The sequence below is a fragment of the Ornithorhynchus anatinus genome, chromosome X5 (assembly GCF_004115215.2).
Source record: "Ornithorhynchus anatinus isolate Pmale09 chromosome X5, mOrnAna1.pri.v4, whole genome shotgun sequence".
Lineage (NCBI taxonomy): Eukaryota > Metazoa > Chordata > Mammalia > Monotremata > Ornithorhynchidae > Ornithorhynchus > Ornithorhynchus anatinus.
In genome coordinates, this window is record NC_041753.1 from 33,050,571 (window position 1) to 33,118,888 (window position 68,318).

The following is a 68,318-nucleotide window of genomic DNA, read 5'->3' on the forward strand; positions in this document are numbered from 1 at the left end:
TCGAGGGCTAACTAGGTGCGGACCGCTCTGCGGCTGGGATCTGGGAGACTACCCTACCACGGAATCGGTGGGCGGGTCCCCTGCCCTTAAGGAGTCTAGAGGGGGAGCGGCAGAGGCCTGCAGGAAAGGGAGCGGGAGCCGGTTGAGAGGCGGGGGTCCTTCGCAGGAGCCGATGCTCCACACGAAAGCCTGCGTCCCGACGCCGGACAGACCAGGCGGGGAAGGGAGCGCGGCCCGAACTAGAACCCAGGGGCATCTTTGGTGGCACATCATGGCCCGGCCCGGCCGGCCGACAGCGAGGGCAAGGGGAGAGGGGGATTGGGCCACACACGGGCAGCGAAGCCCCGCTCCCCTGGGGCCGCACACGGGGCAGCGAAGCCTGCTCCCCCGGAGCCGCACACGGGGCAGCGAAGCCTGCTCCCAGCTGCTCCCCCGGGGCCGCACACGGGCAGTGAAGCCTGCTCCCCCGGGGCCGCACACACGTAGGTGAAGGATTCCCCGGAGGTGTTTGGGTGTGGGGATGCGGCCTCCTCTCTGTCCATCTTTCTCAAGCTCCCCTCCCGACCCCGCCTCGCCCCACAGACCCTCCCACCTCTCTTGCTGTTTGCTATCTCCGTGTCACCTTTTTCTTTCCGCCAATTCCTGGCACTTGAGCCGCGGCACGGCTGGCACAGCGAGCCCACGGGGTGCTTACCTTGGGCGCCGCCCTGGGCAGGGTCTCGTCCTTTCCGGTCCACTCCGCTCCACGATGGTACGGGCTGGCGGGTACCTAGGGTTCCTGGGGCGGTGGGAGGGCGGCGGTGTCGGGCCGGGGTTGGGGGCGCCCCCCCCCCGCTTTCCGCCGCACGGATCCGCCCGCCCTCCTCCCCAAAACGTCTCCATCGCGGGCAGTGTCTCCCTTGCTCCTTTCCGCCGCCCTCACCTCGTCCTGTCTCTCAGCTCCTTCCCGCCACCCTGCCTGTCCTCTCCGTCGTTTTTCTTCCCGCCGCGGTCACTTGGTCCTTTTCCTCAGCTTCTTCCCGCTCCCTCTCCTCGTCCACTCCGTCATCTTCTTCCCGTGCCCCTCACCCCATTCTTTCCCTCAGCTCCTTCCCACCGCCCTCACCCCATTCTTTCCCTCAGCTCCTTTCCACCGCCCTCACCTCGTCCTTTCTCTCAGCTCCTTCCCGCCGCCCTCGCCTCGTCCTCTCTGTCGTTTTCCTCCCGCCGCGGTCACTTGGTCCTTTTCCTCAGCTTCTTCCCGCCTCCCTCTCCTCGTCCACTCGTCATTTTCTTCCCGTCTCCCTCACCCCGTTCTTTCCCTCAGCTCCTTCCGCGCCCTCACCTCGTCCTTTCTCTCAGCTCCTTCCGCCGCCCTCGCCTCGTCCTCTCCGTCGTTTTCTTCCCGCCGCGGTCACTTGGTCCTTTTCCTCAGCTTCTTCCCGCCTCCCCTCCTCGTCCACTCGGTCATCTTCTTCCCATCTCCCCTCACCCGTTCTTTCCCTCAGCTCCTTCCCGCCGCCCTCGCCTCGTCCTTTCCCTCAGCTCCTTCCCGCCGCCCTCGCCTCGTCTCTCCGTCGTTTTCTTCCCGCCGCGGTCACTTGGTCCTTTTCCTCAGCTTCTTCCCGCTCCTTCCTCGTCCACTCGGTCATCTTCTTCCCGTCTCCCTCACCGCGTTCTTTCCCTCAGCTCCTTCCCGCCGCCTCGCCTCGTCCTTTCTCTCAGCTCCTTCCGCCGCCCTCGCCTCGTCCTCTCCGTCGTTTTCTTCCCGCCGCGGTCACTTGGTCCTTTTCCTCAGCTTCTTGCCGCCTCCCTCTCCTCTTCCACTCGGTCATCTTCTTCCCGTCTCCCCTCACCGCGTTCTTTCCCTCAGCTCCTTCCCGGCGCCCTCGCCTCGTCCTTTCTCTCAGCTCCTTCCGCCGCCCTCGCCTCGTCCTCTCCGTCGTTTTCTTCCCGCCGCGGTCACTTGGTCCTTTTCCTCAGCTTCTTGCCGCCTCCCTCTCCTCGTCCACTCCGTCATTTTCTTCCCGCCGCCCTCACCCCGTTCTTTCCCTCAGCTCCTTCCCGCCGCCTCACCTCGTCCTTTCTCTCAGCTCCTTCCCGCCGCCCTCACCTCGTCCTTTCTCTCAGCTCCTTCCCGCCGCCCTCGCCTCGTCCTCTCCGTTGTTTTCTTCCCGCCGCGGTCACTTGGTCCTTTTCCTCAGCTTCTTGCCGCCTGCCATTCCTCGTCCACTCTGTCATTTTCTTCCCGTCTCCCCTCACCCGTTCTTTCCCTCAGCTCCTTCCCGCCGCCCTCACCTCGTCCTTTCTCTCAGCTCCTTCCCGCCGCCCTCGCCTCGTCCTCTCCGTCGTTTTCTTCCCGCCGCGGTCACTTGGTCCTTTTCCTCAGCTTCTTCCCGCCTCCCTCGCCTCGTCCACTCGGTCATCTTCGTCCCGTCTCCCCTCACCCCGTTCTTTCCCTCAGCTCCTTCCCGTCTCCCCTCACCCCGTTCTTTCCCTCAGCTCCTTCCCGCCGCCCTCGCCTCGTCCTCTCCGTCGTTTTCTTCCCGCCGCGGTCACTTGGTCCTTTTCCTCAGCTTCTTCCCGCCTCCCTCGCCTCGTCCACTCGGTCATCTTCATCCCGTCTCCCCTCACCCCGTTCTTTCCCTCAGCTCCTTCCCGTCTCCCCTCACCCCGTTCTTTCCCTCAGCTCCTTCCCGCCGCCCTCGCCTCGTCCTCTCCGTCGTTTTCTTCCCGCCGCGGTCACTTGGTCCTTTTCCTCAGCTTCTTCCCGCCTCCCTCTCCTCGTCCACTCGGTCATCTTCTTCCCGTCTCCCCTCACCCCGTTCTTTCCCTCAGCTCCTTCCCGCCGCCCTCGCCTCGTCCTTTCTCTCAGCTCCTTCCCGCCGCCCTCGCCTCGTCCTCTCCGTCGTTTTCTTCCCGCCGCGGTCACTTGGTCCTTTTCCTCAGCTTCTTCCCGCCTCCCTCTCCTCTTCCACTCGGTCATCTTCTTCCCGTCTCCCCTCACCCCGTTCTTTCCCTCAGCTCCTTCCCGCCGCCCTCGCCTCGTCCTTTCTCTCAGCTCCTTCCCGCCGCCCTCGCCTCGTCCTCTCCGTCGTTTTCTTCCCGCCGCGGTCACTTGGTCCTTTTCCTCAGCTTTTTCCCGCCTCCCTCTCCTCGTCCTTTCTCTCAGCTCCTTCCCGCCGCCCTCACCTCGTCCTTTCTCTCAGCTCCTTCCCGCCGCCCTCGCCTCGTCCTCTCCGTCGTTTTCTTCCCGCCGCGGGTCACTTGGTCCTTTTCCTCAGCTTCTTGCCGCCTCCCTCTCCTCGTCCACTCCGTCATTTTCTTCCCGTCTCCCCTCACCCCGTTCTTTCCCTCAGGCTCCTTCCCGCCGCCCTCACCTCGTCCTTTCTCTCAGCTCCTTCCCGCCGCCCTCGCCTCGTCCTTTCTCTCAGCTCCTTCCCGCCGCCCTCGCCTCGTCCTCTCCGTCGTTTTCTTCCCGCCGCGGTCACTTGGTCCTTTTCCTCAGCTTCTTCCCGTCTCCTCTCCTTGTCCACTCGGTCATCTTCTTCCCGTCTCCCCTCACCCCGTTCTTTCCCTCAGCTCCTTCCCGTCCGACCTCACCTCGTCCTTTCTCTCAGCTCCTTCCCGCCGCCCTCGCCTCGTCCTCTCCGTCGTTTTCTCCCGCCCGCGGTCACTTGGTCCTTTTCCTCAGCTTCTTGCCGCCTCCCTCTCCTCGTCCACTCCGTCATTTTCTTCCCGTCTCCCCTCACCCCGTTCTTTCCCTCAGCTCCTTCCCGCCGCCCTCACCTCGTCCTTTCTCTCAGCTCCTTCCCGCCGCCCTCGCCTCGTCCTTTCTCTCAGCTCCTTCCCGCCGCCTCGCCTCGTCCTCTCCGTCGTTTTCTTCCCGCCGCGGTCACTTGGTCCTTTTCCTCAGCTTCTTCCCGCCTCCCTCTCCTCGTCACTCGGTCATCTTCTTCCCGTCTCCCCTCACCCCGTTCTTTCCCTCAGCTCCTTCCCGCCCCCTCACCTCGTCCTTTTCTCTCAGCTCCTTCCCGCCGCCTCGCCTCGTCCTCTCCGTCGTTTTCTTCCCGCCGCGGTCACTTGGTCCTTTTCCTCAGCTCTTCCGCCTCCCTCTCCTCGTCCACTCGGTCATCTTCTTCCGGTTCTCCCTCACCCCGTTCTTTCCCTCAGCTCCTTCCCGCCGCCCTCACCTCGTCCTTTCTCTCAGCTCCTTCCCGCCGCCCTCGCCTCGTCCTCTCCGTCGTGTTCTTCCCGCCGCGGTCACTTGGTCCTTTTCCTCAGCTTCTTGCGCCTCCCTCTCCTCGTCCACTTCCGTCATTTTCTTCCCGTCTCCCCTCACCCCGTTCTTTCCCTCAGCTCCTTCCCGCTGCCCTCACCTCGTCCTTTCTCTCAGCTCCTTCCCGCCGCCCTCACCTCGTCCTTTCTCTCAGCTCCTTCCCGCCGCCCTCGCCTCGTCCTCTCCGTCGTTTTCTTCCCGTCTCCCCTCGCCTCGTCCTTTCCCTCAGCTCCTTCCCGCCGCCCTCACCCCGTCCTTTCCCTCAGCTCCTTCCCGCCGCCCTCACCTCGTCCTTTTTCCCTCAGCTCCTTCCCGCCGCCCTCACCTCGTCCTTCACCTCAGTTCCTTCCCGCCGCCCTCACCTCGTCCTTTCCGTCAGCTCCTCCCCGCCGTCTTTCCCTCGTCCTTTCCCTTAGCTTTTGCCCGCCTCCCTCACCTCGTTCGCTTCCTTCATCTTTTCTCCGCCCTCGCCTCGCCCTTTACCTCAGCTCCTTCCCGCCGCCCTCACCTCGTTCGCTCCATCAAATTCTTTCTCCGCCTCACCTCGCCCTTTCCCTCAGCTCCTTCCCGCCGTCTTCACCTCGTCCTTGACCTCAGCTCCTTCCCGCCGTCTTCACCTCGTCCTTTTTACCTCAGCTCCTTCCCGCCATCTTTCCCTCGTCCTTTCCCTCAGCTTTTGCCCACCTCCCTCACCTCGTTCGCTCTTTCATCTTCTTTCTCCGCCCTCACCTCGTCCTTCACCTCAGCTCCTTCCCGCCGGCCCTCGCCTCGTCCTTCACCTCAGGTTTTTCCCGGCCTTCCCTCGCCTCGTGCCGCTCCCTCAGCATTTTCCCGCCACCCTTACCTCGTCCGCCTCCACGCCTCCTGTCCGGCCCCTTTCCAATGGGCGTCCCCGTCGGGGCCCGTCGCGGGCGGACAGCAGCAGCCATGCTTCGGCCCTGACACCTTCGCGGGGCACCAGCTGCCTCTCGCTCAAAGGCTTCTGGGTCTTTGACCGCTCTCCGCTGAAGCCCAGGCCGGACCGCCCCCTCCCCCCGTCACCGCCCCTCCCCCAGCCGCGTACGGCCCCGCCCAACGGCTCTCTGGCCCCGCCCAGGCCCCCAAGGTCACGTGGGGCCCGCCCAACGGCTCTCGCTCGGCCCCGCCCAGCCCCCAGGTCACGTGGGGCCCGCCCAACGCCCAATGCCACCTGGGCCCCGCCCTACGCCCTTTTGTGCTCGCGCACCGCTCAGGGCGGCTCTCCGGCCCCGCCCGGCGCCCCCGCTCACCCCCGCCCCCCGCCAGCGCCCCCGGCCCCTCAGGCTCCACCCCGCGCAGTTCTCAGGGATTCCCCGCTGGGAGAGCTCGTCCTGCCCACTCCGTCGTGGGGCACTCGCCCTTGCGCTCCTCGCGGTCTCCCGCGCTCCGTGAGCGCTCGACGGATACCGTCGATGGATGATTCGGATCGACTTTTGAATTCGGATTCGGTCCAACCCGGGCAGAGTCGCGATCTCTCCTGACCGGACGGGCCCCGGTTCGCCTTTCGATCGGACAGACGGTCCGTAGGTCTGAGGAAGGGCCTCTGGGCGGACCGCAGAGACACCGTGGACAGACGTAACGGGCGACCGTGAGAACCGAGGAGACTCGAGTTTATTAAACTCGCCGAACGCCAAGTGGAGCGTTGGCGCTTTCCCGGCCCCGGGACTTTGCTTTATCTAGTCGCCGACGGAAGCAACCGACCCCGTCTAAACCCGAACGACCGAACAAACGACTTCCTTTAAGGGTCCTGAATCGCGGCTTTTGGAGGGTTTTGTTTTTCTAATACCCAGGCTACCCCCGGAACCCCCCTCCAAATCTGGAGGAGGATCGACCTCGATCGCTTCCGAGGCATCTCATTCCGTCTTGCTGCTTCCCGCCTCGGGATCTTCCCCGGAGGGGTCAGGGCCTCACTTTGGGGTCGCGAGCAGAAGTTCCTCCAGAGAAGAACACCAGCTTTTTGGAAGAAGGGGTTACTTTAAAGCCCGCTTCGCCCATCCGCCGCCTACTTGTAGCTGCCCGTTCTCGGTCTCGTCATTGCGTTTCTAGACTCGGTTCCGGGGTCGATGTGGAGAATTTCCCTGCTAACAGGGCAATCGGTCGGAATGACGAGCCCTTCTTAAACAGATATTCTAAAGAGAGAGATGGGTAGGTTCAGGGAAAAATTACCGTTCTGCCATGGTGGGGATTCTCTTTCCCTGAACAGTGGGAGAGAGGGAGAAGCGGAGGAGGAGGGAGGGGAGGGTGTGTGTGTGAGGAGAGAGAGAGAGAGAGAGACGACCGATAGAACTGATGCAGTGCTCGCTGGCGGGCAGAGCACGGGTCCTGGGCGTCTTGGGAGAGTGGCACATCGCAGAGTTGAGAGGAAGTGAGAAAGAGAATCGGGAGAGAAGTCGCTGTCCCCCGAGCAAGGTCTTTTGCGAACGGTCGCGATACCAAAGAGGCGGGCCGGAAACACACCAGACCGGGCCCTTAATCGGCTAATCGATCGGTGGAATCTCTTGAAGCCTGACGGGGTAATCGATGTGGTCGATACCATCCCTGCCCTGGAGGGTGCTCCTAATCTAGCTGGGGGTGACAGACGTTAACAGAAAGTGCGGGTAGCGATGGCGTAGTGGGATCCGTAACCCGAGCGCTGCCGGGGGCCGGGGGCGCGTATCAAAAGTGCCGAGGAGCCTGGACGGAAGCGAGTAAGTGATGCCGGAGGAGGGGGTGGGGTGGCCGGGGGCAGGAATGAAAAAAGGGGCGAAATCGGATAAACGGGGCGGGCCGAGAGGACGACGTTAGTCAGGGAGGGCGTCCCGGGGCAAGACGGGCCTTTAGGTTGGTAGCGAGATCGGATGAGAGGCCCCTGATGGACCCGATCACGTCAAGGGTGGCAAGGAACGATCTTTCCGGGCACCCGGGGTGGAAGGGCGTGCCGGTCACCCGCCGGCCTTCTCGGCCACGCCCGCGTGCCCCACTAAGATCACACCTCAGTGTCACTCCAGAAAGAGAGGGACACCACATACGCGTAGGAAGTCCTCTATTTAGGTCGCGACCCTTGCTCGTCTCGGCGACGCATCCGTTTCGCCTTGACCGCGGGAGCCTCCTCGGTGGCACCCGCCCAGGGGTGTGGGCGGTGGGAAGGTGGGTATGCACGTGGGAACTGTAGGGAAATGGGAAAAGTGATGTTAAGAGGGGGCAATTTGGGCAACGTTAGGGTCCAGGACCTCGGTTCGGGGACCGATCCCCCACCCACGACAACGGTTCCTGGGAGAAAACTGGTCCCGGGTACAGGCGCTCTGATGCCGACGTGCAGTTCCCAGACGCCGACGGTGGCGTTAGGTCCCAAGACTGCTCGTGTGTATTCTACGCGAGCCAGTGAGACTGAGGCAACTTTCACTGACGTGTCAGCCACAGTCGCCCCAGAGTGGGGAGGGAAAGGGAGGGAGGGTGGGCGGGGGAGGGAGGGGAGGGAGGGGAGGGAGGGAGGAAGGGAGGAAGGGAGGAAGGGAGGAAGGGAGGAAGGAAGGACAGGAGAGGTGAGAGGTGAACGGAGGGGAGGACTTGACCTGCTATGAGAGGAAAGAAAACATTTCACTCTCTTCCCCCCTTCAAAGCCCTACTGAGAGCTCACCTCCTCCAAGAGGCCTTCCCAGACGGAGCCCTCCCCCGTTTCCCTCCCCTCAGCACTGTGCTCATTTGTATATATTACCCAATTTGTTTTCCTAATGAGGTGTACGTCCCCTTGATTCTATTTAACTTGATGATGATGTCTTGCTTTTGTTTTGTTCTGTTTTGCTTTGCTGTCTTTCTCCCCCGTTTAGACTGCGAGCCCGTCGCTGGGCGGGGATTGTCTCTATCTGTTGCCCAATTGTACATTCCAAGCGCCAAGTACAGTGTTCTGCACCTAGTAAGCGCTCAATAAATACTACTGAATGAATGAATGAATGAATGAATGAATTTCACGATCCTTCCGTCGTAGCGTCACAAGGAACTTTTACTTCCGTTCATTCGTCACTCGTGCTAGGGGTGCTTTTCAGATAAACTCCTCCATGTTGTCCTCACCTCCTCCCGGCCTACATAGACAAAACGCAAAAGTTAAGCAGGCACCGCGCCGGACCATCGGAGAACCGTTAAAATCCCATCGGAGCACGGGCCTGCGAGCCGGAAGGTCTTGGGTTCTAATCCCGCTCCGCCGCCTGTCCGCTGGGTGAGCTTGGCGAGTCGCCGCACTTCCCTGCGCCTCGGTTACCGTGCCGGTAAAATGGGGTTCGCGACGGCGAGCCCCACGGGGGACAGGGACGGTATCCAACCCAATCGGCTTGCATCGATCCCAGGGCTCAGTAAGGTGCCTGGCCCGCACTGAGCACTTAACGGACCCCACAGTGACGACGATGATCACCGCCATTATTACGACTACTGTGGATGGCAGATGCATTCATCGTTCACGGGTCTTTCCTGAGCACCTAAGGTGCACGGGACAGCGAACTAGGCCCTTGGGAGTCCAGTAAACTCCCAGCAGGCAGGGATCATCTCCGCCGACTCTGTCGTCAGGTAACTCTTCCCTCGCTGAGCACAGGGCCCGGCGCGCGGCAGATACCACTGATCGACCGACTGCCCGATCGAGCAATCGATCGCAGGGAGGGGCCGAGCGGCTCGCCGTCCTCGCCCATCGGGCCGGGGGTCATGCCACCGTCCCGCTCCTCGTCGGGGGGGGGTCACGCGGCCGCCGCCATCGGGGGCGGCGGACACGCGACGGTCCCCCCGGCCCTGGACCGTGAGCCGATGGCTTACTCGACCCGGGGCTCCTCTTGGATTCCGGCTGCGGGGTTTCCTGCTAACTTGCCGTGCTGGTTGAAAGCGGCAGTCGGTAGAATCTAGTTCTCACCTGGAGAATATTTCTTCTGCAGCCTCCTCCTCCGATTTCTCTCCAGCAACAGCACGCCATCTACTGTATTCTTCCCTGGGCCCCAGCCTCTCTCTGACGGGCCGCCTGGGTACCTGACGGCTCTGTCCACTTCCCCCCTCTTCCTTTTCCATTCGATCGGCTCTCCGCATGTATTCGTCCAGTTCTTCGTCTAACTTCTCTTTTTCCTGGAGCCACCTGAGCCTTCTGGCTTGCAGATAATTGTAGGTTTCCGATTCTCTGCCGCGATCGACATCATCCTCCACGTCCATCAGGAAGAGCTCAGTGGTTAAGGCGTCCTGGTTCTGTTCCTCAAGCACTCTGGACCAGATAGTATTGACTTTCCTCCCTCTCTGACGGGGGAGGATCTGAGAGCTCGGGGCAGCCCCTCGGTTGGCCCCAGCGTAAAAACATCTCTTCCACTTTCGTTTTGGTCCCGAGCCCATCTCCTCCGATTCGGAAGAGCTGCTTTCGGAGGAGCCCTCGTCTTTCATCGTCGAGGGACGGGCCGCGGCGCTACTGGACCACGTCCCAGGTGCGATTCTTCCATATGACATCTGTGCGGGGACAAGAGAGGACAAAGTTCCCCGAAGAAAACTTTTAAAATCCCGTCAAAGAGATTAAAACAAAATGATTGGGGGGCAGGGGAGGCGGGGGCATATTTTAGTTCTTTCTGACGGTGGTTGTGAAAGCGCTAACTACGTGCCGGCCACCGGACTCGGCGCCGGGGCAGAGACGAGATCACCGGGTGGACACGGTCCCCGTCCCACACGGGGCTCCCTGGACTAATCCCCGTCTCACAGACGAGGGACCCGAGGTACGGGGAAATGACACGAGTCGCTCGGGGTCACCCAGCGGACAGGCGACAGAGCTGGGGCCGGAACTCAGGTCTGACTCCCAGGCCCACGCTCTTTCCCGGCTCCGCCACCTGTCCGCTGTGGGACTTCGGGCAAGCCACTTAACTCCTCGGTGCCTCAGTTGCCACATCTAGAAAATGGGGATTAAGACTGTGAGCCTCATGTGGGACGACCTGATTACCCCGTATCTATCCCCGAGCTTAGAACGGTGCTCGGCACATAGTAAGTGCTTGACGAGTGCCAACATCATCATCGCTGGGCCACGCTGCCTACCAAACTAGACCCCTTCCGGGGCAGGTCTGAACCTTTAAGATGGCCCTTCCAGACGTCCTCTGGACGGGCGCTGCCCCGGGGCCGGGCCGGCTCAGAGGCCACTGGCCTGCCCTCCCTCCCATCCAGCCCTTCCGGTGATATGCCAACACGAACTCCCAAGGTACAAAGAGGCGAGACCCACTGAGGGGGCCTTACTGAGAAGCGATACCTGTCCTCCCTCCTACTTAGCCCATGAGCCCCACGTGGGACCTGATTATCTTGGATCCACCCCAGTATCTGGTACGGTGCTGGGCACGTAGTGAGTGTTTACCGCATACCCCAGAAAAAAGAAAAAAACAGAGGGGAAACCTGTCCAGGTTTCGATTTACAAGGAATGGTCCGCCCTTGAAGTCGGGCAATCTATGGAATTCAGTTAACCCCGGGGATACGGGTGCCGTGATCTTGCAGCTGCCACCGGCTTCTCCACCGGCTTCTCCCGTCTCCCAAGAGGGAGGGATGGAGGGCCCAGACGCCTCAGCCTTCCGTCTCCCCCTCCTCCCTGCCCCGCAATATGCCAGCCCCCAGACTGCGCTGTTCCCCAACCCCGGGGGGGTCGGATGAGAACCGTCGGGGGGTGGAACTTGCGGGGCGGTAGGGGACTGGTTTCTTAGCATGCCCCGGCGGAGGACGGCATCTGAGCAGTCTGTGGTAGATGGAGAGTGCTCTTCGCTACTCGGGCCAAATCCCTGGCTTCCTTCGACCTGGGCACCGTGAGGGGCATCGGGAATGGAGTGGAGGGTACAGAGTGCCTGGCTGGCGTCCCCCCCGCCTCGCCCCCCCACCACGGTGGAATTCCGGACCTCCGGTCCCCCCGGCCTGCCCCGCGGCCCGCAGGGTCCCCGGAGGACCTGACCCCAGCGGCGGTCACTCCCGAGGATGGTCGCGTGGAGGGGAGGGGTGGCGGAGGGTAGCGAATCTGCGAGAGGACCTTCTTCTGTTGGGAGAACCGGCGTCAGACGCAGTCGTGATGGCTGCGGTGGCAGGGTTGAACCCATGGCAGCGGTCGTCGGGTCCTCCAATGGACTCCCGCCGCATTGGTAACCTGCTTTCCCGGCTCCAAGATAGGTAGGTGAATATCTGCGGGCGCGTGTTTGCGTCTGGGGCACCGGCCCCTCCCTCTCCACCTATCTCCAGCATCCTCTCCTTCTCTCCCGCTCTCTGATCGGTATCCCCTCGTCACCTTTTATTCTCTCTCTCTCTCTCCGTGCTCGGACACCGACCCTCCCTCCCTCCAATCGCGTGGAGCTCCGGAACGTAAGGACACTGGAGGTAAAATAGCCGGGAGGGACCCGGCCCTCTTTCCCTCGCTGCCTTCCCCTTCCGCTTGTTCCCCGAACCAACCTCCGCGTCTCCCTCCCTCTTCCCTGTCTGGGCCCTGCCGTGTCCTCGGTTCGGCCCTCTCGATCCTGTTTGACGAACCCGCTCTTCCCAAGGGTGGTCAGTGCTCCTCAAAGGCCACAGCGAGCTGGGTTCTCCAAAGATCTTCTTCGGCGTTCAGGGTCACCGAGACTGGTCAGCTCTGCAGTATGCGGTGCCGAATTGTACAGACTGAATCGGAGAGTACGCTTTAGACCGTAAACGTCAATGTAAACTGAAAGTACAGTTGGGTCGTACTTTCCAAGCGCTTAGTACAGGGCTCTGCACACAGTAAGCGCTCGGTGAATGCGACTGAATGAACGAACGAATGAATGTCTCAGGGCAAAACCTTATCTCAGTTTCACTGCAATCGTGTCAGCAGAACTTATCTTCCAACGGTTTTGCGGAGTTACAGAAGGCAACTCGCTCCTTGTGTTTTTTGATCCCTGAAGCGCCCGGACGGTTCCCATCTTTCCCTCTCCCCAGTGGCCATCGGTCGATCGATCGATGGTATATTTCAGTGCTTCTTCTAGGCCGAGCACTGAACTAAGGCGCTCGGCAGAGCAGAGTCACAGAACCGGTAGACGCGCTTATAGGCGCGAGTCAAGCAGAGGCCTACCCCTTCCACTCCTAGCTCGGGCAGTGGCCGGCGAGCGGAAGGCGACCTGCTACGAGGCAAAACTCGCCTGCGCTGGCAGCAGCGGGAGAGGAGAGAGTCGAGGCGGAGACTCAAACAGACCGCGCGGGAGAAGGCGATGGTAAACCGCTTCCGCGGCTTTGACCCTCCCCTCCCGACCCCCAGGCCTCTACGGACTCAGCACCGGAATGACCGCAAGTGGAGGCGGGGCGTCTGGGGAGAGATGCGTCCACGGAATTGCTACCAATCGGAGCCGACTTGACGGCACAAGCCGAGACGAGACCCGAGCGCCGTGGGGCCGAGGGCGGGGCGGCCGTCCACTGCCTAAGGAACTTTTCTCCGCCCCCCGCCCCCTGCCCCCCCCAGCCCCAGCCCCAAGCCTGGGCGACAGAGACACCCTCGGGTCAGAAAGCGGGGAAGTAAGGAAGGGCTCTCCGAAGACAAGGCGGTAGAGCCGAGGGGCCCACGGAGCGGGAAGATGGCGGGGCGAAGAACCACACGGGGCGGCGGGGCGGGGCGGGGCGATCTGTTCTCCGGCCGGCTCTCTCCGCCCGGGTGGTTCCCGCGCCGGGTTGAAGGGGGAACCCGGTCTTCTATGCGAGTCGCCACCGCAATCCGGATGGGGCCGGGGGCGTCTTCCAGCCCAACCCAGCTTTAAAACCCAAACCGAGGAACGGAAAGCTTTCCGGCCCCCTCAGGTCTTGGCCAATCCAACGCGCGAGGATGAAAAATGCCCGAGGCCCAAGGCTTCAGGCAGTGCTTCGCTCGGGGTGTTTTCCTCCCGCATCCACGAGCGATGGCGAAACCATGGAACGCCGGCATCCGGAGAGGCGACCGCCAGGGAATGGCCGCCTTTCTCAAGTGGCCCGGCCTCTTCTCCCCCACGGTTGCCTGCCGCCCCACGAGACGAAGCCCGGCGTGCACTTACCCCGGCAGCCGCCCGGCCGTGAACCGCGTCCTCCTTCCAGGGCTGCACGCAGCCGGGTGGGACCCAACCCGCCCGCTGCCGAGCGTAGCAGGGCCGGTCCCCGGGGGTCCTGCGGGGCAGAGTGGGGACACGGCGGCATGGGGCCCGGGCGGGGGTCGCTCCCTTCTCCCGACCCGCCCGTCCGTCCCACTGTCCGCCGCCTGCACCCACCCGACCCCCACCACCCACTGGGCTCCCCCGACTCCTCCCCGCCGCCCTCGCCTCCTCCTCTCCGTCGTCTTCTTCCCGCCGCTCTTGTCTCGTCCGCTCCCTCGGCGGCTTCCCCCCGCCCTTACCTAGTCCGCCCCGTCCCCTTCTACCCTCCGCCCTCACCTTGTTCTTTCGCTCGGTTCTTTCCTGCCGCCCTCTCCTCCCTCGACCCTTCCCGCCGCCCTCTCCTCCCTCGACCCCTTCCCGCCGCCCTCTCCTCCCTCGACCCTTCCCGCCGCCCTCTCCTCCCTCCCGCCGCCCTCTCCTCCCTCGACCCTTCCCGCTGCCCTCTCCTCCCTCGACTCCTTCCCGCCGCCCTCTCCTCCCTCCCGCCGCCCTCTCCTCTCCTCTCTCCCGCCGCCCTCACCTCCCTCGACTCCTTCCCGTCGCCCTCTCCTCCCTCGGCTCTTTCCCGCCGCCCTCGACTCCTTCCCGCCACCCTCGACTCCTTCCCGCTGCCCTCTCCTCCCTCGGCTCTTTCCCGCCGCCCTCGACTCCTTCCCGCCACCCTCACCCCGGCCGCTCCCTCGGCTTTTCCCCGCCGCTCTCACCTCTGCCACTTGCCCTGTCCGCCCTCTCTGCTCCGGCGCCCGTCTCCCGGCCCCTCGTGGTTCGGAGCGGCGGCGGCCATGGCTCCGCCCTGACAGCTCCGCGGCGACCCCGCTGCCTCCCGCGCAAAGGCTTCTGGGCCTCGGCGCTCCCGCCCCGTACTTCCGGCAGGGAAACTGACCTCCATTGTGCCACGGGGCCCTGCCCCGCCCCGCCCCGCGCCGCGCCCTCTGCCGCCTCGGGCTCCGGGGCGACCCCCGAGCGCCGGCGAGCGAGCCAGACGGCCGGCCCTCCCTCGCTCCGGGCGGATCCCCTCGCGCTACGCGCTGCGGAGAGTGCACTGTGACACGGTAGGTAGGCGTGCCCCCTGCCCACGAAGGTCCCTTCGGTGAGGATGGCCTGTCGGAGGCGCTGATCGCCCGGCACTGTGGTAAAGGCTGGGGTCCACCCGGGACGGTCGCGTCGGGCACGGTGCCTGTCCCACCGGGGGCTCACGGGCTGGGTGGGAGGGAGAACGGATAGCGAATGTCCCTTTTCCAGATGGGGAGACTCAGGCGCCGAGAAGTTAAGCGACTCGCCCGAGGTCACGGAACGATCCATCGCTCGGCCAGGCCATGGAATTGCTCGAGCGCTTCTTCCGTGCAGAGCACTGACTGACTGACCGCTTGCGAGGGTCCATTCATTCATTCAGTCATTCATTCAATAGTATTTATTGAGCGCTTACTATGTGCAGAGCACTGTACTAAGCGCTTGGAATGGACAATTTGGCACCAGATACAGTCCCTGCCCTTTGACGGGCTTACGGTCTAATTGGGGGAGACAGGCAGGCAAGAACAATGGCAATAAATAGAGTCAAGGGGAAGAACATCTCATGAAAACAATGGCAAATAAATAGAATCAGGGTGATGTACATCTCATTAAACAAAATCAGTAGGGTGATGAAGATGTATACAGTTGAGCGGGCGAGTACAGTGCTGAGGGGATGGGACGGGAGAGGGGGAGGAGCAGAGGGAGGGGGGAGGAGCAGAGGGAAAGGGGGGAGAAGAGGATTTAGCTGCGGAGAGGTGAAGGGGAGGTAGAGGGAGCAGAGGGAAACAAGGGGGGAGCTGGGTCTGGGAAGGCCTCTCGGAGGAGGTGAGCTTTAAGTAGGGATTTGAAGAGGGGAAGAGAATTCGTTTGGCGGAGGTGAGGAGGGAGGGCGTTCCAGGACCGCGGGAGGACGTGGCCCAGGGGTCGACGGTGGGATAGGCGAGACCGAGGGACGGTGAGGAGGTGGGCGGCGGAGGAGCAGAGCTTGCGGGGTGGGCAGTAGAAAGAGAGAAGGGAGGAGAGGTAGGAAGGGGGCGAGGTGATGGAGAGCCTCGAAGCCTAGAGTGAGAAGTTTTTGTTTTGTGCGGAGGTTGATGGGCAACCACTGGAGGTTTTTAAGAAGGGGAGTGACAGGCCCAGAGCGTTTCTGCAGGAAGATGAGCCGGGCAGCGGAGTGAAGAATAGACTGGAGTGGGGAGACAGAGGAGGAAGGGAGATCAGAGAGAAGGCCGACAACAGTAGTCTGGCCGGGATATTACGAGAGGCCTGTAGCAGGAAGGTAGCCGTTCGGGTGGAGAGGAAAGGGCGGATCTTGGCGATATTATAAAGGCGAGACCGGCAGGTCTCGGTAACGGATCGGATGCATGGGGTGAACGAGAGAGCCGAGTCAAAGATGACACCGAGGTTGCGGGCCCGAGAGACGGGAAGGATGGTCGTACCGTCCACGGTGATAGGGAAGTCAGGGAGAGGACCGGGCTTGGGAGGGAAGATGAGGAGCTCAGTTTTGGCCGTGTTGAGTTTTAGGTGGCGGGCAGACATCCGGGTGGAGATGTCCCGGAGGCAGGAGGAGGTACCAGCCTGAAGGGAGGGGGAGAGGACAGGGGCAGAGATGTAGATCTGCGTGTCATCTGCGTAGAGATGGTAGTCGAAGCCGTGAGAGCGGATGAGTTCACCGAGGGAGTGAGTGTAAATGGAGAACAGAAGAGGGCCAAGAACTGACCCTTGAGGAACTCCTACAGTTAGTTAGAGGATGGGAGGGGGAGGAGGAGCCAGCGAAGGAGACCGAGAATGACCGGCCAGAGAGATGAGAGGAGAACCGGGAGAGGACGGAGTCCGTGAAGCCAAGGTGAGATAAGGTATGGAGGAGAAGCGGATGGTCGACAGTGTCAAAGGCGGCTGAGAGGTCAAGGAGGATTAGAATGGAGTAGGAGCCATCGGATTTGGCAAGAAGGAGGTCACGGGTGACCTTAGAGAGAGCAGCCTCGGTAGAGTGGAGGGGACGGAAGCCAGATTGGAGGGGGTCCGGGAGAGAATGGGAGTTAAGGAATTCTAAGCAGCGAGTGTAGATGACCCGTTCTAGGATCTGGGAAAGGAAGGGTAGGAGGGAGATAGGGCGATAACTGGAAGGGGACGTGGGGTCGAGAGGGGGGGTTTTTAGGATGGGGGAGACATGGGCATGTTTGAAGGGAGAGGGGAAGAAGCCATTGGAGAGTGAGTGGTTAAAGAGAGAAGTTAAGGAGGGGAGGAGGGCAGGGGCGATGGTTTTTATAAGGTGAGCGGGAATGGGCTCCGAGACACAGGTGGAGGGGGTGGCACTTGCGAGGAAGGAGGAGATCTCCTCTGAGGATACTGCAGGGAAGGATGGGAAAGTAGGGGAGAGGGTTGGGGGCGGGGGGGGGGGAGGGGAGGCAAGAGGGGGAGGGATTTGGGGAGCTCAGACCTGATTGTGTTAATTTTAGTGATGAAGTAGGTGGCCAGATCACTGGGGGTGAGGGATGGGGGAGGGGGAGGAACGGGGGCGGGCCTAAGGAGAGAGTTGAAGGTCCGGAACAATTGGCGGGGATGATGGGGATGGGTGTCGATGAGGGAGGAGAAGAAGTTTTGCCTGGCGGAGGAGAGGGCAGAGTTAAGGCAGGAAAGGATGAATTTGAAATGTGTGAGGTCGGCTTGGTGCTTGGACTTTGGCCAGCAGCGCTCGGCGGCCCGAGCATAGGAGCGTAGGAGGCGGACAGAGGCGATGACCCAGGGCTGTGGGTTAGTGGAGCGAGAGCGGCGGGGGGGGGGGGGGGAGCGGGGGGCGCGAGAGAGTTGAGATGAGTAGAGAGGGTGGAGTTGAGAGCGGTGACCTGATCATCGAGAGTGGGAAGAGAGGACAGGAGGGCAAGGTGGGGAGAGATGCTTTTGGAAAGATGGATGGGATCAAGAGAGCGGAGGTCCCTGTGGGGGAGTAGCAAAGATTTGCAGGGGGAGGGAGTGTGAGAGATGAGGCAGGTGAGAAGCTTATGGTCAGAGAGAGGGATTTCAGAGTCAGTGAGGGAGGAGGTAGTGCAGCAGTAGGAGATGACCAGATCGAGGGTGTGACCGAGTCGGTGAGTGGGCGAGGTATGGTGGAGCGGGAGGTCGGCAGAGTCGAGGAGGGATAGCAGGCGGGCGGCAGAGGAGTCGTCGGGTGCATCCATGTGGATGTTGAAGTCTCCGAGGATCAGAGTGGGCAGAGAGAAGGAGAGAAGGAAGGTGAGGAAGGGGTCTAGGTGGTTGAAGAAGTCGGAGGTGGGACCGGGAGGGTGGTAGATGACAGCGACAAGTACCTGGAGGGGATGGTAGAGGCGAATGATATGGGCTTCGAAGGAGAGGAAGGAGAGGGAAGGGGGAGGAGGGATAGTGCGGAAGCGGCAACGGGGTGAGAGGAGGAAGCCGACGCCTCCTCCCTTTCCGGTGAGTCTGGGGGAGTGGGAGGAGGAGAGGCCACCGCCGGAGGGAGCAGCGGCGGAGACCGTGTCTTCGGGAGTGAGCCAAGTTTCCGAAAGGGCGAGGAGGAGGAGAGAGCGGGAAAGGAAAAGGTCATGGATGAAAGGGAGTTTACCTGTAATGGAGCGGGGGTTCCAGAGGCCAAACTTGAAAGTAGCTGTGGGTCCACTTCAACGGCGTTTCCAGACAGGTTCCGAGGCGGCCCGGGCAGAATTCGAACTCTGGTCTTCCGACTCGCCGGGACTGGACTCTTTCCCTTGGGCGGGGAAGGGAGGGAGGAGGGACCCGAACGCCAATTCATAGCGAAGCCTTTTGAGCCGGGAGTCTATAGAGCTGACTGCTGACGCCCGCTGCTCTGTTGACCTGGTCCCCGGGCCACGGGACCCGCCTTGGCCCAGTGTGAAGATGCCTCCTCTACTGCAAGTCCAAGTCTTTCCTCTTAAATCCTTTCCGACACCGAGCTCCTCTCTCCCGCCTGATGGGCTCGCCTCACCTCTTCCCTTCTAGACCTGAAGTCCAGAGACGTGACATCCTTGATCCGCCCCCCCCCCCGCCCCCCATTTCACCTCCCGTATTCTTCAGTCGGGCGCTAAATCCTCTCCGTTGGTGATAATCCAGTGGCTAGGGCCCGAGACCTCACGGCCCTCACCTCGTCCGCTCCCTCAGCCCCTTCCCGCCGCCCTCGCCTCGTCTGCTCTCCTCGGCTCTTGCCCGCCGCCCTCGCCTCCTCTGCTCTCCTCGGCTCTTGCCCGCCGCCCTCGCCTCCTCTGCTCTCCTCAGGGCTTTCCCGCCGCCCTCGCCTCCTCTGCTCTCCTCGGCTCTTGCCCGCCGCCCTCGCCTCCTCTGCTCTCCTCGGCTCTTGCCCGCCGCCCTCGCCTCCTCTGCTCTCCTCGGCTCTTGCCCGCCGCCCTCGCCTCCTCTGCTCTCCTCAGGGCTTTCCCGCCGCCCTCGCCTCCTCTGCTCTCCTCGGCTCTTGCCCGCCACCCTCACCTCCTCTGCCCTCCCCAACTCTTGCCCGCCGCCCTCACCTAGTCCTTTCCCTCAGCTCTGTCCCGCCGCCTTCACCTCATCCGCTCCCTCGTCTTCTCTCCGCTCCCCCACCTCTGGACGTCCTCATCTATCCCATCGCAGGTAGGGGCGGCAGCCGCTCCTCCGCCCTGATAACTTCGCTGGGCACCTGCTGCCCCCCACGCAGACACCTCTGTGCCTTGGCACTGTGGCCTGAGGCTTCTGTAACCGAGATGGACCCCCTATTGCACCACGGGGCCCTGTCCGACCCCCTTGGGCCCTTTGGTACCCAGGGCGACCACCCGTCACAGACAGAAAGGTTACACCCCTTCCTCTGCCTCCAAACAGCCACCCTATACCAGCCCGAGTCACCTGTCGAGTCCCCGGTGGGACGGGGACTGTGTGGGATGGGATCATCTCGTAGCTCTCCCAGCGCTCGATCCGGTGCCTGGCACGTGGTCCGCGTTCCACAGAGTGCCACTGATATCCTTGTCAGTCAGTCAGTCGATCAATCACTCGATCGATCGGTGCACTCGCTCAGGCTCACGCAGAAAGACCGAAATGATAATAGAGACAAAATAGCACGAGAAGTCCGGGGGGACCATTCGGTAGGCCCGCATATTCGATTGCCCGTCGACGTGCCGTCTCTCTCTCTCTCGTTGGAGCGTACGTCCCGAGGGCTTTAGCACAGTGCTCTGCGCACGGTCGGCGCTCAAGAAATAGGATTGAGCGAACGATCGAATGAGCCAACTTTTTCCTTGTAGTATCTTTATTATAACCGCTGTGGTTATCGTTGTTATCACCACTGTGCCCTGTGTGAGGCGCTCACCGTGTGGCTGACACTCTTCTGAGCGCTGGGGTGGATGCTGGGCGGTCAGGTCGGTCGCAGACGGATGGATCGATTGACTCAAGCGGGGATTTTCAGAGCTGGGAAAGGTCAACAGAACCACGGGACGCCTTCCCTATCCACAAGGAGCTTCCGCTCTCCAAGGGGGGACGGATGGAAAAGCGTTTACGAGCGGCGTGGTCTAGCGGGAAGAGCCCGGGCCCGGGAGTCAGAGGGTCTGGGTTCTCATCCCACCTCTGCCCATCGCTTGCTGTGTGTGACCTTGGGCGAGTCTCATAACTCCTCTCTGCCTCCGTTTCCTCAGCTGTAAAATGGGGATGAAATGGCTGCCGGACCTCCTCCTTAGACTGCGGGCCAGGCGCTGGGTCCTACCCGATTTACTAGGACCCATCCCTGCCCTTAGAAGGGCGCTCGCCACGTAGTTAGTACGAAACAACCGTAACAACAACAACGGCATCCATCACGATGATGATGATCCTGAAACGAGCCCAGGTCCACCTGCAATCGGATCGGCGTGCAAAGACGGTAGCCGCCCTTGAACTCCACTGCCATTCTGCCTTTCTCGTTTCAATCTCTTCAATCCAATCTCCCTGCCCCACTTTTGGAATGTGAGCCGGGAACCGTGTCTTAACTCACCCTCTCCTGGACTCTATCGCAGCGCTGGGCGAGAACCGTTATAGAACGTTGAGGAGGCCGCCGTGACAGTTGGTGGCCGAGCCGCGTGTCGTGCGGAAGGGGGGATCCACGGTCGGCGGCGGTGGGCCGAGCCGTGCGTTGTGCCGAAGGGAGATCCTCCAGCCCAAGGTCTGGCCCCGTCCCCTCCTCCCTGTCTTCTCCCTCCTTCCCTTTCCTTCCTTGCACCGCATCCCCGTTCTTCCTTCTTCTTCGTCCCCCCCCCAAACAGTCCCTCCCCAAATCACCTTCTCTGATCCCAGGTCCCTCTTTCCGCTCTTCCTCTGCCAGTGGCCCAAAGGTCATCCTCGACTCCGCTGTCTCACTCACCCCACGTATCCAATTCGTCGCCAAATCCTGCCTGTCTCACCTTCGCGACGTCGCCGGGATCCATCCTTTCCTCTCCATCCAAACCGCTACCCCGACCCTACGGTCGCTCATCCCATCCCGACCGGATTACTGCGTCGGCCTCCTCTCTGACCTCCCAACCTCCTGCCTCTCGCCACTTGGGTCCGTACTTCGCTGTGCTGCCCGGATGATCTTTCTACGGAAACGTCCGGGGCACGTCACCCCCTCCTCAGAAATCTCCAGGGTTTGCCTATCAACCGCCGTTATCGGACAAAAAGCTCCTCACTGTTGGCTTCAGAGCTCTCCATCACCTTGCCCCTTCTGACCTCGCCTCTCTTCTCTCCTTCTGCATCCCAGCCCGCACACTCCGCTCCTCCGGTGCTAACCTTCTCACTGGGCCTCGATCTGGCCTGTCCCACCGTCGACCCCTGGTCCCCGTCCTACCTCCGGCCTGGAACTCCCTCCCTCCTCAAAATCTGCCAAACAATCACTCTTCCCCCCAGTCGGAGCCCTACTGAAGGCACACCTCCTCCAAGAGGCCTTCCCAGACTACGCCCCCCCCTTCCTCAGCTCCCCCTCCCTTCCGCCTCACCTCGACTCGCTCCCTTTGCTCTTCCCCCACTCCCTGCCCCACAGCACTTAGGTTTATAGGTGTATATCTATAATTCCATTTATTTATATCCATGCCTGTTTACTTGATTTGCTGTCTGTCTCTCCCCCCCAGTGCCCCCCAGACTGTAAGCCCGGTGTTATCAGGCGTGATCAGTGATCCCAGACTGAGCCCCTGCTTTTCCTGTCCTCCTCCTCCCCTCCCCATCACCTCAACTCCCTACCTCTGCTCTACCTCCTCCCTGCCCCACGGCACTTGTGTATGTACTTGCATATTTATCATTCTATTGATTTTGTTAATGATATGTATATATCTGGAATTCTCTTTATTTATATTGGTGGTGTTGATGCCTGTCTACTTGTTTTGCTTTGTTTTGCTGTCTGTCTCCTGGCTTCTAGACTGTGAGACCGTTGGTGGGTAGGGATTGTCTCTATCTGTTGCCGAATTGTACTTTCCAAGCGCTTAGTACAGTGCTCTGCACACACGGTAAGTGCTCAGTAAACACGACTGATTGAATGAATGAATCAATCAAGGATTGTCTCTCCTTATCTCTGAATTGTACTTTCCAAGCGCTTAGTACAGTGCTCTGTACACACAGGGAGCGCTCAATAAATGCGATTGAATGAACTTTACAAGTAGTCATCCCTGGCCTCAAATACCTTATCGCGACGTGAACCTCGGGATGACATGGGACGATTCATCCCGGTGGACAGTGAGTTGTGCACAGAGAACCCAAGACCTCGACTCTTGCAGTTCCCCATTACCCTAGGAGTCACCTTGCGTCCTCTCCTCCTCCTCCTCCTCCTCCTCCTTCTCCTCCTCCTCCTCCTCCTCCTCCTCCTTCTCCTCCTCCTCCTCCTTCTCCTCGTCATCTTGCCCTCTCCGCCTTGACCCCCTCAGAGCCACTGACACCCAGGGTCTTATCTCACACGAGGGTCACCTGGGCCGCCACCGAGGGTGGCGGGAAAGAGACAGCGGTTGTTGCCGGAGCCCCTCACGGAGCTGACGGGCCCGGCTCGTGGACGCCAGCCTCGCGGGACTGGTCGGGCCCATCAGACCGAACCTGGTTTGGGAGGAATGGCAGGTCCCGTCAGGACGCGTACGATGGGAAACCACCGATGCAAGCGGTGACAAGAAAAGTAGCTCCGCTTTGTCCGATTTGCTAGAGGAAAAGTGGCCTTTAGATTTCCGACCAATATGTGTTACTCGCTAGATTGTAATAATCGGGGTATTCGTTAAGAAGTTCCTCTGTGCCCGGCACTACACTCCACGCCGGGGGAGAGCCGAGGCGATGGGGTCGGACGCGGTCCCCGTCCCACGTGGGGCTCGCGGTCCAAGTAGGAGGGATCGTTGGCTCCTCGGGGGCAGGGATCCCGTCTGTCGCTTAAGACAGTGCACTGCTCACAGCAGGTGCCGAATAAATACCGACGATCGATCGATTGGTGGATCGATTGACTCGTTTCATTCTTGCCTTCAGGAGTTCAGAGAAGAGGTCTCAGATCGGAGTGGCGCAGCGCCGCGGAAGAGGCCGGAGATGGAAGAATTCAGCAATTCCGAGCCCAAAGCCCCGGAATTCGAAAATTTTCAAGGTCCGTGGGCTCCGGGACTCTACTGGGGCCACGGGATATCTGTCCCTGCCTTGCGCATCCTGGCTTTGGCTTGGTTTCTAGTTGGGCCCATCTTTTAAAAGTCTCGGGGGGAGATGCCTCATCTAGTCCTCGTCCGTTGACAGATTTCCACGTGACGGAGTCTCAGGCGACTTTGAAAGTCATCAAAAGGGAGGTAAAACCAGTACGGATGGATCAGAGCCAGGAGCCTGAGGCGAAACCCAAGACCTTCTTCAGACAGGGTAACGAAAAATGCGGTTTTCTCAAATCCCTATTTGACGGGTGAGTTAACCGAGGCACAGCGAAGGGATCGAAACGAAGGTCCTTCTGACCGCCCAGCCTGTGCTCGGGCCCCTAGGCCATGCCGAAACCATGGGCCGAAATAGGGTTTTTGATACCACCCCTAGGCTTCATTTCTGCATCCTGTCCCCCTGTTGCTGATTTCATTCCATCGCATTTATTGAGCGCCGACTGTGTGCGAAGGAATGTACTAAGTGCTTGGGAGAATACAATGTAATATTTCTGAAAGAGTCAGTCCCCGTATGACCCCGGGGCTACGTTCTGGATGGACCTGGCCCGCTAGTATCGCCGCCTCAGTGACGGTGCAGGTGCTCTCCCCGCCGTTCTCTGTGCAGCTCACCTAGTGAAACCCACACCTCAAGGGAGAAAGTGTCTGTATCTTGGACCCGCGGGGGTGGCGGGGGTTGGGGGAGGGGGGAGGGGGAGCAGGGAGGAGAACCACCATGTTGTAGCGTGTTAAGAAGGTGCGTTTATCCTCTTGCCCCGAGGTGCCTCCTTTGGAACCCGCGAGCACTTCCGTGAGTCTCGGAAACCTCTGGCTTTTCACCGCGTTCTCGTTTTCTATGCAATTCTGTGAGTGACACCGAGAGGAAACCTGAGGCCCCGGGGGGCTTAAGGGACTTGCCCCAGGTCACACAGTAGATCAGTGTCAGAGCGGGGACCCGAAGCTGGGGCTCCTGATTCCCAGTCGCTTCCCACTAGGCAGTCCTGCCCTCTTCCTCCAGATCCAGAGCTGGCGTTCGGTCCCGTTCCATGACCTCTTCCAGCCGGGGGCGGGGGGGGCCGCGGGGCGGGTGAGGGGGTCGGGGGCAGCCCTCTGGGGTTTGGTGAAGCCACGTCCCCTCAGTGTCCCCAGCCCCGAGGGAGCCTCCGAAGCAGGTGGGGAGCTGAGCCGGAGCCCCTCACGGAGCTGGGCCGAAAGAGCCCGTCCTCAACAGCCCACCGACGGAGTCGGTCACCCTAGGGGCACTCTGTCCTCACCCCAGCTGACTCCTTTCCCTGATTGGATGGACTGTCTCTCGTGGGGCCCGAACCACAGTGAGAGGATGTATGTGGTGGTGTTTTCTTTCCCCCTAGTTTCTGGGCAGTTATCGTCTGTATCATCTACATGAGATGCAAAATTTATGATCTAGAGAAGAGAGTTGAGTCCCTGGCCACCTACCTCGAATCCTACAATGCCGAGTAAGATTTTCAGCTTCCGTTTGGGCACCAGCTGGGTCCGGGCTTGCGTTCTCGAGTCGCTATGCGGATAGGCCACCGACGAGGCAGAGAACACGCTTCCACCTTCTCGGGGCCGAGTGCTGTTGCTCTTTTGGAAACCTCTTGGCTACCCCGAAGTCCAAAGGGGCAACCTTTTTCTAGTCTTAAAGTAAGACATACGAGCATTATGCGTGAAACCGTGTGAGGGCGGGTGGGTGAAAAAGCTCAGTGTCCCAACAGAATAAGCGCTCGATAAATCCCATCGCTCAATTGATTCCTTGGCTGCCAAATGGGGAGCAGAAGGGCGGAAGGACAGGGCCTCGGGACAAAGCCAAGCTCTTGCACCTCTTGGGCTGTGAGAAAATAGCCGGCCGTGGCAGGGAACAGAATCGAGCCCCTCTGTTTGCTGACCTTTCCCCCAGAGACAATGCTGGGGGAGGGTCCGGGGAGTCGGGGGACGGGGCGCCCGACCCTCCCGTGTCCCCGTCTCCTTCCGGGCCCGGGTCACCCTCGTTGCTTTATTTCCTCCCTACAGAAAGAAGCCATCGGAAGTGGGATCCCAGGTGCTTGACACCGTGGGCGTCATCTGCGAGGAGCTAACGGCCAACATCCTTAAACTGGAAAAGGTACCTTTTCTTTTCTCCATCTGCTCCTGTGACCGGAGGTGGGGGTGGTTGGAGGAGGAGGGAGGGAGGCGTGGCTTTCCAGCCGCCCAGAGTTCAGGTCCCCCAGCAGCGACAGCAGACTTGGGCCGAGCTGGATGCTGGTGGGACCCCGGCCCCCTGTGTTGCCCTCTGGCTTTTGCTCTCCTCACGAGTTCATCCCTTCGGGAAAGTGAGCTGCGCTAGCCGGGCTCACCGTAGGCAGATGGCCGCCGCCCAGCCGTCTGTGGAAATTCTGTTGATGCCAAGGCTCTGAATGCAACAACTTCTGGGGATCGTCGATGTGGTGGTCACAGCCAGACAGGAGGGGTTGGAGCTCTCTCCCGCCCCGTGGCTCACCTTGGACCAGGGTTCCCATTAGTTCTGGGAAAGGCAAGAGGAAAGCGACCTCCAGCTTGCAGAGTCGATACTGACTAAATTACCCACATCCACTTCTTCTGGACTCAGGGGATTTCTTCGCATTTTGAGACACACTTATGGATTTCCCGTAAGGAAGCAGCATGGCCTAATGGGGAGTGTGGGATGAGGCATCAGGAGGCCCGGGTTCTAATCCTGGTTTGGTCACTCGCTGGCCGGGTCACCCGAGGCATGTCAGGCAACCTCTTTGTGCTGTGGTTTCCTCGCCAATGAGGTGGAGCGGGAATACGTGTTCTCTTTCCACCTGGGACGCACCTCATGTTGCACATGGTGTTCCAGGTCAGAATGATTATCTGATACCTACCCCATCACTTAGCATGGTGCTTGGCCCATGCTAGGTGCTTTGATAAATACCCTCAAATTCTTATGATGCTCATTAACAGTGCTCACCTTCCTGTAACACAGGACCTCGCCTTCCCGAAAAAGGGACAAGTTTTTTTTAAAATTATAAACTGAAACCTTATGTGGGCTGGCAAATGTTTGGCATTTATTTAAAAAGTACTTCATTGCTTATCTGTAGCATAATGACTTTACAGCCGCTCTCCCCAAAGAGCTTCTTCTTCCAGCCTTCTCCCTCCCTTTTTCTCATATTCATCCCTTTCTTTCCTTTTCCCCTTCCTATGAAACCCCACAAAATAGGGTAGAACAGGGTTGCACTATTCCTCTTGGGACAATGCTCGCTGTAGGAGGGGGTGCAAATTTAGACTAAGGCCAGTTTAGTTCAGCCAGAGTCCTGGCTGAAAGAGGCTGGGTGAAGGCGGAGAAACAAGAGCAGAGAGCCCATTTGGGTTTTCCCCATGGTATTCTTTGGGTATTTTGTCTTTTTCTGTCTCTTTCTGGGTTCTTTGGAAAACCAAATGACGATCAAAGCTGTCCATCAAGAGAACCCTGACTTTGCCGACGAGGTCAGCCCTTCGAGGGGCCGGGCCCAAAGATGGCCGGTATCTGGCAGCCACAATGAATGTCCCCAGGTTTAGAACAAGGTGGCCGTGGTGGGGGCAGTGTTGGTCGGCAAACCAATCCACGACCCAGCTCGGTATCCGAGCAGCCACGCTGAAAATGTGAAGGGGAACCACTCTGCCCTGTCGCCTCAGCCCTAACCCGTCCGGCTGAGCATCCTCACCGGCCACTTAGGCTGCTTGATGTGCTGGGCCCCCATCTGTCTTTTGTTGCCCAGCGAAGCTTCTAGTTGCCCGTGGGCATGCCGGCAAACAGTTTGACCCCAGGGACAGAGGCCTGTTGGCTCGAGGGTGAGTTCATCCCCGTTACAGCCTCGTTTAGGACACACGGGGTGCAGAGCGGAGGGCACTTCCTGCTTGCCCATGGCTCTGGCCTCTTGGTCATAGACGCAAGTTGGCAATGCCTCTGCCCTATCAGCTCGAGGAGCCATGGAAACTCTTTTCAAGCTTCCGCAGGGGGAGAGTGTCTCAGTTGTATGGGGATGGTTGGTAATGGGGCTTCTCTGCTGTTGTTTCAAGATACAAGACAACCTGCAGAAGCTGCTTGAAAATGACAACTGACTGACCCGGCCCTTCCGGGTCAACCTGATGCCTACAATTCCACTTTAACAAGCCCACTCTGAGCCCCAGGAGAGAACTCAAGTCGGCGGAGACATGATCAGCACCGAATCCAAACTGCAAGAAAGAGGGTTCTTCGGCAACCTGAGTTAAACCTGACGCTCTGAGGACTGTGTTTCAACACCTCTCCTGAAGAAAGCTGATCCTGTCTCTGGAGAAGGAAGGATTCTGCAGGACTGCTCTGGAATCAGATGGCTTCTTTTACTGCAGAACGGCACCTCCCCAATCTCCGACTTCCTTCCCCCACCTTGGCATCTTTCACCCTGGCTTCCAACTCAAAAACCCCGGCTCTGACAAGCCAGTAGCCAGGTCCCCGAAAAAGATGGGCATCACAGTCATACAAAACCATAGCGGGTGGTTGTTCCAACAAGCGGGTCTCTTGTGTGGTCGTTTTGTACTGCTGTTCATCTCCTGCTGAAATAACCTGTAAACTTTACAGTGTTTAGAGTGGGCTTGAAAATCATAGGAAACAATGTAGGCTAAACCTCCTTAGTGTGAGTTTTATTTTGTTTTTGGTTAAGGTCAGTAGGTGGTTGTAGGCAATGTTCTGATTACAGGAGGTGGGAGACATGAGGCAGAAGGATCAGATTAGAACCTGCTCGGTTTGGCGGTTCCCATCCTTCTGAATCCTCCCACAATCTTTGCAGGCAACGTGTTGGCAAATTAAAAATGAGATGTTGAAATTTACAGCTTGGCTGTTTGACATCTTTCCAAAGAGGAATCTATGAACACTCGAGTTCATGTCAACATGTAACTGTCTGATGTTTTTCTCCTTGCTGCCTCAGGTTAAGAAATAGTGATTTATTTTCATTCACCATTCTAGTTTTTTGGTTGGCACTCAATTATTTAGGATTCTTTAGCACCTTTAGGTATATTCAATTTCTGTCATAGTGTTTTATCGTTATTTTTGTCACACACTTAAACATTTAATCCAATAAGCTAGTGAAGTAGGTAAATTGGTTACATTTGTTTTGTTAAATGCACTAGGCAGTTTCTGCTCCACCCATGGCTTTTAATAAATGTTTAGTGCAAATAATTTCCAGGTGGCCTTTTCCTTTTTTCCAAAATAAACTCTAAAACTGGTCCTATCCCCAGAAACACCAGAGGGAGTTTTCTATTGAACATGGCTTGAGATTTGAACATGTATACTGGAGGGTATTCTTAAGTGTTTCTTCGGGCTGTCTTTTCCATTGCACTACTGAGCCACAGCACCAGAACTTCAATCCAATCCACTCCAGCAGCCTGGGCCTCTGAGGGTGAAGTGGAAGGAGCCTAAGGATCCTGTTCACCTGACAACCATCCTGTAAGGTAAGTTTGTATTTCCCCACCTAAACGTTTCATCCCTCCTATTCTTCTCCAAGTTCCTCCAACCAGGGGGTACAAGCAAATACTAGTGACAATAGCAACACTCAGTGGCATTTGAGTGCTCACAGTAGGCAGAACAATTGGGAGAGGACAATAGAGTAGGGAGGTAAGATGGCTACCCTCAAGGAGGTAGATGAGTACAGGGAGGGTGGGTGGGTAAGGGAAGGCAGAGGTTTGGGCTGTCAGCAGGGGTAGGAAGCAACAGGGAGGGGGAGGTACCCCTCGGCCCCCCGCTGGTTCACTCATTCATCTCCCACAGGACTGAGGCAGTCTAGGTGGAACCCCACCCCTGGTGCTTGACTGTTCCAGGTCTAGCCAGCTGTATTCACCCGACGGGGCAGGACTGGGCAACTGTAGGGCCAAGTGTCACTCCTGGAGCCACCTCTTTCTCCTTCCAGACACAGATTTACTTTCCCACTCCTAACCCGTTCCCTGGAGGGGGTGCTGCTGTTCCGGGCCTGCTAAGTCGAGGGGACTTTGCGGAATGGTTCACTACAAGCACCTGGTTATGCTGAGGCTACTATGTGACTTTCCCTAGTTCTGTCCAGGCAGTCAGCCCAGACTGTTCAATCATCAGTTGCTTCAGGAAGGGAGGAGTTATCCAGTTCCATGACAGCTGGGCATCCTCACATGCTGTCCACAGGGAAGGCAGGTGGAATTCATCCTAGTGATGCCCCTGGCTCAGCCTACTGCCTTTTCTTTACTCACTAGGCTTCTCGCTGCTCTCCCTCCCCCCAATTAAGCAATTTATCAATGGTATTCATTAGTACTTACTGTGTGCAGGGTGCTATATTAAGCACTTGTGAAAAATACACAACAGAATTGGTACACTCCAGCAATCTCTCATTTTTGTGGCTCTCTCGAGGCACCCCCAGAAACCAAACCTTCCCTTTGTGGTTTGTTTTCTAACACACCTTGTCGCACGGCAGGTGGCTGTTTCTTCCCTGCCTCTCTCTCCCATAGCTGCAAGATCACAGAGGGCATGGGGCCAGGCCTGTGAGGGGACAGGTCCCAGTGTAGTGAAGAACTAAGTTCAGTTTGCTTACAAAGACAAGTAGTAAACAGCTACCTGTTGCACTTCACTCTGCCAGTTTTATAGCACACACACTTCTTTCCTCAGCTCCCAGCTGGGTGGAGAAGGAGCACCCCCCCCACACTCCCCCTTCCTCCCTCTACCAGCTACTTGATGTGAAATATAATCAACTACACACCTACATCTTTCCATCTACACCTAATAGTTGCTCCCGCCTTTTCCGCTCAAAGTTTGCTGTAACTCAGTTTAATAAGCAGACTGAAGTTAGCCTGTGCCCCAATCCAACCTAATTCTGTTCACTTGTATACTCTCTCAGTACTTAGTATAGTGCTCTGCACACTTTAGTGCTGAGTTAATATTAGTAAAGAAAACCCACCATTTTCTGGAAATTTTATTTTCACTTACAAAATCAAGGACAAGATGTTTAATTTCTGGGGTTTGAGTTCTGCTGCCACTCTAGAAATGTTACCCTTCCAGATCAAAAGCAGCACAAACTCTCCCCTCTCTTTTAGCTCTCAGTGAATAGGGGTAGAAGAGCTTGAGTGTGTGCAATTAGACACCCATTTACTGAAACTTGATTCCTTGGGCTAGAGGCAGATCCTTGCTGTAGTTGATGGTGCTGGGGAAAAAAGAAAACATGATTTCACAAAGATCCCCCCCACTTCCAGCCACACTCCAGTAAATGTCTTCTCTGGCAGAGACAAGTCATTCTCCCTTTCCTCTCCCACTCCCTTTGAGGTAGCCAAGTGGCTAGCCCACAAACCCACCCATTTCCAGGAGCCCAAATCCACCCTCCCCACAGGCATGAATGTGGGCTTTCCTTCCGCCACCAGCAGCAAGAGCAGTTGGACTGTGGGAGCATACTCATAGGAGTAAGGATAAAAGGAAGGGGGAGGGGTTCAGAAGAGGAGCAGAGACAAGAATGACAACACGAACACAAAGGGTTTCCCAAAGCCTTTTTGCCCCAAACTGCATGCTCACCAAGTGGATCGTCTCATATATTGTTTCCATGCATCACTGCCGGACTCTCTTCCCCCACCAGTGTGCTTCTCACCTCCTAAAAACAACCAAACCAGTTTTATACCCCTGAGGGGTCTCAATCTCAATAAGACCTAGAGCCCTGGGCCCCTGCTGATGGGGTTAACAGAGAGCTTAAAGCCATGCTAAGTCAGGTAAGGAGGCTCAGCTGGAGAACTGAACCTTAAACTTGAGGGCCTTCAGCCAAGGAAGAGAGGAGATAAAACAACTCCTACATCACTTTCCCCTCCTCTCAAGGTGGGAAATAGAAATCAATCAGCCCCTTACCAAAAGCTCCTCCAATCTCCGCCCCACTGGTAGGAATGTTGACATTGACAATACCGCAGTCTGATCCTTTAGGCCTAGGAACAGAAAGAGACAAAAGCTTCGTGCTCCAGAGAACTAAGAGCTACAAAGAAAAGCTTCTCACTACTGAAACTTCCTCAACTATGTTAGCTTATTTAAAAAATGGTTCGGTAATCTAACATTTTGGTAAGAGACAAAATATACCCAAGCCAGCGGAAGATTCTGCCCAAATCCTTGGTAAAGAGACTACTAGAGAGGCCCTGTTTTACTTCGTTATTCCAGGCAAAGACCTCATCTTCCTCCTGTAAGAAGAGACATAGGAAATTGTTAGACCAGTCTCTCCACATACTGGTATCCTCAAGACAAGCAGAGAGCAAACTGGAGAGTTAAAAGTGCACTATCACACCAATGGGCATACAGGTTGCTCTACAAAAAAAAGGACCTGGCAGACAGCCTAAATGTCACCTACCTTTATTGTATTCTTCCAAATGCTTAGTACAGTGCCCTGCACCCAGTGGATGCTAAATACATATTATTGATTGATGATAACCCATAAAGAGCTGAAGCCTTTTGTGCCACCATCTATTTCCCCCTGAAAACTTAGGTTTCAGCCTGGTCACTTGAGGATCCCCTGAACAGAAAGGTGCTTCAAAAAGGCATCCTCCCCTGCTATGTAATTCTAACCTCTCTTCCACTAAGCAAAGCTACTTCTCCTCCCTCGTCAATTCCCATGCCCACTGCCCCTCCAATTTAATCTCTTCACACCTAAAAACACTTGTGTTCCCTCTTCTTCCCTCCCTGACCACTATCATTAAGTGCTCCCTCCCTCTCTGATGGCTCCTTCCCCTCTGGCTTCAAATACATCCATGCCACCCCTCTCCAAAAAAGTCTTCTCTGGACTCTACTGCACCCTCCTATCACCCCTTCTCCCTACTTTTCCTGTACAAACCCTTCAAACAGGCTATCTACATCCACTGCCTCCACTTCCCTTCTTAACCTACTATAATCGTATTTCTACTTCACAAAGACTTGAACCTCCACGGTCACCACTGATCTGGTTCTCGCCTCTGTCCTAATCCCTTGACCTCTTAGCTGTCTTCAACCACTCCCTTCTCCAACACCCTATTATAATCTTGTTTTTCTGGAAGCAGTCCCCTGTTTCACTAACTCTTTCTGTCTTCAACCCCATCTACAGGTGACTCCAAGGATCTGTTCTGAGGTCCCCCTTCTCTTAATTTATACTCTTGGGGACCTCATCTGCTCCCATGACTTCAACTACCAGCTGTAGGTGGATGATCTTCAAATCTACCTCGTTGGCCCTGACTTCACTCCTTCTCTGCAATCTAGCATTTCCTCTGCCTTCAGGGCATCTCTACAACAATGTCCTCCTGGCACTACAAGTTCAATGGGTCTAAAACCGAGCTCTTCATCTTCCCTCCACATTCTTTCCACCACCTACTTTTTTCCATCATTGCTGACACCACCACCGCTCTTCCCATCTCCGAAGTCTGCAACTTTGGCATTATCTTTGATTCCTCCCACTCCAACATCCATAGTCTGTTGCCAAAAATCTGTCAGCTCTTCCTCTTCAACATTCCCAGGATTTGATCCAGCCTTTCCATGCAAATGATGGGGCAAATCCATTGATTCAGGCACCCGTCATATCCCGGCTTGACTACCGCATCAGCCTCTTCATTGATCTGCCTCCCTTCTTGCTCCTCTCCAGTCAATTGCTACCCAGGCTGTTGCTCTAAAACGTCTTTCTGCAAGTCTCCCCATTACTCAAAAATCTCCAGTGGTTACCTATTCCTCTCCACATCAAGCAAAAATCCCTGACCATTGGCTTTAAGATACTCAATTATCTCCCTTTCTGCTATTCATCCACTCTCTTTTCCCACTACACTGCAAACTTGCACTTTGATTTCTTAAGATCACTGCCTCATTGATCCTCATCTCTCAGCGTGACTTAGTGGAAAGAGCACAGGCTTGGGAGTCAGAAGTCATGATTCTAATCCTGGCTCTGCCGCTTATCAGCTGTGTGACTTTGGGCAAGTCACTTAACTTCTCTGTGTCTGTTACCTTTGCAAATCTGTAAAATGGGGATTACAACTGTGAGCCCCATGTGGGACAACCTAATTATGTTGCATCTACCCCAGCACTTAAAACAGTGCTTGGCACATAGTAAGTGCTTAACAAATATCATTATTATTATTATTATCTCTCCTGCCACAAATTATGCATACTAATTTCTATTATAGTTTTCCAAGCACTTAAGGAGAGCGCTCTGCATACCGAGGGCACTCAACAAATGCTATTGATTGACTCACTGTAAGAAGAGAAGCAGGGTGGTTTTACCTTGAATTTAAGGATATAGAGAATTGGTGCAAAAGTCTCCGTATGCACAATGGCAGCATCATGAGCAAGACCAGTCACAATTGTTGGCTCGACATAGTTTCCAGGGCGATCCATAACCTGGGTGAAAAGAAAGGGACCAAGAAGAGGAGTTTTGTGCATTCCTTCACCAGTTAGTCATGGTAGGGCCCATCCTCTCCTTGAGAAAGCAGGTTTCAATTTGCTCAGTACTTGAAAGTAAGCTTCCCCTGGGATCAGGGGGTGAAACCAAGAGCTCCCTCATTTTGTTGGGACACGCAGCTAAGGCCATCCTTTCCAAGGAGCTGGTGACTCTCACGCACTTCAGTCTGAGCTGTAAACTAAATAACTCAATTCTGGACCTCAAAGAGTGATGTTTTGCAGTGAGGGAGCTGGATCAGACCCAAGGACCAAAAGAACCAGCAAAGTACAGGAAACTGAGTGCCAGACCAGGGATGCCAAGATAAATGACACCCAATTCTGCCCTTCATTTCCTGGTAGAACACCTAGCTGGCAGGTCCTACCATTTGGGACTAAGGGTTCTCTACTTGCAGAAGGCCTCAACAGCTGAGGGGCCCAGGAAAGAACTTTCCAGTTTCCAGCGAGGACAGAACTGGGAAGCTGCTGAAATACTGGTTAGGAAAGGCAGAACTCAAACCGAATAGAGAGCGAACAGGGGCCCTCTGTAGTCTAGCCCAGTGATGTGATGTCAACCACTCCAGGGTTGGGGACCTCAAGGTGGGTTATTGTGTTAGATGAATTTAAAACAGGAATCACTTTGGACAGTCAGGACTGTGATTACCTTCCCACCATACACCACAGTTCCTCCTTGTTTTCTGGCTTCTTCCACTGCTCCAAGGAACATTTTCACTGATTGTTGGGTGTGGAGAGGCCCATACAGGACATCAGCTGCAGAGAGACAAGACAGGATCTTGTGACTTTCCTTTTAAAGTCATTATTGCATAAAGTTTATCCAAATTAGCAAGTACCTCTGCTCCGCACACTGTAAGTGCTCAAATATCACAGACTGATTGACAGACGACACCTCAACCAGCAGAAATGCCCCATTTTTCAGCCAGGTCAAATGTTCCTTACCACCGCCCCCTGCCACATTCCTCCTCTCCCCTTTCCCTTTCTTAGGTCCTCAGAAAGAAAAGAAGAAGGAAGGTGAAGAGCCAGCTTGTGCCACGGGGCCTTAGTTTCAAGACTGGACCCACTCTTTCCGACACCATACTGTGTCCTTTCTCACGGAGGGAATTTCTCTTTGAAAAGCAGAACAGGAAATACTCACGGTCCCATGGATTTCCAACACGGACTTGTGCATATGCCTTTGTGAGTTTACTCACAACTTCATCATGAATGCTCTCATGCAAAAACTAAAACAGAAAAGTAGCATTTTAGAGGACAAATAGCAGTTCTCATTGTTTCCAGAACTTTGAAAAATCCCCTTTTGAAGCAACCATCTCATCAAAGCAGGAACTACAGCCAGTTAGCCATGGTAGTGTCCATTTGCCCGCCCTCCCCCAAACCCCTCCTTGAGAAAGCACATTTCAACTTGCTTAGTACTTGAAAGTGACTCCCCCCAAGATCGGGGGAGAAACCAAGGACTCCCTCATTTTGGTGGGTAGGGACGCACAGCTCAGAGTTTTTCCTTTCTAGGGAGGTGGTGGCTTTCACTTGCTTCAGTCTGAACTGTAAACTAAATATCAGCCCAACTCTGGACCTCAAAGAGTGACATTTTGGGATCATGGGGCAGAGATGGCTTATGGGTTGATATGACAACGTATTGGGAGATTTAGATCTGGGACTCAATCAATGGTATCTATTGAGCGTTTACTCTGTGCAGAGCACTGTACTAAGCACTTGGGAGAATACAACACAACAGAATTGGTAGACACATTCTTTGCCCATAAGGAGCTTACAGTCCAGAGGGGGAGAGACATCAAAATACATTATAGATAGGTACATAAGTGCTGTGGGGCTGAGGGTGGGATGACTAAGCTCACTGTGGGTAGGGAACATGGCTACCAACTGTTGTACTGTAAGCTCCCAAATGCTTAGTACAGTAGTCTGCACACAATTAGGGACTCAATAAATACCATTAATGATGACGAATATCAAGTGCTTAATGAGTACAAATCCAAGTGCAAAGGTGATCCAGAAGAGAAAGGGAGTAGAGGAAATGAGGGCTTACTTGGGGAAGGCCTCTTGGAAGAGATGTGATTTTAGTAAGGCTTCGAAGGTGGGCAGAGTGGTGGTCTGTCAGATATGAAGGGGGAAGAAGTTCCAGGCAAGAGGGAGGACCTGGGCAAAGGGTCGACAGCGAGAGAGATGAGATCAAGCTACAGTGAGTAGGTTGGTGTTAGGGCCCACACGTGAGAAGTAGTGAGTGTAAAAGTGTTGTGATGAGAGGGAGGATGCAACCTGGGGAGAAAAATAATCAGGGAAAGCCTCCTGGAGAAAGCGCCATTTCAGAAGGGTTTTGAAGATATAGGGAGCTGTGGCTTGTCAGATACGAAAGGGGAAGTCCCAGACAGGAGGAATATGTGAACAATAAGGTGGTAGTGGGAGAGAAGACTGAGGCACAGTGAGTAGGCTAGCTTTAGGAAGAGTGAGGATGTGGTTTTCAGTTGATGAGAGAGGACTTAGAGAGCAGGCAGGAGATCTCCTGGAACACAGCTGGGAAGGAGAAAGATGAAGAGAGGTAGTAGAGTGGTAGAACATGGAGAGAGCCAAGAAGAGACTGTGGATTGTTCACATCAGATGGAAGAGTCAATGAGGAAGGAACAGAGTGGTGCTGAGCAGCAAGGTTTGTTAGAAGAGGAGGAATTTTGAAGGGCTTTAAATATAAGGAGGACTGTTGGGGAGGAAGAGAGTTCTGGGTCACGGAAGCCTATGTGCTCGGAGTCAAACCCAGGGGGTGCTTCTCTAAGGACCTTATCGCATTAGAGAATAGAAACACTCACCAGACGCCGGGCAGTTGTGCATCTCTGGCCAGCTGTTCCCACAGCTGCAAACAGTGCAGATGGAACCACTAAATTCAGGTCTGCATCCTCAAAAGCTTGAAAAAGCAAAGCAAAGGCAAGTAGGTTAAGCAGCATCCCACAGACACACACTGACTTTTCCATTAAAAAAAAAAAAAGTGAGCAGTGGTAATTTCAGCCTGGGAATATTAACAAGCTCCTTATAGGAAGGGATTGCACCTACCAACTCATATTATGCTCTCCCAAGTGCTTAGTACAGTGCTCTACACACAATAAGTGCTCAATAAATGCCATTGATGAAAACAATCTGCCAAGACATTACAATTGGGACCTTCACAGGGCTGCAGTTTTAAAGAAAGACTCTCAGTTAGTTCCCTTATGTTGATAAGTATCCCTTCAGATGCCTCAAATGTATTTTTAAATTTGAAGGATAATTTTTCTAGTCTCCCTTACCAGCTGCCTTTCTCTAGTTACTTTCTAGCTGGCTAGCAGACCTGCATTCTTCTTACTGGTACCTCCTAATTTTCCCTATCAAATGCCCTCCTCCCTAACTTTCCTATTATAGGTGATATCACCACCCTCCCCAACTCTCAAAGCCCTTAACGTTGGCATTATCCTCAACTTCTCCTTCTCTACCCCCCCATACTCAGTCTTCCACCAAATCTTGTCTGTCCTTCTGCAACATTCCAAAATCTGTCCTTTCCTCTCCAGCCATGACATACTTCACTCTGCCACACATCGTTCTGTACACATCTACCCACTCCCCCAAAACCTCCAATCGTTCTCCATTCCTCTCCACGTCAAGAAGAAATTCCTGATCGTCGGCTTTAAGGTATTCAATCAGCTCTTTCCCCTTAATTCCCCCATCCTCGCTCCTCTCCCCCTACCCCCCAGCTTGCACGTTTTACTCATCTCAATACAACGACTCTGTGCCTCTCTCATCTTTCCCACCACCGACCTCTTGCTCACCCCCTCCTTCTGCCTGGAGCTCCCTTCTACTTCACATCAGCAAACCACTGCTCTCCTCATCTTCAAGGCCCTTCTGAAATCACATCTCCTCACCCTATATCCCCCGCAACCTCCATTTCTGCCTCACCTAAACACTTGGGTACTCGTACCAACTATTGCACTTATCTATATAGCTTTATACTTTATTGTTTCCTCCTATCTGTAGTTTATCTTCATGTCTGTCTTCTCTGGTAGATTGTTAGCTCCTTGAGAAAAGAGATCAGGTCTACTAATTCTATCATACTCTTCCAAGCACCTAGTACAGTGGTCTGCACATAGTAGGCTCCAATAAACACTGCTGATTGATTGCCAGCAGGCCCCATGACTTTGAGTGGTAATGCTGCAGGAAGGGAAGGGGGAGAAGAGGCAGGGGGAAGACACCTGGGTGCTCCACCACCACTTTAATCACCCCATGGGGAGGGGGTGGGGGACGGTAAGGAGGAGAAAGTGCAGTGAGAGCTCCCCTTATCGACTGACAGATGTGTAAATGCAATCTAAAATGAGGTTAGCAAGTCTACTGCTCATCCCTGGCAGCAATGCCAACAGACTTCTACGAGAGATAAGGCACAAGTGCCTGAGATTTACCCAAGATTAGAAATGGAAAGACAGACACAACCTTCCCCACTCAGACAGCCCTACACCCCCGACTATTCATAAACACACTCAGCTAATACTCAAATGGAATAAATTCTGTGCCCATGTCTACCTATACATGTTATCCAGACAATTCAGACCCCAAAATACACTGCAGTGGTGACTCGGGGTCACTCAGGCGATAGGCCAAAGCCCCAGGCTTACCAATGATCGCATTGTTCCCCCCCAGCTCCAGCAGGCTCCTCCCTTCAGGAAAGAAACACACACCGGGGTCAGTATATTCCTTTTAAACCACCGTGGGAGGGGGACCCCAGCTCAAAAGGAGTTATTAAATGGACAGTGCTTAGCTCAAACTTTTTAATTTACAGCTTGGATTTGGCTACCGATCTTTCCCCACAAAACTGTATCCAGCACAGGGCAAGCACGTATGTACAGACAGCTTCTACCAGGGTTTTGGCATGTAAAGCAACCATCTGCTCATCCACACCTGTGCTCCTTGAAGGAAGCAGCCTGGGAGAACAGGCCCCTTGGCAGGCAAGAAACCATCTGATACCCCTATGTTAGATGATTGTGTAGTATTACAGTCTTTGGTGACAGCTGTGCTTTTTACAAAACAACCCATCAGCAGTTCTGCGGAAAGCTGGCAAAGGAATTACAGAAGAAAGGAGAAACTATTTCCCAGGAAGCAAGGGGACCGACTCACTACTTATTGCAACAGTAAAGGTCACCCTGGATGGAACCAAGCCCCCAGAGTTCTGGTGGTGGTGGTGGTGATGGGTGGGGGAAGGCGGGGAGGGAAAGAGACCCCCCAAAAAACAAACAAAAAAAAAAAACCTCTCTCATCTCCTGGCTCTGGGTGAGGCTCCATATGGTAAGCCTATGTGTCACCAAAGTAAACTGAAGGAAAGATATGCCAGAGAAATGGGAGTCGGCTGGTTTAAATCTCAAGGTTGTGGTCTTAAATCTCCATTTGCCCTTCCCTTTTGCAGACTTTTCAATTGTACCTCAGATTAAAATACCAGAAGTTCGTTGTGGGCAGGGAATGTCTGCCAACTCTGTCGTATTGTGCTCTCCCAAACATTGAGTACAGTGCTCTGCACATGGTAAGCGCTCAATAAACACTACTGATGATAATTTGTTAGCAAACAGATGTAATCAAAGTTTTACAAGTCTCTAAAGAACTCGGGTCGAGTTCCCTTTTGGATTCTGGCCAGATTTCACCGCTTTCTGCCCCACCCCACGCTGTGGGCTATCCTTTAAACCACGCCTCTCCCCTGGTGTATTCCAGGAGCCTGAGCTTTGGCCTCATGGTGGGGACTACCCCAAAGGCAAGGAGGAGTAGTCCCTGCCATCTCGGCTGGCTCAGAAACTGTGGGTTTGGCTTGATAGTAGCGCAGGGAGGGCCCCACCAAATGGGACTTGGTTTGCTCTCTTTCCCCATGAGCTGCGGCCAATGCCAGCTTCTGCAAAACGGAGGCTAATTTGGGGCAGAGCAACGGGTTCAGCACCGTTCCAGTGGGCTCTGCTTTGGTCGCGTTTCCGCAACTAATCCCAGAGCGGTATAACAGGTCACGGGGCAGGTGCCCTCGGCATTTCCGCTGCAGAGAGTGGAAGCACACCTCAGCGCAGCCTGTGAATGCTGAGCTGACATTCGTTTCAAGTGTTCAAAGAGAAAGAGAGGGAGGGAGGGAGGGAGGGAGGGAGGGAGGGAGAGCAAGCATGAAAGCCTGGGCTATTTTCTCCGGATTCTTTGTTGCTGTGGGGCACAGCTGCCAGCCTAGGACTTTTGAGAACAAAACAAGTCTAAAGCCCTATGCACACCAGTGCACAGACCCCAGTGCAGCAGACGTTTCCTGCTGTCCCAGTGGGCCAGGCTGTCCTTTGCCGGTTGCATCTGGAGCTCGTGGAGAATCAGACTCAAAATTTGGTTCGCAAGGGATTGACACCTTCACGTTTACCAATCTGGCTAGCCAATAGCCAGTTACGGTCAAGTTCACATGGAAGGTTCCATGGGTCGGGTAGATAGAGAAATGTTGGGTATAATTCCCTTTTTCTGGCTGGACTTGCCTGACTCCCAGGATTGCTTGCCCCTGTCCCCCCACAACTCTCTCTGAGAAGGGAACATCGTGCCCATGCTCACTCACCAAATCGCTCTTGCACCATCAAAGCAACCTGTTTGCCTACATGAGTGCTGCCGGTGAAGGACAGCAGGTCCACACGCTCATCTCGGGCCATTGCAGTGCTGCAAAGAGAGAGGTCGCAGCTTCTCTAAGATAATATGAAAGGACCCAGGGACCCAGCCAAGGTGAGAAACCCCCAGCAGTGACCACTGGAGCAGAGAAGCAACCTTGTTTCTGCACATCATCTTCCACAAGACAGAACACTCCAGTGACTAGAAACCTGTCCCAAGGCCAAGGGGCATACAGTTAGGGTGAGGGCAGGTAGAGATCTGCTCGGTCCAGTGGGGCTCTGAACTAGATTTGAAGTAGCGTGGCCTAGTGGACAGAGTGTGGGCCTGGGAGTCAGAGGACCTGGGTTTTAATCCCATCTCTGCCACATACCTGCTGTGTGATCATGGGCAAGTCACTTCAGTTCTCTGTGTCTCAGCTCCCTCATCTGTAAAATGGGAATTCGATACCCGTTCTCCCTCCTACTTAGACTGTGAATCCTATACGGGCCAGTGACTGTGTCTAATTACCTTTTATCTACCCAGGCACTTAGTACAGTGCTTGGTATATAGTAAGCACTTAACACCACAATTACTATTATTTATTATTATTAGACCAGAGCAGCAATGCTCTACTTCACCGCCAGTTCTTTCGAGGGGCTGGGCGAGGGGCGAGCAGAGGACAGAAGACAGAGCTAGATGAATATTTGACATCAACAGTGCTATCAATGTTTTGGCCTTAGTGAAGTGGCAATACTCAGGAAGAGCAGGTTATTTTTAGTAGGAATGCCTCAGAAAAGTGCCTCAGTGCCTGCCTCCAACTAACAAGCAAGGTATTTCCAATCACCAAGCTCTAGAGGCCTCCTGAGCCACCAGTCCCCCCCTGCCTTGAACAGGGTTTGCCTACTCAGAGTCCCTGAAACAGCCCCCCAAATTCAGTTTCAGAACAGGCCTGATGCATATTTCACAGAAAGAAACGTTAGCAGCGTCCTGCTCCTCCGTGGTGGCAGAGCTAGACTGACAGGGTTAAGAGATAATAATAATGTTGGTATTTGTTAAGCACTTACTATGTGCAGAGCACTGTTCTAAGCGCTGGGGTAGATACAGGGTAATCAGGTTGTCCCATGTGAGGCTCACAGTCTTCATTCCCATTTTACAGATGAGGTAACTGAGGCAAAGAGAAGTTAAGTGACTTGCCCACAGTCACGCTGCTGACAAGTGGCAGAGCTGGATTAGAACCCATGACCTCTGACTCCCAAGCCCATGTTCTTTCCACTGAGCCACGGTGCTTCTCTTAAGATGCCGATTCCACTGTCACATCCACTGTAGCAGCATGGCATAGTAGATAGAGCCTGGGAGTCAGAAGGTCATGGGTTCTAATCCCAGCTCCGCCACCTGTCGGCTGTTTGACTCTGGGCAAGTCACTTCCTTTCTCTCAGTGTGGCCCAGTGGAGAGTCCAGGCTTGGGAGTCAGAGGTCATGGGTTCTAATCCCGATTCCGCCACTTGTCAGCTGTGTGACTTTGGGCAAGTCACTTAACTGCTCTGGACCTCAGTTACCTCATCTGTAAAATGGGAATTAAGACTGTGAGCCCCATGTGGGACAACCCGATTACCTTGTATTCCACCCCTCCCCCCAGTGCTTAGAACAGTGCTTGGCACATACTAAGCGCTTAACAAATGCCATCATTATTATTATTATTCTCTGTGCCTCAGTTACCTCATCTGTAAATAGGGATTGAGACTGTGAGCCCCACATGGGACAGGGACTGTGTCCAACCCAATTTGCTTGTATCTACCCCAGAGCTTAGTATGGTGCCTGGCACATAGTAAACACTTAAATACCATAATTATTATTATTAACTAAAGGAAGAAGGTGGCAAGTGTACAAAACAAATCTCGTACAATTCAAGAATATTTCGTGGGTGGATATGCTTAAAGCATCCAAGTCCAGTTAGCAGCAAAGAGACTTATTTGCCTCCCCACTTCAATTCTGAATTGAGAAAAAAAAGCAGCATCTAGAGCAACAATTCTTTCTGCTTCATTATACCCACAAAGACTGTTTTAAAATGACTCATTCGGACCTCATTAATCAAGATTCAGACTAATTTGCCCTATCTTTTGCTCTCACCTACTGATGCCATAGACAGGCAGGTTTGAAGCAGGAGAAGGATAAATCTGAGCAACTCGGCTAAGCAGTGGCAGGAGATATGCAGGAGCAGTGTGGTCTAGTGGAAAGAGCATGGGCCTGGGATTCAGAGGACCTGGGTTCTAATCCCAGCTCTGCCAACTGCTTGCTGTGTGACCTTGGGCAAGTCATTTAACATCTCTGTGCCCCCTTTCTACTTAGACTGTGTGTCCCACCTGATTAACTTGTATCTACTCCAGGGCTTAGAACACTGCTTGACAAAGTAAGCATTTAATATAATAATAACAACGATAATAATAATCAAAAACAGAAGGCAAACAAGGACAGGAACTCCAGCTGTCCATGACAGGGTGCCAGGAAGCTAAGCCGAAAATGAACATACCCACATAACCACCAGACCCAGAGATATAGTAAGACTGCAATGGAAAAAACAATACTGCTTCCATCTGGACCAGATCGCTGCTTTCCCCAGTGGAATGTCTATTAACATACCCAATATCTGCTCCACCACATGTTAGGGCACAGATTGCACCAGGGAGGTTGTTGTCTTCCAAAACTTTGGCAATTATCCTGGGGAAAAATACATATGTGTGTGTGTGTGTGTGTGTGTGTATGTGTCTACACATATATCTCATCACGACAGTTCTTGAAAGACATTTTCTCTTACAACCACTTTTCCCCCTTTGACCAAACAGTCACAAGGACATTTCCTTTCTCTTTCGCCAGAGAACAGCATTCAGTCTCTCATCACTTTCTCTTATCTCCCTACAAAGCCTTCAAACCACACTCCCTTCCCCAGCTTCCTCTCCTTAGTAAACCCCTCTCACGGCAACTCCCTGAAACATACCTGAGCTTTGAAAACTGCCCCCACCTCAACCCAACCTCAAACTTAAGTGGAATGCAGTCAAGCCACAAGAAGCATGGGTTTCCAAGTAAATCTAAAATGCCATTTCAACTTGTGTTTTGGGGCAAAGTGAGGACAATAGATCAGACTTTTCTACCTTAAAAAGCATCAACTGTACTGGCCAGTTCTGCAGATTGAAAGTTTCCTCAGAGTCTATTCCTCAAAACTGCCTTCTTTAATAGAAGTTACATTCAAGAAAAGACTTCTCTGGGCAGATTGTCTCACTTCTTCACTTGGATGTTATTGCTGTGAACCCATTACCACGTCCACCGTAAACCCTTATCAGTTGAACTATATTTCTCTCAGCCCATCACACACATCTCCCCACCCCCTCCAAGAACACCCCACTTACTTGGTGACAGCTACACTAATGAGGGAAGTTGTTGGAGCACCTTTCCTTTAAAGAAAAAAAAAAAAGCTTACTTTTGTTTGCACTCAAACTGGCCATTGGCATGCAAGGGAGGTTGACAGCAGATCACAGGAACGTTCTGCTGGCAAGGGGCCATCAAATCACCACACCAGGGATCACAGGCAGTGGTTAGCCATCACTTGTCCACCCACCACCAAGGGCCACATTGGCCACTCCTTCCCAGGGAGGATGAGAATTGGCCAGGAAATAGTGCTAGGCAAAGACTTCCAGCTGTGGCCTTTAGGCATGAGAGAATTATGGGATTTGCAGTTGGTAGCTGTAGTCCTTTGCCTAACACTGTCTTTACCTTAAATTGCAATTCCTAACCAGAATTTTACCTTAAAGGGTCCTCAGCAAGGAACAAGCATGCCTTTAAGATGTCACCGGAGCAGGGAAATTCCCATATAAACAGAGCCTAGCTTTCAAAAAAAGAACCCCCCCGGCAAAAAAAAACACCCCACCCACTACTCAAAACACATTACAAGGAGGAAATTCAGAGGGGTCAGAGGCCCCTTTAACAGACTTTTCATCTTTTTTCTCAATTTTCTCCTCGGTAATATATGGGATACAGTATCGGCATTAATTTACAGAAGCCCTTTTGCCCAACTTTATTTGCTTATTACTAAGCTGGTCTCTGTGGGACTCAGTTCTCCACATTAATTTTGACTCACGTCTCCATGTCCTCCAAAAGAAGTTGTCAATGCCCAGGGTTTAAAAGAGGAGGGCAAAGTTGGCTTCTCTGGTAATCCCACCTACTCTCCCTCTCCGCATCCTCCACTCATCCACTCCCAGGCTGCTCCGTGACCAATACGAACCTCAGGAGGACCCCCAAAACCCTCCACTTCTTCCACCATTCATGGGATTTTCTGGAAAGGCATAGATTCTGGTTCTTGGGAGTCCAGGCAGTGAGGGTAGAGAGAGAAGCCAGGAGGAACACTGGCCCTCAGGACTGACTCTAGTTTGATTGGTTTCAGCCTAGCAGTTTTGAGATCTCTGGGCTGATCTGTAGACAGTTTTGTAGGTGGACATTCAGGCACAAGTGAGCAGGAACTTTTGCCAAAGAATGGCCTGGAAGTTCTTCTTCCAGAGAGTCCCTCCCTGGGACTTGCCTCTCTCCTCTAACTGCAAGTCCCAAGCCCACCACTTGTTTGAGCAAAGACTGTGGAATCAGAGTAGCGTATTGGTTTGGGGGTCCCAACTGGTCTCGTAGAGATGCAGGTCTCAGCCCTCAACATACTAAGAGTATGCTAATTATTCCACCAGGATCCGTGCCAGATCTAGACCTAGATTTTTTTAGTCACATGTGCATCTGTATTACAAAGAAAAATTCACATCCCACCATGAAAATGTATTCCCTGCTTTGACTCTGGCAGGGCACTTTGTTCACCAGGGGGAGGAAGAGACCCCCAACAGCCCGATGGTGATTCAGTTAAGATCCACGGCAACTGGGGAAGGATAGTAAGGTAAATGAAACTTAAATACAAGTCACAAAAGCTATGGATCCATTGCCAATGTTTGGGGCACATCACACGGTCACATCTGTTACGATGACAGAAAGGAAACTCCGTAGGTGAAAAAGGAAAAAAAAGAAGTCTTACCAAAGACAAACGTTCCCACAGATCATTGCAATGGCACTGTTCCAGCCATACACGGCCACAGGGAAGTTGAATGCAGTGATGATTCCTACCAGTCCCACAGGGTTCCACTGTTCTAGGAGGGCATGGCCGGGTCCTGGGGGGCGGGGGGGTAGGGGAGGGAATTGAAGCACTTTGGAACTGAATCGCTATGTGAAATGAGTACAGAGTCTGGAATCTCACACATTTTCAAGGATGCTAAAGCTGGGCTAAACCAATAGGTGCTTCGTGTGCCAAATTGTAAACGTAACTTGGTCAAGGGGTGGAATGCCGGGAAGTGACCTCTGACAGGGGTTGGGCAGAGATATGATTGTTCACTTTTAGCCAAGGTGTTCATCAGCCGCCAATGAGGACAAGCCAGAGCTGTAGGTGAAGCCAGGGCTTGCGGGCAGCCACACAACACAGAACAATCTTTGCAAGTATCTGGTGTGGAAAAAGGGGGCAGTCTTTTCAGCTACCCCTCACGCTTTTTGGTTCTTCCAGAAGGGAGGGAAAGCTGTCTGCACTCCCCTTCCACGTAGGAAATGGGTGAAAGGAGAGGCTAGAACAAGCCAAACAAAGAGACACTGAAAAGCAGCAAGGCCTAGTGGATAGAGCATGGGCCTGGAAGTCAGAAGGACCTGGGTTATAATCCTGGCTCTGCCACTTGTCTCTTCTGTTACCATGGGAAGTCACATAACTTCTCTGTGCCTCAGTTACCTCATCTGTAAAATGGGGATTAATACTGTAAGCGCTGTGTGGGACACAGACTATGTCCAACCTGAGTACCTTATCTACCCCAGAGTTTAGTACAGCGCATAGCACATGGAAAGCACCACAATTATTATATCTAAATGCTCACCAAGTCATCGGCCCCTGGAGAATGTGTCTGCTTACTGTTATATTGTATTCTCCCAAGGGCTCGGTACAATGCTCTGCACACAGTAAGTGCTCAGTAAATAAGACTGACTGACAACATAAGGCAAGGGGAGACCCACTGGACACTATAGCAAGTGACAGCAACACCCTGAATTCATAGAGTGTTTTCATTTCCCAAAGTGCTGTTACATCAGTTATCTCATTTTATCCTCACATCATTCTGGGGAGGTGGAGAAGGACTAAGATTATTTTCCCTATTTAAAAGACAGGGAAACTGACACACAGATAGCCCAATGGCAGAGCTGGGACTGTAGCCCAAGTCTACTGGTACCTTGACTGGTGGTCTTTCCACTAGACCGCCTCCTGCTGCAAAGACAACTAACTCCCCAGATATCCTCCACCCAAAAGGTTTTTGTTTGTTTTAATGTATATTTCTGCAAATCACCCTTATCTTAACGTAGGATATTAGCTTACGTTCTGAAGGCAAGATGGGTCCTCCAATCATTCGTGACAAGCCAACAGCATAGTCACAGACATCCACATACTCCTGAACTTCTCCAACACCTTCCACTAATATTTTCCCCATCTCCAAAGAAACCTAAGAATATTAAAAGCCAAACAACATTTTTGAGAGAGAAAAGAATTTAAGAGCAACTAAACCTTAAATTGACCCACACCTGTTCCACACAGGAGCACTTGCAGGCATGGTTTATACAGCTACTATAAGCCATGGACAGGAGAGTGGAAAAAGGTTATCAAAGCGGTCAAACTGGGATCCTATGACTACTGTTCAATGAAAGTAAGTGTCCCCGGCTCCCTCCTTCCACCCCATCTCTCCCTTGACACTTTGCATAAAGCTGTGGACTAAGTTGGGGAGGAAAAAAAAAATCATTTTTAATTTCTGTGTAAACTGTCATAAGAGGAATGACTCATTTCACTTTTCCAACCCATTTTTCTGGGTCTTTCCTCAATAATCACTTAAAACCTTTATATGAATTACTCACTTAAAAGTTTCAATTGTTGGTCAAAGAAAAACATTTTTCTATTTCCACTTCTCCCTCCCCTTTTCTTCCACCTGCCTCCTTGTACAAACTCTGGACCATACCAAACTTCCAAGGACTTGGATCTTCTGCCGCAAAGCTTCCCCAATCTGGCGCACTATCTCTCCTCGCTTAGGGGCTGGAACCTGAGAAAGGAAAATTAATTTGCTAACCAATTCAAATAAAAGGAGTTCATTATTATCAGGGAAGACCAAAGCAACATTTGTTTCTCCAATACAGAAAATAAGACTTTCTAATTACGGGTCTATGAACTAGAAGCTTTTATAGAGTCACAGAGTATTTAAAAATACACGCTGTTCTCGAGACCCTCTTCCCCTAGTCTCATTTTTTCTATGGCATATTGCATCAATATTAAGAATCCCCCTTTTAGACTGAACACCTTGACTTCAGATTTGAGATTGAAGGACTGTGGTTTCCAGAGTCCCCTCTTTCACTCCTCACCTTGCTCCAAAAGCATCCGTCATCTTTTTGGCCTGGGGAGTCAGAAAGTGCAAGTCTTGGCTGTTCCCTTCTTTGGCAAACAAGTAGGGAGACTGTCCAAATTTGAAGGTCAGACCCCCCTGGGATTTCCATAGTAAGGAGAAGAAACAATACCTGCCACTGTAGGGTTTTTTTTAGGAAAGAGATTTCTCTCTACCCCAAGTCTATACTCAGTAGTTAAAGCTCTTTGCTGAAGATCAGTCAATAAGAGTTGGTGAGCTTTTAGTCTGTCCAAGACCACTGTACTAAGAACTTGAGAGAGTACAGTAGGGTTAAGAGACACACTCCATGCCCTGAAGGATCTTACACTCCAGTGGAGGAGACAGATATTTAAATAAATTATATAAAGGGGAAAGCAAAAGAGTTTATAGAAAGGCAAGAGGGGATTAGAGGGAATCGCTGTTGCCGAATTGTACATTCCAAGTGCTTAGTACAGTGCTCTGCACACAGTAAGTGCTCAGTAAATACGATTGAATGAAATGTTGAAGTGGCAGTAGAGTGCGAAAGAGTAGGGTGGGAAGATTAGAGAATAATCAAGGAAAGCCTCCCGGAGGAGATGTGATTTCAGAAGGGCCTTGACGATGGGGAGAGCAGTGGTCTGCCTGATGTGATGTGGGAGGGAGTTCCAGACAAAAGGGAAGGTGTGAGCTAGAGATGAGAATGAAGCACTGTGGCTTGAGAGGAACAAAGTGTGCAAAAAGGCATGTACTGGGTGAGGAGCCAAAATAAGTAGGGGGAAGAGAGTTGACTGAGTGCCCTGAAGTCAATGGTCAGGAGTCTCTGTTTGATAAAGAGAGGAATGGGCAACCATTCAAGGTTTTTGAGGAATGGGGAAAGGTGCACAAAATGAAGTTTTAGAAAAATGATCTGGGCAGCACAATGAAATATGAATTGGAAAAGGGAGAGACTGGAGGCAGGGAGGTCTATGAAGAAGCTGATGCAGTAGAGTGGGAATACGATATGGCTCAGACCAGCCCAGTGGCAGGTGGGGTGGAGAGGAATGAAGTGGTTATTCCTACTACTTGGAGCTGCCCCACTTCAACCTCAGAGCCCTTTTGGATGCATTTACTTCACTTACATCTGCCCATATTTTCCAAGCTTCTTTGGCTTTCTTAAGTGTGTCTTCATAGTCTGCCAAGTTGGCCTTAAAAAAGAACAACAAAGAAAAATTAAAGTGAAGCCCAAAGGGAAAAAAAATGATCACTTTCTGGCTGAGTTACACTCTACAAGAGGGGAAAAAGATTGTCCAAAACAGTTATTTCATTGGCCTTCCTGGTCACAAAATCCTAAGTGGTATTTCTCAAGTGCTTACTAAGTACAGAGCACTGCACTAAGTGTTAGGGAGAGTACAATACAACAGAGTTGGCAGACATGAGAGAAGCGGCATGGCCTAATGGATAGAGCAAGGGCCTGGGAGTCAGCAGGATCTGGGTTCTAATCCTAGCTCCGCCACTTGTCTGCTACGTGACCTCGGGCAAGTCACTTCACTTCTCTGTGCTTCAGTTACCTCATCTGTAAAATGGGGACTAAGTCCACAGAAGACAGGGACTGTGTCCAACCTGATTACCTGTATCTTCCTCGGCACTTAGAACAGTGCCTAGCACATAGTATGTGCTTAACAAATACCATAAAAAAGTGTTCCCTGCCCACAGTGAACTTACAGGCCAGAGGATATTCCAGTTACCCTGGTCGCCCTCCCCGGACATGTTCAACAATTCAACCGTGTGCTCTCAAGCCCTCTCCTGACCCTTCTGATGAAGCAGAAATGGACTATTTGGCTACATGGGCTTGATCTTATGTCATCCCGGATAAACATGAGAGTCTCAAGAAGTTTTTCTACCCCACGACTTCTACGTGCCCAGTTTAAAGGGCCGCTTACCTGCCGGACTCTTGCTATGGGTTCATTATTAGCAGGGCAGTAAGTAGTCACAACCTATACAGAAGAAAAAAAATGGGAAGGGGGAGAAATTGTGGCTTTTTCTATCTTTCGATTTTAGAGTTCTCAGAACCAGTGCGGTGACTTTTTTGTGACAAAAGAGGGGGCAGGATGAAGCAGTCACGTATCTTTTCTCGGGAAAAAGCATTTCTTCCCAAGTCGCCTGATCTGCAGGGGAGGGTGCCAACTCCTCCCCCCGCCTGGGGTCTGCCTGCTCGGGCAGGCTTCGGCCTCTCGGAGGCCGCTCCCGGCCGCCCCCTAGATACCCACCCTGTTGCCCCGTGGCCAGCGCGGAGTCGAACGGGCCAAGCGAGTAGCCCCGGGCGAGGAAGGCCCGCCCACTTAGGTCTCCTCCCATGTGGCTCCCCCTACCCCCACCGAAGGTCCGGAATTCCGGGGGGGAGGGGGAAGAGCACTCGGCCCACGACCGGGGCTCCGAGGACTTCGACCCCATTAGACGTTTTGGGCTGGCTCCCCCTCGGTGACATACCCCTGCCCCGGCGCTTCCCCCCGGCCGGCACGAGACCGCGGCCTGCGACTCCCAAACTCAGGGCCAAGCCTCGCCCGGACTGGGGCCGGAGAGACGCCTCTCCAGTCTCGAAGCCCCACTAAGCAAAGAATCTGCATTTCCCCAGCGCCCGCTCTACTGGGAGTTTGGGAAAGAACAAAAATCAAGGGCTCCGAGGAGCGGCGCCAAACCCCTAAGCCGGGCGCAAACCCGGCTTCATACGCTTGGCCCCCCAACCTACCTACCTCTCCCCTTCCTCCCCAGCGGCCGTCATACACGCCCGCGTTCTCCTCCTGCAACTCCAGCTCCCGCAGCCAGCCGTACTCGGGCCTCTGGATGAGAAGCGTGGCCATGGTGGCGGCAGCGCGGGGCCCCGGGGACCAGGCGTTGTTCCGCGCAGCGAGCCGCCGACAGAGCGCGCGACCTAGCGGCAAGGTGAAGAGCATCATCATGTCTCCCTGCGGCCTGCGCGGGGGGGAGGCAGGATAAACCAGGGGACCCGCCCCTCCCGCCGCGGCACGGATTTGGCCAATTCGTGGCCCGCCTTCCCACCCGTCTCCGCGTGCCGATTGGCCACGACTCAGACCCGCCCCCAGCCCCGGAGCACTGATTTGGCCAACTCGTGGCCCGCGGATTGGCCACGACTCGGGCCCGCCCCCGAGGCTGGCCATCGGTTAATCCCGGGACCTGCCCCCAGCCTCTGATCGTCGATTGGCCAAACGTAGAAGCCACGCCCCATCCTCCCCATCCCCTCCCTCACCTCCGGGGGCGCTGCAGCGGGCTAGCCCACAGTTTCGTAAGGGGGATTTGGGTAGAGTGTTAATAATAACCATGGTATTCGTTAAGCGCTTACTAGGTGCCGAACACTGTTCTAAGCGCTGGGGTAGATACAGGGTACTCAGGTTGTCCCATCTGGGGCTCATAGTCTTAATTCCCAGTTTACAGATGAGGTCACTGAGGCACAGAGAAGTTAAGTGACCTGCCCAAAGTCACACAGTTGATAAGTGACGGAGCGGGAATGAGAACTCACGACCTCTGACTCCCAAACCCGCGCTTTTCCCTCTAAGACACGCTGCTTCTCAAGGATCTGGAGTTTAGCAGTCCGTCGGTGGAATATTCACAGGATGGACAGGAGAAATAGGAAATCCAAGCCTAGGAGGGAGTCTTTGATCGGGTACGGGGCCAGCCCGATACTAAAACCCGAAGCAGTGTTTCCTAATTCCGTCTCCTCCATGACCCTCCTTTTTTCTCTTTCTTTCTTTCTTTCTTTCTTTCTTTCTTTCTTTCTTTCTTTCTTTCTTATTTATTGAGCGCTAACTGTGTGCAGAGCACTGTATTAATAATAATGTTGGTATTTGTTAAGCGCTTACTATGTGCCGAGCACTGTTCTAAGCGCTGGGGTAGACATAGGGGAATCAGGTTGTCCCACGTGGGGCTCACAGTCTTCATCCCCATTTTACAGATGAGGGAACTGAGGCACAGAGAAGTTAAGTGACTCGCCCACAGTCACACAGCCGACAAGTGGCAGAGCTGGGATTCGAACTCATGAGCCTTGACTCCAAAGCCCGTGCTCTTTCCACTGAGCCACGCTGCTTCTCGTGTATGTATGTTTACATGTTTGTAAGCATGTGAGAGAGTACTATCCAACAGTAAACAGACAACGTTCCCTGCCCACAGCGATCTTAGTCTAGAAGAGAGAAGACAGACAGTTACTGACATAAATAAATTACAGATATATACAGAAGTACTGTGGGGCTGGGAAGAACGAAGGCAACAAAAACAGAAACTCCTCACCATTGGCTTCAAAGCAGTCCATTCACCTTCATTCATTCATTCAATAGTATTTATTGAGCGCTTACTATGTGCAGAGCACTGTACTAAGCGCTTGGAATGTACAAATCGGCAACAGATAGAGACAGTCCCTGCCCTTTGAGGGGCTTACAGTCCAATCGGGGGAGACAGACAGACAAGAACAATAGCAATAAATAGAATCAAGGGGAAGAACATCTCATTAAAACAATAGCAAATAAATAGAATCAAGGTGATGTACATCTCATTAACAAAATAAATAGGGTAATGAAGATATATACAGTTGAGATTGCCCCCTCCAACCTCACCTCACTTCTCTTCTACATCCCAGCCCACACATTCCGCACCTCTGGTGCTAACCTTCTTTCAATGCCTCCATCTCGCCTGTCTCGGCACCGACCCCTGGCCCACGTCCTGCCTCTGGCCTGGAATGCCTTATTGAAGGTACACCTCCTCCAAGAGGCATTCCCTGACTAAGCCCACCTTTCCTCTTCTCCCACTCTGTGATGAATCACTTATTTATTGAGCATGTACTGTGTGCCAAACACTTTACTAAGCACTTGGGGGAGTATAATACAACAGAGTTGGAAACTTGTAAGCCTAGACAATTAATGTGTAATTGGGAGAAATAAGGTACAGTGGCTCATAAAAGTGCCATCTGAAAGCACTTTAAAGTTAGAGAGAGACTGACCGACCTCCGTGATTTGGATGGAAGGAAGGCCTAGAGCCACCAACCCAACTGAAATATTGGACTGCTTTTTACACAGTGAACTTATTTTCAAGTGTAATTTAATGCTTTCCTGGTTCTCTCACAGAAACATACATAAATATTTTAAAGTATTAAATGGCATTAATGATAGAAAGAAATAAACATTAGCCTGCTTGTGAAGGGTTTCATGGCTCTCGATGCTTCATGATAACACTGTACATGGACCTCAAGGCATTTGTGATCTAAAATATTTGCAGGTTGCTTTTCTTGCAACTTATTTTGCACGTGGGAAAAATAAGTAGGACTACTTTAAGAGTTTGTGTTGTCCCTCCTCCATCCCTCACCCTTACCAAAGGTTCAAAGTAGCTGATGCTCTGAGATGACAGTGGCCCAATCTCCTATCTTCAAGCAGAGAATCTGGAGGAAATGTGAGAATTTGCCCCAACCAAGTCAGCATTCAACTAAATTAGAATCCTGTTTTCCATGTGTACTTGGATCTCTAGTTACAGTGCCTCTATGTTAACGTTTTATTAAACTGAGTTTGTTGTAGAAACAAACCAAGTTATAAAGTTGCTTATTGCTACTACTGTGGCTTTGAATGAGAACTATCAGTGGCCTGAGACTTAGACCACTGCCTGAACTCTTCTAAGAATGCACTATTCTTTTGGTTGTTGGTGCTGCAGAGTTCACCATTCTAAATGCACAGTAAAATTCATTTTAAACAATTGGCCTATCTGTGAATGAATGTAGTCAGAATGCAGCGAATGCTTTTTAAATTGAGGAATCAAAAGAAGAATTCAACGAAGCCTCATTTATATGCAGTTTCTGAGTCACTGGAGTAACTAAGGAAGAGAATTTCTTTGAATCCTGAAGCACTGATATTCACCTTTTGTAATTAAATCTTCCCTCATAACAATCCCATGCATTTCTATTGCATGTGGGGAGTTCTAGGGGAAAGCTATCGAGAGCTAAATCAATGATATCTGTACTTTTTTTGTAAATTGTTAGAGAAATTATGCTGCTGGGTGGAAGGAACTAACTTCCTTGCCAATAATCAGGAATACAGGAGAGACTTGGCTAGTTGAAGAGATTGGTATCGTCAATCTGAAATATTTTTAAATTCGATTTTCTGTCCTCTACTGGAGTGCAGGTATCATGGGGTGGGGAGGAGACATCGTAAGCGGGAAAACAATCATTTCCCTGACCTTCTGTGAGAATAATTGTGATGCTCCAATCCAAGGATAAAACATTTGCTTCTTCCTGGGAAAGCAATGAGTTTAAATCCCGTTGAAAACTCCTTTTGATTAAACTTTCTCTTCACCCATCCACATGATTATCAACGAACCCATCCAACCTGCTTTTCTTTATTTTTCCCCTCTAGAAAAAAAGGGAGCTTATTCAAAATATATGTGGGCTTTTCAAAAAGGCAATGTTGAGTTTGGAAATACAAGAAATGTGAAAGCTATTCCTGGTCTTTTGGAGGTGAGTTTTTTTTTCCCCCTATTTGGGGAAAGTCAAAGAAAACACAGAATGCGCTATGGCAGTGATTGAGGGCTTAAGAAATAGGCCTACGGGGAAAAGTTTAAGAAACTGAGATCATTTTGCCAGGGAAGAACTGAGGGGTGACTAAATAATCACTCTGCAAGATCAGAAAACTTAGAGAGGAAGCGGCCAGCTGTTGTTCTCTAGGGATGGGTGGGCTGAATTTGAGTCAGAAAGGGCACAGGTTAGATCTAAGGAAGGGCTTCTGTAGAGGGGAAGTTAGTAGGCCCTGGAACCAATAGATTTCTATGATCTTCTTTCCCGGAGACCTTGAAGAATGGCAGAGGTAGGGGACTTTTACAGCCTAGGCCTGAGGCTTGGGGATTCAGAGGTTGATCAAGACGCTATCTCGACCCCACTTCCCCTTCCAGTTATCGCCCCATCTCCCTACTACCCTTCCTTTCCAAGCTCCTAGAACGAGTCGTCTACACTCACTGCCTAGAATTCCTTTACTCCAATTCTCTCCTGGATCCCCTCCAATCTGGCTTTCGTCCCCTCCACTCTACCAAGACTGCTCTCTCTAAGGTCACCCATGACCTCCTTCTTGCCAAATCCAATGGCTCCTACTCTATCCTAATCCTCCTTGACCTCTCAGCTGCCTTTGACACTGTAGACCATCCCCTCTCCTCCATACCTTATCTCACCTTGGCTTCACAGAATCTGTCCTCTCCTGGTTCTCCTCTTATCTTTCTGGCTGTTCATTCTCGGTCTCCTTCGCAGGCTCCTCCTCTCCCTCCCATCCTCTAACTGTAGGAGTTCCTCAAGGGTCAGTTCTTGGCCCTCTTCTGTTCTCCATCTACACTCACTCCCTTGGTGAACTCCTTCGCTCTCACGGCTTCAACTATCATCTCTATGCAGATGACACACAGATCTACATCTCTGCCCCTGTCCTCTCTGCCTCCCTTCAGGCTTGTATCTCCTCCTGCCTCCAGGACGTCTCTACCTGGATGTCTGCCTGCCACCTAAAACTCAACATGTCCAAAACTGAGCTCCTTATCTTCCCTCCCAAGCCCTGTCCTCTTCCTGACTTCCCTATCACTGTGGATGGTATGACCATCCTTCCCATCTCTCAAGCCTACAACCTCGGTGTCATCTTTGACTCGGCTCTCTCATTCACCCCACACAATCAATCCGTCACCAAGACCTGCCAGTCTCACCTTTATAATATCGCCAAGATCCGCCCTTTCCTCTCCACCCAAATGGCTATCTTACTGGTACAGGCTCTCATAATATGCCGGCTGGATTATTGTGTCAGCCTTCTCTCTGATCTCCCGTCCTCCTGTCTCTCCCCACTCCAGTCTATTCTTCATTCTGCTGCCCGGCTCATCTTCCTGCAGAAATGCTTTGGGCATGTCACCGCCCTTCTCAAAAACCTCCAGTGGTTGCCTATCAACCTCCGTGCGAAACAAAAACTTCTCACTCTAGGCTACAAGGCTTTCCATCACCTTGCCCCCTCCTACCTCTCCTCCCTTCTCTCTTTCTACTGCCCACCCTGTAGGCTCCGCTCCTCTGCCGCCCACCTCCTCACCGTCCCCCGTTCTCGCCTATCCTGCCGTCGACCCCTGGCCCACGTCCTCCCGCTGTCCTGGAATGCCCTCCCTCCTCACCTCCGCCAAACTAACTCTCAAAGCCCTACTGAGAGCTCACCTCCCCCAAGAGGCCTTCCCAGACTGAGTTTCCCCTTTTCCCTCTGCTCCCTTTCTGAACCCCCCCCTTCGCTTCCCCTCAGCTAAGCCCCCTTTTCCCTCCCTTTCCCTCTGCTCCTCCCCCTCTCCCTTCCCCTCCCCTCAGCACTGTGCTCATCCGCTCATTTGTATATATAATTTTATTACCCTATTCATTTTGTTAATGAGATGTACATCCCCTTGATTCTATTTATTGCTATTGTTTTTGTCTGTCTCCCCCGATTAGACTGTAAGACCGTCAATGGGCAGGGATCGTCTCTATCTGTTGCTGAATTGTACGTTCCAAGCGCTTAGTACAGTGCTCTGCACATAGTAAGTGCTCAATAAATACTATTGAATGAATGAATGAATGAATGGAATCTCCACCAGCCCTGTGTATTGAAAAATCTCTGCTATGCTGCTAATGGTGCTCTATCATTAAAGACATAATTGAAGGTTTTCTCTCCACAATTTCTTAGGCCTTCTAAGAAAGACCACCTGCATGGACCAGGGACTGCCAACCTGGGGCAGTTTCTCATCTTGCTCCGAGCAGCAAGAGTTTGGAAAGAACAGTTAGGGTCTTTTGACTTTTGGAGAATTCCACATTCAGATCGATGGCATCATCACCACCACCAATCAATCAGTGGTACTTATTGAGAACTAACCATGCAGAGCACTGGACTCAGCGCTTGGGAATATATAAGAGAAGCAGCGTGGCTTAGTGGATAGAGCATAGGCACGGGAGTCAGAAGGACCTAGGTTCTAATCCTGGCTCTGCCGCATGTCTGCTGTGGGACCTTGGGCAAGTCACTAAACTTTCCTGGGCCTCAGTTACTTCATCCGTAAAATGGGGATTAAGAGTGTGAGCTCCATGTGGGACAGGGACCGTGCCCAGTGTGATTAACTTGTATCTACCCCAGCTCTTAGAACAGTGTTTGGCACATAGTAAGCGCTTAACAAGTACCATATTTATTGTTATTATTATTATTATCATTATTAGAGGGCAGTACAGTCAGTAGACACGATCCCTGCCCTCAAGGAGCCCACAGTCTAACAGGGGAGTGAGACATTAAAAAAAAATTATAGGTCAGGAAAGCAAGTGAGTGTAAAGATGTGAACATAAGAGCAGTGGGTAGGGGGTGACTCCACAAGTGTTTAGGAGATGTACTAAGTGCTTGGGTGAAGCAATAGAGATGGAAAGCGGGGTGAGGGGATGAGAGCTTCATCAGGGATGGCTTCCTGGAGGAGATATGATTTCGTAGAGCTTCAAAGATAATCATCCCGATTATCGAGTGCCTATTATGCGCAGAGTACTGTACTAAGAGTAGAGAGAGAATCCAAGAGATGTAGAAGTACTCAAATGGGGGAGAGGAGTGGCAGACTATTTATACACTGAGGGAGCCGGCAGTGGATTCAGAGATACATTTGGTCAGGGCCAGAGTACAGAAAGATGGGTAACTGAATAAATATGTCATAAATATGTGAATACATAATAAGTGCTAAGGGTGACTGTGGGATGACGTGGCCTGGGTGGGGGGGAGGGATTTAATCAGGGAAGGCCTCCTGGAGGAAGTGGGATTTCAAGAGGACCTGGACTAATCTGGTGGATTCGAAGGAGGTGTGTTCTAGGTGAGGGAAAGCTGGGAAAAAGGATTTGGAGGTGGGAGAGCCAAGAGCAAGTCACAGTGGGAAGGTTGGTTGAAGAGGAGAAGAGGAAGGACTGGAGAGCAAGGAGAAGCAGCACAGCCTAGTGGAGAGAGCACGGGCCTTGGAGTCAGAGGACCTGGGTTTTAATCCCAGCTCTGCCAATTGCTTGCTGTGAGACCTTGGCCCAGTCACTTGACTTCTCTTTGCCTCAGTTTCCTCAACTGCAAAATGGGGATTCAATACCTGTTCTCTCTCCTATTTAGACTATAAGCCCCACGTGGGACAGGGACTGTGTCCGACCTAATCGACCTGTACTTACCCCAGAGCTTAGAACAGTGTTTGACACGTAGTAAACACTTAATGAATTCCATTACAAAAAATAGGGGAAAATAAAGCAGATATTGAAGAGGCAGAGAGTTTGGAAGCTAGTGATAAAAAGTTTCTACTTGATGAAGAAGGTGTATGGAGATGAAGGGACAGATTCTGAAGATGCCATGGAGAAAAAACCAACAGGATTTGGCAAAAGACTGAATATGGGAGTTATAACAATAATGATAGTACTAACAAGAATTGTGGTATTTGTTAAGTACTTCCTATGTGCTGACTAAGCACTAAGTGGTAGATACAAGATAATTAGGTCAGATACAGTCTCTGTCCCACATGGGCTGACAGTCTTAGAGAGAGGAGAACAGGAATTTCATCTCCGAGTCACAGATGAGGAGACTGAAGCACAGAGAAGATAAATAAGTGACTAAGCCTTTGGATCTGTAAGTTTTAAGCATGTGATATTATCCCATTCACAGACTTATGTATATATGCATAATTTATTTACTTGCAATAATGCCTGTCTCCCCCTCTACCCTGTAAACTCCTTGTGGGCAGGGAATATGTCTGCCAACTCTTTTGTACTGAGCTCTCTCAAGCATTACAATGCTCTACACACAGTAAGCACTCAATATATTTGATTAATTGATTATTGATCCCAAGATTTGCTGGGTACATTCATTCATTCATTCAATAGTATTTATTGAGCACTTACTATGTGCAGAGCACTGTACTAAGCACTTGGAATGTACAAATCGGTAACAGATAGAGACAGTCCCTGCCCTTTGACAGGCTTACAGTCTAATCGGGGGAGACAGACAGACAAGAACAATGGCAATAAATAGAGTCAGGGTAAGAACATCTCATTAAAACAACAGCAAATAAATAGAATCAGGGTGATGTACATCTCATTAAACAAAATCAATAGGGTGATGAAGATATATACAGTTGACCGGACGAGTACAGTGCTGAGGGGATGGGAGGGGAGAGGGGGAGGAGAGAGGGAAAGGGCGGAGAAGAGGGTTTAGCTGCGGAGAGGTGAAGGGGGGGTAGAGGGAGCAGAGGGAAAAGGGGAGCTCAGTCTGGGAAGGCCTCTTGGAGGAGGTGAGCTTTAAGTAGGGTTTTGAAGAGGGGAAGAGAATTAGTTTGGCGGAGGTGAGGAGGGAGGGCATTCCAGGACTGCGGGAGGACGTGGCCGAGGGGTCGACGGCGGGATAGGAGAGACTGAGGGACGGTGAGGAGGTGGGCAGCAGAGGAGCGGAGCGTGCGGGGTGGGCAGTAGAAAGAGAGAAGGGAGGAGAGGTAGGAAGGGGTAAGGTGATGGAGAGCCTCGAAGCCTAGAGTGAGAAGTTTTTGTTTTGTGCGGAGGTTGATAGGCAACCACTGGAGGTTTTTAAGAAGGGGAGTGACATGCCCAGAGCATTTCTGCAGGAAGATGAGCCGGGCAGCAGAGTGAAGAATAGACTGGAGCGGGGAGAGAGAGGAGGAAGGGAGATCAGAGAGAAGGCTGACACAGTAGTCTAGGCGGGATATTACGAGAGCCTGTAGCAGGAAGGTAGCGGTTTGGGTGGAGAGGAAAGGGCGGATAGGGTGGAAAGGAAAGGGTTACAGTCCCCCAAACCATACTGAGGCTCCAGGCTTACTCTGTGCAGTTTGCCAAACCATGCCAAGGCACAGGCCATGTTGGGTGCAGACTGCCAAGCCAACTATTCTTTCAGGAACAGCCCTCCAAATCATTTATTGGCTCAGGGCTTTCTGGGAGCTGACCTCCAAACCAAGTTGAGGCTCAGGGCTGGCTGGCTGTAGACTACCAAACCAACCATTTCCACAGAGCTTGCTGGAAGTACACCACCAAACCAATTAAGGGTCCAGGGCTTGCTGGGCACCAAATGCCAAAACTATTAAGGGTCCGGGCTTGCTGGGCAATGACTACTAAACCTATTAAAGGTCCATGGCTTGCTGGGCAATGACTGCCAAACCTATTAAGAGTCCACTTATTGACAGTCCAGGGTTTGCTGGGTAATGACCACCAAACCTAATAAGAGTCCACGTATTAAGGGTCCAGGGCTTGCTGGGTAATGACTGCCAAACCTATTGAAGGTCCATCTATTAGGGGTCCAGGATTGCTGTGCAATAACCGCCAGACCTATTAAGGATCCAGGACCTGCTAGGAGCAAGTCATCAATTCAAATTGCGGCTCAGGGCTTGCTGGATTCTGTCTGCCAAACAAAGCCAAATTTTTGGACTTGGTGGAAGCAGAGTACCAAACAGCGGCCATGGGCTTGCTAGGGCTAACCTCCAAACCCAGCTGAAATGCTAAATTTCTGGGAGTAGGTCGCCAGTTTACATTCTAATATTCTAATCCTGCATCTCCTAATACTGTCCTCTACTCCCAAGCCTCAGAAGCAACCTCGCCAGCCAAAAAGGGTTCACACTAGCTAATGTCTATGGGCAGGGTCAGCGTCTGAGCTAGTGGACCAGAGACACAGTCCTAGCCAGACACGAGATGCCACACCCATCACTGACTCCCTGGAGCTGCTCTGGTCTAGACCCTGAGGTCTTTTTTGGCATTGGCACAAGTTGGAACAGGTCATGTGGCCTCCTGGAAAGAACATGAACCTGGGAGTTAGGAGAACTGGGTTTGTAGCTCTCATCCGTCATTCACCTGCTGTGCACTTTGGACCAAGTCACTGTGTCTCTCTGGGCCTCAGTTTCCTTGCTCTCATCTCTCACTGTCATCCCCTTGCTCATATCCTCCACCCTGCCTGGTACTCCCTCCTCCTCCAGACCACCATTTTCCCCACCTTTAAAACCTTCTTGAAGTCACATCTTCCCCAGAAAGCTTTCCCAGATAGCCACTCTTTCCCCCACCCTATTATCCCTCCTTTCTGTGTTGCCTGAGCACTTGAATCCATATTCCCTGGCACTTTGATATTCATCCCACCTCCAGCCCCACAGTATTTACATACATCTCCTTCTACTCTGCTGCTTCTCCTACCTGTAATTTATTTTAGTGTCTGTCCTTCCAATCACTCACGCATTCATTCAATCATATTTATTAAGCGCTTACTGTGTGCAGAGCATTGGGAAAGTACAATACAACAATAAAGAGTGACAATCCCTGCCCACAACGAGCTTACAGCCTGGGGGGGTGGGGGGAGACAGACATCAATACAAGTAAACAAACATCAATACAAATGAAATTACAGATATATACTTAAGTGCAGTAGGGCTGGGGGGGGGGGGGGGGAGAAGAGCAAAGGGGCGAGTCAGGACAATGCAGAAGGGAGTGGAAGATGAGGAAAAGTGGGGCTTAGTCTGGGAAGGCCTCCTGGAGGAGGAGTGCCTCTACTTCTGTGTTATTTAATAGGTGGATTTGCTGGAGGTAAGATTTGATTTCATCTGAGATTTTCTGGTTGCTAACTACCCTCTCCAAGACAATGAATACGCTAGGAAAAAAATGCCTCTGGTGGTGGGGCAGGAATCTTTAAGAATAGAGGTTTTTGTTGGGGTTTTTTTCCTCATTGTTCCTCGGCTTTTTTGGTTTCTTTCTTTCTTGAAATCAGAAGGAGGTCAAATTTCCATCCAGTATGGCTTCAATCAGTTGAAGTTCATCAAGTCCTTAGATTCTGAACCCTGTGTGTAACGAGGACTGTTGATCCAATGATCCGTGTCTACCCCAACACTCAGCAAAGTGTTTGGCACCGAGTAGATGCTTAACAGCAACAACGAGGAGAGGGAGGAGACAAAGAATAAGAATAATAAGACTAAGAATAAAGTCTGATCTCTACGAGACAGAGAGGGTGTTTTTTTTCCAAATCTTCCCCTTTCCATAGAAGTTAATGTCGTCTGTGCCATCACCCCCCACCCTCCCCAACCCCTCGCATCTACCCGAAATAGCTTGTCAGTGAGTCGGCCGTCATTCGTTCGTTCGATCGTATTTAATGAGCGCTTACTGGGTGCAGAGTACGATGCAACAGTAGAGACACGTTACCCGCCCACAGCGAGATCCGTCTCCCCCGCTAGACTGTCAGCTCACTGTGGGCAGGGAACGTGCCTACCAGTTCTGTAGTACCGTCCTCTTCCAAGCGCTCGGTCCGGCGCTCTGCACCCAGTAAGCGCTCAATAGATATCATCGATTGATGGCTTTGGCCACGGGTAGCAGTGAGAGTAAAGAGACGGACACGGAGAGAAGAGCAAGAGGGGTTGGCCGCTCCGCCCCGATCCCGGCTCCGCCCACACCCCCGCCCCGCGAGACTACGCGCGACCTGTCCTTTCCGCCTGGTCCGGAAGCCTTCTCTCCCTTGTTCTTCCGGGAGACCGGTGGGAGGGAGGGTGTTCTCGCTGCAGAACGGAACATGGCGCTGGAAGCCGGGGGGATGGAAGACGGGGAGCTCTCTGGTTCCGGCTCCGACTCCGACATGACGGTCGCTCAGTCGGACAGGCCGCCGCAGACCTCGCTGCCATCGGTGAGGAGCGGGGGGAACCTATCGTTGCCCGCTCCCGGAGCAGGATCGGAGGGGGCTGAAACGGGGGGGGGGGAGGGGTTGATGGGGGACTCTGGGTTTGGGAGCGGGGCCCCGGGCCCCCTTAGAAGATGGATGGGCTGGGGAGTGAGGCGGAAGAGAGGCAGGAGGCCGAGATGGCTGGACCCTCCCTCGTTTGCAGAGATGGGAGAAATTGGCGGCAGCCGCAGGGACAAAGAACACACCCACTGGTTTATAATAATCGTAGTCGTATTTGTTAAAGTCTACTACGTTCCCGATACAGTACTAAACTTTGAGGTAGACACATGATCATCGGGGCGGACACAGTCCCCGTCTCACGTGGGGCTCACAGTCTCCCCATAAAGACTCCAGCCTAAGGACTGACCGTGGTCGAAAGGTTTTGTTTTTCTTTCTCTCTCTCTCTTTTAACACCCCGGTGGTTAGATTTGGCGAATTCGTTCCATTTCGGGGCAGCCCCGGGATGGAGGGTCGGACGAGCCCCTCGAAACTGACCTGGCTTGGTCTTTGAAGAACACCAGTCATTGTTGAGCGCCTGCCGTGTACAGAATATTGTACCGCGCTTTTGGGGAGTGTTCAGTAGAGGCAGAAGGCGCGATCCCTGCCCTCGAGGATTCTACAATCTAAAGGGGCGGCACCAAATAATTTACAGTAAGGAGGAGGAAGAAATGCATCCCAAGCGCTTAGTACAGTGCTCAGCACATAGCGCTCAATAAATGCCATTGAATGAATGAAGTGCCCAAAGAGTAGGATGTGTAAATATGGATATTCGAAAGTGCCATGGTAGGTCGTGAGTGCGTAAGTGCTCCGATGGTAGGTAAGAGGATGCGACCTGCAGAGAAAGGAGCAGCCTGGTCTAATGGAAAGAAAATGGGCCTGGGAGTCAGAGGACATGGGTTCTAATCCCGGCTCTTTCTAACATTTGCCTGCTCTGTGACCCTGGGCAAGCCACTTCACCTCTCAAGTGCCTCAGTTTCCTCATCTGTAAAATGGGGCATAATTCATACTCCCTCCTAATTAGGGAGCCCCACGTGGGATAGGGACTGTGTCCAACCTGATTATTTTATATCTACCCTAGCGCTTAGAACCATGTTTGACACATAGTAAGTACTTAACAGATACTATTAAAAAAAAGAAAGCATTAGAAGACATATGGAAGGACCATCTCAAAAGCTGAGGCCTGCTCCAGAGTGGACCTAGTTATATGTCACCAATCATTTTGTCGTTTTTAATGGGATTTATGAAATTTACGTGTATTTCATTCATTTCCAGAAGGTGTCAGCTGGAGGCATCTCAGCCAGGTCTTTCTCAAGCAGCATTACAGCGTGTCCCCAGGTAACTCATTATCGGGCAATTAAAGGCGAGGACTCCAGTGAAGAAAGCGTGTCTGATTCAGATGAGGACAGTTCTCTGTGGAAACGAAAGCGCCAGAAATGTTTCAACCTTCCTCCCAAGGCGGAACCTTTTCAGTTTGGTCAGAATAGTCAGAAACAGTCTTTTCTGGGAGGGAGGAAGGTGAACAACATCTGGGGTATGGTACTTCAGGAACAGACCCAAGATGCGGTAGCCACTGAACTTGGAATCTTGGAAATGGAGGGCAATATTGACAAGAGCAGACAGTCTGAGACCTATAATTATTTGCTAGCTAAAAAGATCATGAGAGAATCTCAGCAGGAAACGGAGAAATTAGACAAAGAGTTGTATGAATACATGCATGATGACAAAAAAATTGAACCAAAAGAGGAGGAAAATGGAAACAGCCATCTCAAACGAAAACGGCCTGTGAAAGACAGACAAGAAATGAATTATAAAGGACGGTATGATATTGGTGAAGAGGATTCTGAGGAAAAAGTGGCAGATGAAATTTCCTTCAGGTGAGAACTAGAATTCACTGATTCATTTTAAGGCAGTCCTGCGAATGAAAGAAATAGTGTGCTAGAACCTGAGACATCCATTAATGGACCGAAAATAAATTTAATAAGATCTTCCCCTTTTTTGTATCACCTTTGCTTTTGTATGTAGAGAATTTGAGGAGTGAACTTTGTTGGCTGACAGCCAAAAGCAGTACTTGTGTTCTCTTTGGTTAGTAGTGAGGGGGGTACGTTGTAGGAAATAGATATGTCTAGGAGAGGAAAAGTCAGCTTTGATAAATACAGATAGGGCTAATGGAAAATCTTTGTGGGTCTTTAGGTTTTTTTGAACTTTGAAAGATTACTATGATCATTGTGTTAAGTGATAATTTGAGATGGTCCAGGTAGATCAGAAATGGCAATTCCTGCAGAGCGTATTGTCTTATTTGATTGTTTCCTGGTTAGCCAGGGCTCAGATGCAAGGGAGAAATGTTTTACTAGGGGAAAATTCAGCCAGAACAGGCCAGCCAGGGAATCCAGTCAGTCCCAACAGCTTTACGATTTGCTGCTTTCCTTTTGAGATATTTCCTGTTGGAGGCAGGTGACCTGGAGTCTTTGCTTTCTTTGCAGAGTAGAACAGTGGAGCAGATAGAGCCAGCCTCTGGAGTTTCTAATTTTCCATAATTTCAAGAATTCTTATGTACTACCACTCGGCTCTTAGATTTCACTAAAAAAGCCTTAATTTTGGGACTTGCCTATTTGTTTTAGCACTTGTCCAAAACAGGTGAAGCCAGTGGACTTCATATGCCTGTACGTGGTCTGTGAGGGTGACTTCTCTGAGATCTTGAAGTGTGACTCCCGTCGGGGGGATTCCAAAGATTTGGCCCCAGAAGTAGAAGGGCAGATGACACTTGGTGAAGGATTGGGGGATTTCTTGTTCCAGATAGAGATTTTGAATGAAGGTTGAATAGGTAATTCAGAGGTTATTTTTAGACTTGTGTTTAGACATTTTCCAACTGTCCGTAAACTCTATCTAATGTTAGGCTTTGTTTGGAGACTTGGAAAACGTAGTATTCTACTCATAAGCTTATCTTTGTGTGTTTCGTTTCAAATGAAGATAATTCTGGAATTCATAGCTATTCGGTCAAATTTCAGGTCAGTCATACTGGGAGCAAAATGATGTAAGAGGTTTCTTTCATTCCTGTAAGGGAGAATAACAGATTAATTACAGAATTAGCTCTCTGTTATTTGTTTATAGACTGCAGGAACCAAAGAAAGACTTGATAGCCCGAATAGTGAGAATAATTGGGATTAAAAAGGCAATTGAGCTGCTGGTGGAAACTGCTGAAGTGGAACAAAATGGCGGCCTCTTTATAATGGTGAGAAAAACTGCTCTTCTTAATCCTTTGCTTTTATGTTGTGTAACTGATGATTTTCAGAGGATTGTTTTTAGCGTCATTGTCCTTAGTATTCACACAAGACACCATTGGTCGTGTAGTTCACATATGAGTGCCTGTGGCTGAAAAAGCCATTGGGGGATCCACAGCCTCCACCACACTGTGCACGTGCTAAACTGCTATCAAGAAAAGGATGGCCGTTTTTGAGCAAAAGCTTTGTAAGGAACGAGACACAAGGAGGCAGAGAGAGGAACTGCCAGTGGTAAACATGACGACGGAACGTGGGAAAGACTTTTTGTGTACACAATGTGGCCAGGGCTGTGAGTCTCACATTGGCCTTTTCAGTGCCACACACACTCATAGATGAAGTTCATTGTCAGTCAGTGGCGTTGTCTTCAAAATTGAAAGACAACTGCATATATAATGGTCTACGTTAATTCATCCACACATTTAGAACACTGGTTGGAGGAACTTGGAGGAGAAGAACAGGTGAGAAAATGCAAACTTACCTTACAGCAGAGGCCCGGGCTGCTAGAGGGATTGGGTTGAAGTTCTGATGCTGTGGCTTAGCGCAATGGAAAAGACAGCCCAAAGAAACACTTGAGAATACCCTTGAATATGCACCGAAAAATCTCAAGCTGTTTCCAGGAGAATACTCCCTCCTGTGTTTCCAAGGAGAGGACCACTTTTAGGGTTATTTTGGAAAAAAAAGAAAGGGCCAGCTGGAAATTATTTGCACTAGACATTTAAAAGCCATGGATGGAGCAGGAACTGCCTAGTACATTTAACGAAACAAATAATGTAGCCAGTTTACCTACTTCACTAGTTTATTGAATTAAACATATGTGCCTGACAAAAGTGATTATCAAATGCAATAACAGAAATTGAATATATTTAAAGAGACTAAAGAATCCTAAATAAAGGAACCAACCAGTTACCTCATCTGCAAAATGGGGATTGAGACTGTGAGCCCCACATGGGACGGGGACTGTGTTCCAACCCCCATTTTACAGATGAGGTAACTGAGGCTCAGAGAAGTGAAGTGACTTGCCCAAGGTCACACAGCGGACAAGTGGCAGAGCCTGGATTAGAACCCTTGACCTTCTGGACTTTCAGGCCCGTGCTCTATTTGCTACTCCATGCTGCTGCTCTGTACGGTTAAGGGAGATGTCTCTGTATCATTTGTGTCAGCCCGTCTCCCATATTAAATTGAGAAGCTGCATGGCCTAGTGGATAGAGCACAGGCCTGGAAGACAGAAGGACCTGGGTTCTAATCCCAGCTCAGCCGCTTGTCTGCTATGTGACCTTGGGCAAGACATTTCACTTCTTTGGGCCTCAGTTACCTCATCTGTAAAATGGGGGTTAAGACTGTGAGCACTGTGGGACAGGGACTCTGTCCAACTTGATGAGCATGTATCTCCCCCAGTGCTTAGTATACTGTTTGGCACTGAGTAAGCACCTAAAAAGTATTGTTAAAAAAAAAAAAGCTTTAAAAAAACAGCACCTTGAGGCCAAGCTCTGTTTTTGGTCTTCTTACATACTCCCAGGAGCCTAGCACATGGCTCTGCACAGTAGGTGGTCAAAAAATACAAATAAATCTAACATCTAATGAATAGAGAGGGTTTTAACAGTCTATCTGACGGACTAACTGGGTGGATGAATATAAGTAAAACTTTTGCATTCATTTATGTAGAACGGAAGCAGAAGAAGAACACCTGGAGGTGTTTATCTGAATTTGTTGAAAAACACTCCTAGCATAACTGAAGAACAAATTAAGGTAAACATCATGGCATTGAAAAGTTAGAGTAAAATCTTTGCGTACAAACTGCTACCAGGTTTCCAGGGACCTACCAGGTTAATCCAAGCACTTATCCTATTCTGCCTTGATTACTGCATCCCTTCTGTGTCTTCCCACTCCAGTCCATACCTCACTCTGCTGCCCATATTATTTTTCTACAAAAGCATTCAGGCCATGTTTGTTTTTCCACTCTTCAAAAACCTCTGTTGGTTGCCCAGTTCACCTCTGTGTCAAACAGGAACTCCTTTCCATTGGCTTTAAAGCAGTCAATCACCTTGCCCCCCTTACCTTATCTCCCTAGTTTTCTACCACCCCCCAGCCTGCACGCTTTGCTCCTCTAACGCCATCCTACTCGCTGCACCTCAGTCTCCTCCATTTCAACCCTGACCTCTCATCCACATCTTCCCTCTGTCCTGGAAAGCCCTCACTCTGTATATCCGGCAGACGATCGTTCTCCCCACCGTCAAAACTTTCTTAAAAGCACATCTCCTTCAAGAGGCCTTCCCCATCTAAGCCCTCATTTCCTCTTCTGCCACTCCCTTCTTTTGTTGCCTTTGCACTTGGTTTTGCACCCCTTTTTTCACCCCCCCCCCCCCAGCACTTATGAATGTATCCATAATTTATATTATTGTCTGTCTCCCTGTCTAGAGTGTAAGCTCATTATGGGCAGGGAATGTGTCTGCCAAGTTTGGAATGTGTCTGCCAAGTCCACTGTACTATGCCAGGCGCTTATTACAGTGCACTGCACAGTAAGCACTCAATTAAAAAAATGGTACTTATTTAGTGCTTACTATATGCCAAGCACTGTTTCTAAGCGCTGGGGTAGATACAGGTTAATTTGGTTAGACTTATTGATTGATTTCCTTTCATAGATGGTCAAATCCTCTCCTCCTTTCACATCTCTCCCCCGGCCCCCCACTCCTTTCTTCAACCTACCCGAGGGAGATTTTGGTGAAAACATTGTTAGACGGATGCATGCGCGCCGAGCGCGTGTGCTCGTGCGCTCTCTCTCTCTCTCCCTCTCTCATTCACATTAGTTTATGAAGATGACACTAATGTTGGGATCCAGTTGGGGCTAGGGGTTTGTGACTGAAAAGACTGACACTCCCTTCCCTCTCCTCTTCTCCATTTGCCAATGCTCAGTTAAATAGAATTCTCATAATCTGAATAACTGGTTTAAATTGTTTCCTTTTGTGATGTGTGATGTGTTTTTC

The 68,318-nt window shown here is 52.3% G+C and overlaps 4 protein-coding genes across 7 annotated transcripts in view; 2 read left to right on the forward strand and 2 right to left on the reverse strand.

The window, feature by feature from the left end:
• Nucleotides 1-8,229: 8,229 nt before the first annotated feature.
• On the reverse strand, nt 8,230-14,179 carry LOC100075368 (phosphorylated adapter RNA export protein-like). Its single transcript, XM_007655661.3, has 4 exons — nt 14,055-14,179; nt 13,255-13,363; nt 9,147-9,721; nt 8,230-8,334 (listed from the first exon to the last, which is right to left on the reverse strand). Exons 1-4 carry the CDS (start codon nt 14,132-14,134, stop codon nt 8,295-8,297), a joined length of 804 nt encoding a protein of 267 aa, XP_007653851.3. The 5' UTR covers nt 14,135-14,179; the 3' UTR covers nt 8,230-8,294.
• On the forward strand, nt 14,174-28,113 carry LOC103171182 (GRAM domain-containing protein 2B-like). The gene is made up of 7 exons (XM_029054828.1): nt 14,174-14,402; nt 22,792-22,903; nt 23,047-23,163; nt 23,710-23,794; nt 24,299-24,403; nt 24,957-25,047; nt 26,979-28,113. Exons 2-7 carry the CDS (start codon nt 22,849-22,851, stop codon nt 27,018-27,020), a joined length of 495 nt encoding a protein of 164 aa, XP_028910661.1. The 5' UTR covers nt 14,174-14,402; nt 22,792-22,848; the 3' UTR covers nt 27,021-28,113.
• A 1,737-nt stretch (nt 28,114-29,850) lies between these two features.
• On the reverse strand, nt 29,851-50,346 carry ALDH7A1 (aldehyde dehydrogenase 7 family member A1). 3 transcript variants are annotated; one of them, XM_029055415.2, is made up of 18 exons: nt 50,105-50,345; nt 49,295-49,348; nt 48,494-48,559; nt 46,980-47,060; nt 46,349-46,472; nt 44,981-45,113; nt 43,326-43,370; nt 42,562-42,639; nt 39,899-39,996; nt 37,959-38,000; nt 36,135-36,229; nt 34,460-34,544; nt 33,971-34,077; nt 33,154-33,270; nt 31,003-31,100; nt 30,781-30,854; nt 30,457-30,532; nt 29,851-30,094 (listed from the first exon to the last, which is right to left on the reverse strand). In XM_029055415.2, the coding sequence occupies exons 1-18, from the start codon at nt 50,309-50,311 to the stop codon at nt 30,040-30,042; spliced, it is 1,635 nt and encodes a 544-aa protein (XP_028911248.1). In that variant the 5' UTR covers nt 50,312-50,345; the 3' UTR covers nt 29,851-30,039. The 3 variants fall into 3 exon arrangements, with proteins under 3 accessions (XP_028911248.1, XP_028911249.1, XP_039766726.1); XM_029055416.2 differs by lacking the exon at nt 42,562-42,639 and having other exon boundaries at nt 50,105-50,346; XM_039910792.1 differs by lacking the exons at nt 42,562-42,639; nt 43,326-43,370 and having other exon boundaries at nt 50,105-50,346.
• An 11,507-nt stretch (nt 50,347-61,853) lies between these two features.
• Nucleotides 61,854-68,318, forward strand: part of LOC114808194 (phosphorylated adapter RNA export protein-like) — a 7,046-nt gene continuing 581 nt past the window's right edge. The window contains exons 1-4 of one of the 2 annotated variants that reach the window (XM_029056142.2): nt 61,854-62,023; nt 63,335-63,933; nt 65,168-65,288; nt 67,000-67,083. In XM_029056142.2, coding sequence (XP_028911975.1) covers nt 61,913-62,023; nt 63,335-63,933; nt 65,168-65,288; nt 67,000-67,083 — 915 coding nt within the window. In that variant the 5' untranslated portion in view covers nt 61,854-61,912. Of the gene's footprint in view, nt 62,024-63,331; nt 63,934-65,167; nt 65,289-66,999; nt 67,084-68,318 lie in introns of both variants that reach the window. The other variant, XM_029056141.2, reaches the window with a different exon arrangement.

Bases quoted from the DNA above. Each gene is read 5' to 3' on its own strand.
- LOC100075368 (XM_007655661.3), bottom strand. From the start codon at position 14,134: ATGGCCGCCGCCGCTCCGAACCACGAGGGGCCGGGAGACGGGCGCCGG. The intron at 13,364-14,054 runs GTGAGAGCGGCG...TCTGCCCCGCAG, and splicing joins GGACAGGGCAAGTGGCAGAG to GACCCCCGGGGACCGGCCCT. The intron at 9,722-13,254 runs GTAAGTGCACGC...GTCCCCGCACAG, and splicing joins ACGGCCGGGCGGCTGCCGGG to ATGTCATATGGAAGAATCGC.
- LOC103171182 (XM_029054828.1), top strand. From the start codon at position 22,849: ATGGAAGAATTCAGCAATTCCGAGCCCAAAGCCCCGGAATTCGAAAAT. The intron at 22,904-23,046 runs GTCCGTGGGCTC...GTCCGTTGACAG, and splicing joins GGAATTCGAAAATTTTCAAG to ATTTCCACGTGACGGAGTCT. The intron at 23,795-24,298 runs GTGAGTGACACC...CTTTCCCCCTAG, and splicing joins CTCGTTTTCTATGCAATTCT to TTTCTGGGCAGTTATCGTCT.
- ALDH7A1 (XM_029055415.2), bottom strand. From the start codon at position 50,311: ATGATGATGCTCTTCACCTTGCCGCTAGGTCGCGCGCTCTGTCGGCGG. The intron at 34,545-36,134 runs GTGAGTGTTTCT...TTTCTGTTTTAG, and splicing joins GCACAACTGCCCGGCGTCTG to TTTTTGCATGAGAGCATTCA. The intron at 30,095-30,456 runs GTGAGCATGCAG...TTTTTTCCCCAG, and splicing joins TATATGAGACGATCCACTTG to CACCATCAACTACAGCAAGG.